Source organism: Etheostoma cragini, chromosome 6 (assembly GCF_013103735.1).
Source record: "Etheostoma cragini isolate CJK2018 chromosome 6, CSU_Ecrag_1.0, whole genome shotgun sequence".
Lineage (NCBI taxonomy): Eukaryota > Metazoa > Chordata > Actinopteri > Perciformes > Percidae > Etheostoma > Etheostoma cragini.
Window position 1 is genome coordinate 1,858,300 of NC_048412.1, and position 67,067 is coordinate 1,925,366.

The window sequence follows — 67,067 nt, forward strand, 5'->3', positions numbered from 1 at the left end:
AATTATAGTTTGTAATTTGCAGATGTTATTAGTGGTAATGTGACAACCTAACATGGTGAACATTGCAGATATTAAACTGCTAAAAATCAACATGTTTACACTGTCATTGTGAGCATGTTAGCATGCATGTGCTTGCAGATGTTCATTTCTGACTAAAATGGGATTTGGACCGCCAACACCAACTTGTGTATATTGAAACTGCTAGTAGCTCATATTTCATGCTCATTAAATACAACATTGATACTTTTGAATGAAATATCTCTTTGTCTTACTCTCAATACGTACAGTAAATACTTATTAACTATGGCCAAATTTAACCCAAGTTAGCACAACTGATTTTACTGTATAGACAGTACTTTCAGCAGTTTCTCCATTTATTTAGTATATGATTTATGGAGAAGTCCAAAAAACTGAAAAACTAATTAAATCCACTGTCACATAATTTCATCAAAATTCCAATTCATTATAAGTCTGCTGGAGTTTGGTTTTGACATGAAACAGGTGGATACAAACTAACTGGGCGTAGATTTCTGTACCAGTGCTGCTCCAGTGGTGGTATTTGCTGGCATATGTGTCAGCGCTAGGCTCACGGCATTTTTCAGAAAGACTTCCAGCTGGCCCTGTGTGTGGAATTACACCCCAGGATCCAAGCAGGGGCCGGCTCACAGAAAAGAAAACAGCTGTCAGACAATGAATTACTGTTCTGTGACCAGACAAGTGCCTTCCCGAGGAGTGAATGAGGATGCTGGGAGCGTGTCAAGTAATACATGTACACACATATTGTATGCATAATTGCGCATATCAAGACGCTCGTGAGATCACACGCAGAGAGAAGCAATAACTAGATCACAAGTTGAAACGCTTTTCCTACTTGTCCCTGTAAAACCTCCAGTATTTTACATTTCACAGTCAAATACTATACATAGTCAACATAAGATTAACCCGACAGAATTCTCCACAGTATTTTCTGTGCACATCCACATGTTCCGCGCTACAGTAAGAACCTAAAAAGAGGGGGCAAGGGAAACAAGTTCAGACTTTCCAAATATGTTATTCTTTTTCTGGCTCTTAAGAGTCTATAAAGCTCACTTTGGCAGCAGCGTGGCTTTGCAATGCAAACAGCGCACATCCTCAGACTGACCCCTGTGAACCGAGCCGGCGGCTCCACACAACGAGCCCAAGGCCTGCAGGTCTCAATGCTGCCTCAGTATCACACATGACTGTGAGGGACTGAGACTAAATGGTCTCACGCCACAGAGGAGGCTCTCAGAGGGGCTTGGTTGTAGGGCTCAATGTGTAATGCACGTGTGTGTACTGGACTTAAACAGATGGTTAAAATAAGGGCATGAATGTTAGCCAGACCTGGTTATCATGCAGTTTGAGGGTTACATATTTACTGTAAAACACATCACTGCTCTCCATTGGAACATTTTGGAATATTTGCAAACATGTTTGAATTGATATGTTTGCTGAGAGATAGGCAGCTCTCCTACTGCGTCTTATCTTATGTTAAATCTTTTTTCATAAAGACTTTAACCACTTTTTAACCACAAAAACACTCCAGCGCAACATTTCTAAGGCGGGGATCTTCAACAGAGATTGGGAGACCCTTAGGGGGGCCTCAAAGTACTGCACGGGGGGCCCCAATTTGCCTGAAAATATACAAAAACGTGAGTCCAACATGTTACTAGCAAAGATTTTGTTTAAATGTACACAAGATTCATGACTGAGGTACTCATACACATATACAGTTAAGCTCAAGGATTTACTTTGTTTCACATTAAACATGATGCATAAACATATGTGTATGTCAACAATTATTTTAATAGCTTAGTATTTCATGCACCATTAAATGGTGTGTGTAAAGGGTACACGTTATTGTAGGTCCAGTTAAATATGCAACTCAATTGAATAGAATAGGAAAGGGGGGGTCCCTGTTTCGTCTATCTTTCAGACCCTGTTCTCATACCATCCCATGAAGTTGCACACATCCCGTCAGTCGTGTTAGAATGCTTCAGGTTTTTCATAACCAAAACCCGATTTATTGTTCTGCAGCCCCCCCCCCCACACACACACACACACAAACAGCAAACGTGCCGGTCATGCCCAGATGCGCACCCGTCCATGCACACTGTGCTAATTTGGGTGTGTGTTGTTTACTGTGGCTGTGTGTGAGTCGTTTCAAAGCTCACAGTGGTTAACATAGACCGCCCCACAAATTCAGACATCATATGAGAGACCTGTGTAGTGGCAACTGCCTGCTCCGAACAACACACAACCACAACACACACTGAACACACTGGCAACATGTGCTCTGAACACCAGGGGCGTAGCACCACATTCTGGACCCTGTAGAAAGGCGTTTTCTATTGGCCCCTCCCCACATCCACAGCATCTTTTTGGGGCCCTTCTCACAAGAGTACTCGGTCCACTTCCCAGCCCTTTGCAACATTAAATAAGTACAGAGATACGTTAATAGATTGATCGGTTTGAGTCATTTTTACATGGGATTCCAGCTTTTTTAAAGGAACATGCCGACTTATTAGGACTTTAGCTTATTCACCGTGTTTCCCAGAGTTAGACAAGTCGATACTTACCCTTCTTATCTCCGTGCGTGCTGTAGCTCTGTCTGACTCCCCCAGCATTAGCGTAGCATGGCAAAGATCCTGCAGGTAACTGGTTCCAACTAGCTACTGCTCCCAGTAAGTGACAAAATAACATAAACATGTTCCTATTTACATGTTGTGATTTGTATAGTCACAGGATGTACAAATAACAAGGTCACATGACACAAAACCATCTTCTGTCCGCACACTAACTGGGAACTGTATTCTCAGAAAGGCAAAGCACTGCTACTTCTGCTACTTGGGCGGAGTGATTTGCTCGCAGCAAATACTACATACTAAAGGCATAATTCACAATCATGGGTGTTTGCTGCAATAATTAACAGGGGAGACCAGGTAATACCACGTTTTATAGAATTCCAACCAAAAACGATGACTGCTGAATCTTGGGACACTTGCTCTGGATATGGAGCCAAATACACCTGTAGCCACCTTCAAGAGCCGTCGTGTTTGCTCAGAACATTTCACTGAGGACTATTATTTTGAAGAAATGGAATTAGCCACACGGACCATGAAACTTGTGCTAAAGGATACGGCCAGCCCATCAATGGTACAGACCCGACAAACTGGATCCTCTGCAGACAAGTGTCTTCAGAGGACTGACTACTGTAACAGTGGTAACATTAATAACACCATTACATGAATAGGGTGGTCACTACTATTGCAGTTGTTCTTGGACTACATGTATCCCCTGTAATGACTGTGCTGTCACAAATATGCTTTTTCATCCCCGAAATAAAATGAGCGATGCTAGAGCCAACGGTCATTACTGTAACCTTTACACCTATATACAAAATATGGACATATGTACAAAAATAAATTTGTTCATTTGTTTAACTCTGGGGAGACTGTAACTTAAAGTCCCAATAAGTTGGCGTGTTCTTTCAAAAATTTTTACAATCTAGCAAATATTCTTAATTGTAAATGTCGGACGTGAAATTAGTAAAAATGTGTAATATAGAGTACCTTCGTACCTCTTCATCTTTACCTTCTTCTGTGGAGAATATAGCTAGATTAAATAAAAAAAATAGCAATGTGTCTCATCAAAAAAAATCCATATTCTTACACTCACACCTTTGTTTCATTTTGTATTTTATTTTGCTGGTCTATAATCATTGTTTTCACTCAAAGTGAAAAAGAACACTCACATTCCTTTCCGTGCACGAGCACGTAGGGACAACGCTGAATAAACCCTATGTTTATTTTTAAAGCACATTGCAAATAACATTGTAATAATTTTAAGATTTCGCCTTTATGGAATCCAATCGCGGCACAGCTGTTTTGGAACACAATGGACAGATGGTGGCGGAATAATTATTCCACTCATTTTTGAAACAATGCAATTATTATGATGCGGCCATGTAGGTAATGATTGTCTCTGTTATGTCCATCCCCAGTATCCCAGATATGTGACATTGTCAGATCCAATTTGCATACAAACAGGTTTTTGTGAGAAAACAATTGCAGCTGTGAGGTATGCGACATGTTTTGCTTATCAACTGTGTAGAAGATGGTTTTCTTACCACACATGGTTGATGGACTCTCTCTCTCTCTCTCTCTCTCTCTCTCTCTCTCTCTCTCTGCCCAAGTTACTGAGTGAAAGACACTCATCTGCCCTGCAAGCTTGAGACTTAGGTCTATGTAGGATAAACCTGCTAACCTGCTAACCTCAATGATGCTAATCTCTGAGAAGAGAGGATCACCTTCCCTCCCTTCAGTCCTTCACCTTCTCTCTCGCTCTCTCTCGCTCTCTCTCGCTCTCCCTCTCTCTACACAGTCAGCCCTTTTGTGATCCGCTACTTTTGGTGTCTACACGCACATTTATTTTTCCTTTTCCACCTCGTTCCTCCTAGCGGTGGAAGAAGTAATCAGATCCTTTGCTTACAAAAAAGAACTAACACCACACTGCAAAAATACTCTGTTCCAAGTAAAAGTCCTGCATTGAAAATGGACCTTTAACATGGGGTCCTGGACCCATAGGGGGTCCTCAGAGTCAATGCAGGGGGGCCTCCAAATAATCAAAAAAGTCTTAACATGAATCCAACATATTATTAAAAAATATAAATCCCCACTGCTGATAAGCTGGCCTATAGGTGAAGTGGTCATCCACAGATACTGTTCATTCAAAGTATTCACTGTGCCAAAGGTATGTATGATAGTAAAACGTGAATTATAAAATCATGTTAATAATTATTAGGCTATTTTAAAAGCCTAGCATTTTATGCAAAAAAAAGGTATGCACAAAGGCTTTAGGTCGCCCTGCACGTCATTGTAGGCCTAGTTTAAAATGAATATGTAAATGAATTGTTCTCATATGTCTTTTCTAGTCTTAACAACTACTCAAAGCACTTTTACATAGTACACACATTCACACACTGAGGCCGAGGTTGGCGTACAAGCTGCCACATGCTCATCAGATACACACTCACACACATCTACACTCCGATGGATCAGCATCGGAGGCACCTCGGGGTTCAGGGTCTTGTCCATGGAGACTTCAACACGGGACTGCAGGGCCAGGGATCGAACCACCAACCTTCTCTTTCATGGCTTAAAAAACCATTGAAGACCTCTGATCTAGAAAGTTCTGTGTTGTACTTAGTTACATTCCACCACTGACTTGTACTTTTACAGGTGTGGATATTTCTTCCCACATTAGCAACAACAGCCCCAGGGGCGATTCTAGGATCCAACCTTTAAGGGGGTCAGGGCTCAGGCCCTAATGAGAATGTGACACAGATACAGTGCAAAAGTGTTAACCCCGCCCCCCCTGCTGAATCAGTAATGTCATTAGCCGATAATATCTGAGCTACCTACTGAACGACAACGTCAGCTGTTTTTGACACCATGATGGAACTAATCCTGACAAACCACCGGTCTGACACTCTGTTCTAACATTCAGCAATGTTAGTTTATGTTTTAATTTGGGTTATAATCTGCTAGGAAATGACTAATGTCTTTACTGGGGACTACCTACGTTAAACTTCACAACCACACTCCTGCTCTCCCTCTGACAGATACTACATACTACTATTACTGCTAAACACAGGGAACATACTACTACTACAGCTGAACACAGGGAACATACTACTACTACAGCTGAACACAGGGAACATACTACTACTACCGCTAAACACTACTACTGATAAACACAGGGAACATACTACTACTACTGATAAACAAAGTGAACATACTACTACTACTGATAAACACAGTGAACATACTACTACTACTGATAAACACAGGGAACATACTACTACTACTGATAAACACAGTGAACATACTACTACTACTGATAAACACAGTGAACATACTACTACTACTACTGGTAAACACAAGGAACAAACTACTTCTACTGATAAACAAAGGGAACATACTACTACTACTGATAAACACAATGAACAAACTACTACTACTGATAAACACAGTGAACATACAAAGCTCAGCTTCCCCCCTTTACAGCCTTGACAGCGGAATCTGCGCCTTGGGGGGAGCCTTGATGGCTCTCGATGGATCATGGAGGATCACGAAGGATCCTAAAATCAGTCTTCAGGGTCTGCTGTTCACATAGGGTGGACAGAGCACTCAGGGGGTGTCCAATAATTCTGGAACAGACTTGTTGCAGGCAGTTCCTGTTTTGGAAACAAATGGACTAAAGCCAACAAGTGAAGGAAAAGGTTATCACACCTTTAATAAATGAGTAGTGGAATGCATTCAGGATGTCCTTTCTTACATCAAATGATCTTAGTTCCCTGAGCGGGTACTGCCGCTGATGGCATTTCTTCAGTATTTCCTCTGTGTTGGACGAAAAACGTCAGCTGGTTGTCAAAAATCGTCCTGATACAACTCTACTAGCTTTCCCTGAATTATGGTGGCGACTGACTCAGCCAACTGCCTCCGCTTGGGGGAGAAGGTCGCTATCATCTCCTTTGTTTTATCCACATTTAGCTTTAACCAGGACATGCCACACTACTTCACACACTCGTGCAGAGCTGAGCTGTGGTCGTGGAGGGAGCCTGACAGCAGAGACAGGACGACTGTGACATCAGCAAATGCCTGCGTGGCATCAGAGACAGACACGCAGGATATTAAACCTGTTTCAAGCCCTTTGAACCTGTAATTGTTTGTTCTCTGTCACTAACAGACATGCGCGCAAACTCTCATATGAACCACTAAAATTGATTTAAAAAGGGTTGTCTTGCATCGCCATTTGCCATACAAGATGTCCTGTTCTGTAGACATGGTCCTTATTTATTTATTTATTTGTGTTGGTTGAAAAAAAACCATACTTTACATGTAAAAATATGTTGGCTCTATGCATGCTAAAAGTACTGTTTTTTAAATGGAGTCTGGTTGGTTTGGCCCTAGCAACGTCATAGCTATTTCTGGGAAACAGAAAGGTCTTAAATAGATCTTAAAAAGGTCTATCTCTGGGTAATTCTTTTATCATTTTTAGTTTATTATCAGGATGTGAACCAAGTAGCAGGCACACTGTTAAACTTTCTGCAGAATTTTGTTTTGTTTATTTATTCATGTTGTACCAGTCCAAAAAGCACAGTATATTGCATTGTATTTGTATGAATCTATTTTACTGCATTTTCCCACAACTTTTGTAATTTTACCTACGTTTAAAAATATCTAAATTAATATCGATGTTGCAATATTTGTAATCAGTATTGCAAAATGATATTTTGTCAATACTGTGCATCCCTAAGATGGCACGCACTGATTCTGATAATGCTTCAGTTTTAACAGTAATGTGCTGCAGGTCCAGTTTCTCACTGACTCTCCATCATGGCTGTTAACATGCATGATGCATGTTTCCTTACTGCATGTGCACAATCACCACTCTGGAATAAGGGGATGCGCTCATGCTGTCTGTTCAGGGAAACCCCTGAACTCCCTAAATAGGTGAAAAAATATAATGATGACGTTTTTATATTATTGAAACTAAGCCACGTTGTAAATTGAAACGCGTCCGATTGGCCTCCTCTCCAGCGGACTGCACTCTGAACCAGTCTGTTTGATCCAGCCACCCCCCCTTCCCTCTTATTCCATAAATACTTTCATCTGGAAAAAATTCTTCACAGCAATAGAAAGGGGGAAAGGAGAAATGTCTCGAAACCTTGCAGTGGAAAAACCATTACAGAGCAGCTGAGCTCGCAGACAAGCAGGAGGGAAGAAGAGCTAACTGGAGGATGAATGACAAGTGTCTGAGCTTTAATAAAAGGTAAACAGGTTATTATAAAGACGTTCACCGGCACATACTGTGTGGAATCACTCCATGGTCGGCTTTAGCTATCACCCGCTGCCAGCTGGCTTACTGCGGCAAGAGTCTTTCGCAACTCACTCTTCAGGCTTTCAAATCAAAGCTCCCTGAAATTAAGAGGGCTGTTTGGTTTGATGCAGCATCTCAAATTAGGGACCTGAGTTGTAGGCCCTATGGCGCCGTTGTTACATCAATCGGACTTCTTTAAAGCAAACCACAAATGAGAAGAGTTCTTAAGAAGGGATTAAGTAAAGTCATGCTTGAAATTAAGGGTAAGAATAGAAGCACTGCCAGGTACGAGACATAGTGAGCAAAGGCGTTCGGGCTGGTTAAAGACACACATGACAACTTTGATGTGAACTAGTTTTTTTTAAGCCAGGACGTATCGATGACGTTAGCCTCTAATGATCCGAATTATGGCGTTTGCATCCGCCACTTAGGGGCAATGTAACAGAGCTGTAAACGCAACTGACATATGTTACATTTATTAAATTAAAATAGGGAATGTTAGCAAATTATTGTCTATTTGCACATCAAGATCCAAGATTTCTTTATTGTCACACCACAGTACACTGTGGTACAAAAGTACGTGCAAAGTTCACAACTTAAAGATTTGCACAATTGCACAGAACAATTGAACACCGTGGAAAAGTCGAGATATTAGTAATATGAATGAAAATAAAGAAGTGCTTAAATGCTTACGTTGGTGTGCAGAGCATGTAGAGTGCTAAATATAAACATATAGCGTCTAAAAAATGTATAAATGTCTAGATACTAGATGCATACAGTAGGGAAAAAGTATGTAAGTAAGTAAAATAGTGCGGTAGAGAATAAGGAGCAGTCATAACAAATATGAAGGTGCATTTCAAACAGATTATTTTGCACATGAATGTAATTCAGATATTTAAGAGTGATGCAAGCATGCATTTGTAGTTGTGTTCAATATTTGCTTTACTTTTAGTAGTTTTTTTGTTCCAACCAACCACTGAGGGACATAAGGGAAGAACTATCGTACTCAAGGACATCGTACACAGTGGGTTATCGGAGCAAATTTCACTAAAATCAGAGGTTTCTGCAGCTGATGAGAGCAGTAAGTTGAAAAAATCAATAAAGTTTCAGGTGCTCGGAGGGTCAGTCACCGCCAAATCCAAAAGACGTATTGTTCCTCTTGGCTGTGGTGCTATTTATCAGTCCAAACTGTTTTGGTGTGAGTTGCCCAGTGTTGATGTCTGCCTTCTCTCCAATGTAATGGAACTAGATTGCACTCGGCTTGTGCTTCTCAAAGTGCAAAAAAATACATTTTAAAAACTCAACACCAATGTGTCTCTGCAGATGTCATGACGGTTGGGAGCAATTCATGAAGGAACTAGTTTCTCTCGACCGAACTACGCCATCCAACCGAATCTCCGCGCAGATGGAACCATACTCGTGGACGAGAGGCTTATCCTCTTCAGCCAAGCTCTAACTGGAAAGACACATTGCTGTGGAGTTTTTCACATGTATTTGTTGGCGCTTTGAGCACCAAAAGCACAGTGCCAACTAGTTCCATTATACTGGAGAGAAAGCAGACATCTCAACGGACGATATCTCAAACACTGGGCAACTCACACCAAAACTATCTACATTAATAAATAGCAATACGGATAAGAGGAAATGTGTTTTTTTTTTAGGATAATTTATTTAGCATTTTTAGGCCTGTATTGACAGGACAGCTGAATAAATAAAAGGGGAGAGGGGGGGGGGGTGGCCTGCAGGTTGGAGTCTAACCCAGGTCCAATGCGTTGAAGAGAAAACCTCATTATATGGGCGCCTGGTCCACCAGCTAAGCTATCCGGGCGCCATATTCTGACTTTTTCAACCAAAACAATGACCTGAAAGCAGCTTAAAACACAGCACAGCTGAGTACAACTGTAGAGTCTTTGTGCTTTGCACCATTAAACAAAGCAATTTGATCCATTGTTAATATAACATTGTTGATTTTTGCAGCTTTAAAGCAACTTTTGTGTCAGATCATTGAAATTATAAAGCGATCAAAAAAGTTGAACAAATGTGACTGATGGAGTCGGGGGTGAATTCCCAAAAACTGAGTCCATGTGCAATCAAAGATGGCACACGACTCCAAAAATCTTGATAGTGTTCTAGTTTGCTGAGTGCTGCCACTGATGGCTGGAAGCTATAGTGTAATAAGAATAATGTTTCTATACAAAGGGAAAACTTCATAATAAAAAATACGTCACTCAGGAAGCCATCCAGTCATCCAATATGACACTCCTTCATCTCAGTCATCTTGTGAACTCCTTAAGGGATAGTTTCACATTTGTTAGTCTGTCTCAGTACTCAGATTCAGGGGGGCTGTTAACAGAGAGAATTTGATGAGCAGGCAAATACATTCGTTCTACAAAAGCATTGAAGTTTCTTTTCGGGGGGGATGCAAATCCGCAAATCCCTCACATTCAACAAGAGCTCTTTCTGGCAGCATTGGGCCAGTTCTGGACCGGTTTCTGGCTGGGTCTGTTGGGCCCGGCAGGCCATGTAAGGGACTGTCCTCTATGAGTGACTAGGCAGGGAATCCGTCTGAAAGCCGCTGAGTGGCTAACGTCAATAAAAAGAGACTCTCACTGGCATTTCAAAGGAATACAACTAAATGAGCATTTCCTCATGTTTGGCATTCAACTTGATCTAGACTCCAACTCATAAAAAAGACCAAGAGACATAACAAATGTGGTTTTCAGATATTTTATTGATGAAAACATCTTTAACCTTTTGACCCATTGGACACATGACAGGATATAGCAAAAAAGCTATTGAGAACATATCCTTTGAAGCCCAATCACAGATTCAAAAGCACTGCAGCACCCGCAGTGTCTGACACATTTATAAAAATAACAATCATTAAAAAATATACGTACAAGACAAGGATCTTTTTCTGTCTTTTTTTTTTTTTAAGTGTGATTTGTAAAAGACTGCATGAACAGAAACATATATTTGAGACGCATACAAGACAACGCAGTGACCCACGACCTCTAACTGACAGGCACGACCTCTAACTGACAAGCAGACTGGAGCTAGCTAGCAAGTCAGCTGTTAGGACTTCACTGAGTATAACATGGCAACGCATAGCCCGACGTGGGCAGTCACTGCGAAGGTAAAACATCGAGGGTGGATTTTCAGAATCAGAAGGAGAAAGAAAGGATTTTTCAGCCAGAGAACGTCAACGCAGCGTTGCGTTGATGCCGGTCTTCTGGGCCTAAAACACCTTTTAATTCTTGTAATGTAAGCACTTAAATGTTCCATCTGAAATCAGGAAAGGCTGCAGGATAGTTCGCAATGAGTAAGTGGGTTGGCAAAAGCTGAAGCATGTAATCATATATGTACACAGTTCTTTCAAATGGTGTGGAATGAACCATAAAACAAAAAACACCCACACGCGTCATTTAAAGCAACCGCACAAAGGAAACGTAGGTTGCTCAAAGTCTCCTGAAGCTGGTGTGGATGCACGCAATCTTTTTCTCCTTTTTTTGGAATCGACGATCCCGATTGAAAACGAGAGCGAATGCTGAAGACAATGATTGGTCTCCCTGAAAAAAAAGGGGGGCGCTGCAGACCTGTCCGCTACGTTGCAGTCTGACCCTAACAGGGACACTTTTAAAACCCCATCACCCCATCACCAGCTGCACCCATCTCTCCAGACCGACCGACTCCCTCTCCCTCCTGCCTTGTAACCGCTACCTTTTCCTTTCTCTCCCTTTTTCTTCTAGATCAACACAGCATCTTTTCCCACATCCACATCTGCCCCCCCCCCCCCCTATTCTACTTCAGGGCTAAAGTAGAGCGGAGCCAATGAAATGTTTGGCACGGCCTTTTCTGAACTCTGAACAGAGCGGCTGCAGACCCGACCCCAGCTAAGTTCAAGCTCTTCAGCAGCAGCTGAGGAATTCCCTGCCAGGGTGCTACAGCAAACACTGTCTCATCGTCTGAGCCGTCCCTGCAAATATCCTTCTGCTGTAGGAGGGAAGCATATGGAACAGACACCAGCTCTCTGAATGCAGGCTCCCCCCCAATCCCCTTTGCTGGCTCTTTTTTCTTAGATGACAAAAGAGAAACACCACTGTACAAAATATACAGAAAACTGTGAGATTGCTGCTGATGATGTAAAAAAGGCTTGTCGTCCTTTCTCATAACACGTGCCCTACTTATTCATTAGAGGCATGCCATACAGCATAGAGCTGGGTGAAAATAATATATTCTTCAATTAAAATGGATTTTATATTGGAAACAAAAAGGTTATTTGTATGCTTATCCCTTATATTATTCGGTATGAGTATATTGGATATCCAAGCCAAATTGCTAATGTAACGGAGAATCCCGTAACCTGATTGATATTGAATCGGGGCATTGTGAATTGGAATCGAATCGATTGGCCACTGGTGTTCACTCAGAGAAGATTGATTTTCCAAATGCTCACACGGCGATAATGTGAGTCTTTCAGCAATCCGTCGATCACACATTCGAATGCTACTTTACTGCAAAATCCACACTAACGTATAGTGCTCTTTTTTTGTCCAAAAACACAAAGGCCGACTGCATGATTTCACATTTACATTCACAAGCCTCTGGGGTGCTATTGTCTTGTGTGCCTGACTATAAACACAGTGGGGCTAATCCACAAACATCGTCCTTTTATAGGCACTTATAAACACACACATGTTCACATATACAAATAGACATTGCTTCATATTTTGTTTTATCTACCACCCCATCCAAATAGGGTTTTAATGTTAGAAACAATCAAAAACAAATCTTTGGTCTGTAAACAACCATAATTATATCCAAATGCAAGGCGGAGATGCCAGTTTGTTATCCGAACTAAATTAACAGCATCTTGCCTCAGTTAAGCTGACATACAGCAGAGTCTACGTGCGTGTGTGTGTGTGTGTGTGTGTGTGTGTAGTAGCCTAGCAGTAGCTGTCAGGGCTCTGATGCAGCCGTTTGCTGTGCCGTCAGGACGTGCTGGCTAATCAGTTCTCTGCAGATTCAATCAGTCTCGCACGGCTTCCATGACAGTTCTGCTGCTCGCATTCAAAGGCCATCACACATCTGCAGTTAGCCCTGATTGCCAAGCTACCCCAAAATGAGTCTCTTCCAAAGCTGGTTGGGCAGGATCAGTTGACATTTTAAAAATCAGAAAATGTGACATATTCACATTGAAGTAAGTACTCGAGGTGAAAGCCAACCGTTCATACTCAATTTATGCACAAAAACGCAAGCTTTGATGCAAAACATTAACAAGAAGACTCCTTTTTTTTTGCTGTCAAAACACTGGGCAGGTTTGAGTGTGCTGCTCATTCCTGTTTGAACAGCTCCGACTCTCTCCCTCCACCTTTCCTCAGGGCTGACTCAGTTACAGGGCAGCCAGGTGGAGTATGCATGCTGCTGGCAAGCAAACACCGGCTGCACCTGCGCTATGTAGTAGTTACTGAAGTTGCCATCTGCCACGTAAGGAGCAGGTTGGTAGTAACAGGTGACGTTGGCCACGTTGGGGATGACGTTCTGCTCGGCGAGAACGCGCACCGCCAGCATGGCTATGAGGCCTAAGGTCTGCCGCCTCTCGTGTCCCATCAGGCACACCGTGCTCTCGTTGACCACCCCGTGGAGGGTCATCAGGTAGTCGTACTTGCGGTCCTCCAGGCCTACAAAGTGGTTTTGAAGATAGGACTCCAGCTTCCGCTGCTGCTCGCCGATGTCCGAGAAGTCGATGAAGAAGCGTGAGCACATGTAGCGCTGCAGAGACTTCATCTCGGACTCGGAGGCGGCGCGGAAACCCCTCACCAGCAGGTGACAGTACTTGAGCAGGCCCCCGCCTCGGATCTCCTCCGGGTTCCGGGTGCAGATGAACTTGTGACGTAGGTGGTCCAGGGCCTCGCTAAAGTCCCCGTACACACTCTCGCCCACGATGGTGGGGTGGAAGGTCTCGGTCATTGGGTTCTCGGAGCACTCGTAGAACAGCAGCAGGGAGTCCAGTTTGATCTGAAAGGAGTCCACGCTGAACTCAAACTGCCGCCGGAGAGAGTCCACGAACTTCAGCTCCACATTCTTTCCCCGGTTGTTGGAGAGGGAGATGAGACTCCAGCGGTCTGAGTCATTACACACCTTCACCATCTTCTGCACATAGGCTTCCTGTGTGTGTGTGTGTGTGTGTGTGTGTGAGAGAGAGAAAGCAAAGAACATACAATTTAATTATAGCCTTAAAAGTACAATAATTACTTCAAGAGAGCATGCACATGAACATTTAGGCCTAATGTTGCATTCTGCAAGTAGGTGTAATATTTATGTACATGTATCTGCATGTATAAGTCCCTGCTGCATGAGCTGTGTTATAAATATTGTGTCATTAGTGTGCATTGACCCAGATGTACTTGGATATGAGATCTAGGTGGCTGAGCGCAGGAGCCCTTCCAAAGTGGTTTAACTCAATCCTCTTAACTCCAGAAAGCCCACATTTTACTATCACTAAACTAATCTAATTGCACATTAGGCTGCCCGCAACGATAATGGTCGTTAAGCAAATGCAATTAATGCTAATCACATTTCTAAAAGTAAACAATTGAAACACGGGGGAACAAGTTGTCAGAGTGAATGTACCTTTAACGTTAACGGACTTATTTTCTCTTTATTCACACAGTCGGGTAAAAAATCCAGGAGACAGTCCAAAACTATGTCCTTCACAGTCTGGAAATCACTTTCACCTTTCATATCTGCACAAAATATGAGGTCTAGGTCCTTATAGCCCAGTCCGCTATCCCCGTGCAGGATGTGGCTGGCTGCAGAGCCGTTTAACCGAACGTCCCGGACGTGGATCTGCTTCTCCTCCATCCGACTCCGCACCACTTTCACGATCTGCCGCGGCTGCATCTCCAGAGTGGGGAAGTTCCCCCGGCCGTGGATCGGGATGGTCTCCGTCAGGATGGCGTCCAGCCGCTGCACTTGCTCCCAGTGGAGGACGCTTACGTTGCTGCCTTCGGTGTCAGACATGCTGCTGGTGGCGGAGCTACTGGCGTCCTCTGACATGGTGAAGGGGGGGATGGGAGGGGGGGGGGGGAGGAGAGGGTGGAAAGTCCTCAGAGATTCCAATAAAATAAAATAAAAAAACTAATTGTTTCCTCAAAATAGAATCAAATCAGTGATGGCGTCTTTACGCAAAAAATCCTCTATGGTAAGGTGACTGCAACCTCATCCGCATCAGGATTCTGAGGATCTGAAGTCGTCCGAATTGACGTAAACACATAGAAGAAGAAAAATTTGAATAACCCCAAGGGAAATATTGAGAGTTGCAGCGGTGCGTAACAGTTGGCGCTGTGAAGTAAGCCTGCGGTTGGAGACCCAGTGGCGCAGCAGTCGAGCTGGTGGTCTTGTTGAGGGAGAAGTGCAGCCAGTCAACAGGCGTGTAGAGAACGAGACATAACTTTCTCTTCTTTTTCTCCCTGCTTTTAAAACATTTGCCCCGGTGCCGCTGTCAGTGCGTCCTTACGCTGCGCATCGCAGTCTCTGAAGCTCTCTGATGGTCCAGGAGGGGGGTTTGTTTTTCCGGCTGTGACTCCATCGCCCAAAGGCACGCCTATGATTTTATGAATTTGCATGAATAAACTGCTCCTCAAGTCGCACTTTGGCCCGATCCTCCCCTCCGATCAACCCCTCACAGGAATCTTGGGGATTTTTACGCACGGCTCCAACATATTTTACTTTCTCATTGCTTCCAAGGAATAATCCACTTGATGCAGGTTGAATGTGCTCAGGAAATCCTGCGTTGTTTCCCCCAACTCAACATATTTTGTCCTACACTAGTGGATAAGTTAACTGTTACCTGCCCACTTGACATGCTGCGGGCTTCTGCAACAGTTAGCTGGCTCTGTGGTCTGAAGATGTCAGCTGTGCTTCACCCCGCCCCCCCTCTGACAGTCTGCTGCTCACTAAAAGCCCGGCTCAACACTGTAAAGGCTCCAGCGGCACACTTCACCCATATTCTCATAAGGCTTTGAATATGTAGGCCTTAAAGTGCTCATTTTAAATAGACAAAACATTAATGAATTCAATATTTCTGCTGAAAAGGAGAAGTGATGCACCAGAATTCATTCAGAAATTAGGCCTACAATATATTTCGATTCAGGGGACTTCATGCTTTTGTGACAAAATCACAGAATCTGTCAGATTCAAAGGGGGCCGATCTGCATGGTGTTGCCACGTCGCCCTCTGTGGGCTGTTTTAGGTTTCGACATAAAGTAATAACAGTGTCTTAAAGGGAGTATTTACTATTTAAGAGTCACCTGAAAGTAACTTGTACTAACTCAAAAAGCCACCAAGGAAAAGAGACAGGATATATTATCTCTGTAATCACATAATCCTGTTACCCCCCAGACCACTACCCCTCTGACAGCGTCTGCAGCCTCTCCCTGGTAAGCACCTTAAAATACACCTCAAGTCATTAAGGGTCTTTGAAATCATGATGTTCTTTAAGAGACTATTCTATCCCCGCTTTTCAGTGCAGGCTCAGTATTTCTTAGGGAAACCTGTTAAGAAATGTATTCCTATTCAGTCCAGGCACCCTGATTCAGGCAGCACTTGCATGTGAGGGCCTTCAGGGGCCAGGTGAAAGTGGAGGTGAGGCCCAGCGGAAGGTTAAGGGACAGGGACACATCTATGTCAGGGTGTGGCTGACACAGATGCTCCATTAGGCAGCGTAAAGCCATGCGTCACCAGCCACCCAGATCTGTAAACCCTGATTATCCCATTTACTCTGGTTGCACTTGTGTTAACTCCACGGCCCACACAGAAGCTGCGTCTCTGCACAGTGTCCCTCTGTCGGCAGGAGGGGACACACAGGAAGCGAGTTTTATTCGTGTCTGCAATCACATGGTGCAGCTTTTACAGGGAATACAGCAGTCAAATGAGCTCCTAAATCCACAACATTTCAAATGAAGAGCTCAGAAAGAGAACGTTTTCATACATGCTGTCATGGTTTTGAAGAATAGAGCTTCAGTTATTATTAAATATTACTTTGGTTTGGTTTTCATACTTTGCTTTGGCGCGTGTCAGACAGGTTGATTGCAGGTTGGTGAAATTGAATCCCACATCTGGAAAACGTAGATGGAACTATTAGTCAGTGACAACGGACCCGTCAATGTGTTTCCCAGGTGTGGAGGGGCGGTGGCCTCGGTTTGGACCCGGGTCCCTCCACCCGGCACGGTCCAAAGCTAAGTCAAAGCGGCTGTCAGAGCCTAACAGCAGGTATACGCATCCAGAGCACCTGCTGATGGGTTGTTTTGTTTAAATACTACCTAGCACCTCATTACTCACTGTGAAATGGATGATTCATAGGTAGGTGTCTATAAGAAGACATGAACGTGATTATGTTGTCAAGAAATTATCCCTCGTCTCCCTTGACCCGTGACTTATTTGGGTTTTTAAAAACAATTCTGAAATAAAATTTTACTTCATAATCTATTACCAAATGTTGTCTTTATCTCAATTTCAAACAATTGAGATAACATACTGTATATGTTTAGGGAATGCAATCAGTCTCTTTTAGCATAGGCTACAATTAAAAATGAAAGTTTTTTTTTTTTGTGTCATGAGGTTATAATTCATGTTAAAAATCCACTATGTGATTGTTCTTATCTTGGAAAAAAACATATAAGTGAGAATATCCAGAATCATTTTCTGAATTGAGTCAGGAATACATGTTCATCACAGACAATAAGGTAAGGTCAGTGATTTTCAGGAAGAAAAAATGTCAATTTTTCTTCTTGTAAAAATTAGAAATTGGTCAATTTGACCGGAATACCATACAAGGGTTAGATGGGAGCAAGAATTCAAGAACAGTGAACACCTTGCTGAATTCACTCGGTCAATACGTTCAGCAACTTAAAATGTAAAAAAAATAATTCCCCTCTTCTTCTCTTCTATTCCTCTTTTACTAGCAAAGTGCCTCTTGGGTCTATGAACTATCTCCTGGACAGTTGAGCCCAATATTTAAAGAGTTTTGTTTTCCAGGCAGTTTATCTGACTACTTGAGTTGGATTCATGTACCATGACGTGTAACGTCTCCGTTTCCTTTGAGCTTTTTACTTTAGGTTCAGGAAGGCCAGGACTGTCTGCTGGGATGGACCATCCAAGTTCATCTTGGAGCTCAGATTACTTCCCATGATCTCACATCAACTGCACCGATATATCACGATCGCTACTTTCTCCCGATTCAACACTGCACTCACATTCAATGACATTTTAAGGGTTTTTGCATCTTTTGTAACTGTACAATTATTTTTCAAATGCCTGTAAGTGATTATAGGAATAAAAAAATAAATTTAAGAGAAAAATATATATGCACGGGAGTCAATGGAGCCATAAGCAGCATCAGCAGCTAACTGGCTGTTTCCAAGTTACCTCGGCAGAAGTCTGACCGGACCCTCCTACACAACAGCCTCTGATTATTGGCATTTCTTTAGACCAATCACAATCGTCTTGGGCGGAGCTATGCACCGGATGGAGCCACGGTGCCGCTGCAAAACACACGTGGAACATGTGTACGTTCAGAAGAAAGTTTTAGTCGTCAACAGGAAACTCCGATCGGATAGATAGTCTGGCTAGCTGTCTGGATTTACCCTGCAGAGATCGGAGGACCAGGTAACCATAGTCCTCAGAAATCCACCAGAGGTAAGAAGGCCAACACAGAGACAGAGGACTGGGACGGACATCCGGCCAAAAAGAAGGACATCTATTGGAATTTCCAGCAGCTACGGGGCATCCCGGAAGTGGAACGTCCTCCGTGGTTTGTTGTTAAAAGGAGCTACTTTGTTAGCTACTACTGTTAGTTAGCCTGCTTGGAGGATGAGGGCAAGTGGTATTGGCTAAGGGCAAAAAGAACAACAGGTTAACAAAATCAACCGGAAACACATGACCTCAGACACTATGCAGCCGTCGTGACCACGGCCTCACATGCTGCACGGGGCGACCAGTTTCTGAGCCAGTTTTTCTTGAGAAAACGTGAGTGATGGATGAAATAACTAGAGAACAAATATCCAGGTCCCCCCCGTCCCCCCCGGTTTCCTCGCCCACCTTTTCACAGAGATAACTGGATTTCCAGGAGGGTCACATTAGTTTTACCCGGCTGTCGGAGAGATATTCCCACCGCTGACAGCAGAGTTAGTTTTGGACGGGGATCAGAGGCAAGTGGACAGAAATGGGATTTGCAGAACCTTTTGAGTCTAACTGCTTCTGGCCCACAGTGACAGTGACCTGGAGAATCGTTCCGCCGTCAAGGAAAAGTAGCGTGGGGTTATACAGGTTCTGTGGAGAGAAGAAGCAGCAGCAGCAATCACTTCAGTACAGAGAATCCTTTTATTTCAGTTTTGTTTTTTTATATCCCAAGGGGCTGGCGTGTGTGGTGAGCTTGGTTTCAAATTATCCTGGCGAATTAATGCGGAAGGTTACAGACGGGGTCCGGTTTCACAGGGAGATAGAGAGGCCCATCTCACCTAATCTCCCTCATTACATGTCTCTGAGATCTCGCAGCCTGCAGGTCCAGGGACAGTAAGGGAGCCGAATGCTGCTGCTGGAGCCCTTGAGAGGCTAATAGATGCAACAGACACACTGTAGAAGTCAGCAGGCAAGTGTTATTTAAAAAACCTCCTGGTGTACTTACAAACTTCCCAATCCATCATTTTATGAGTACACAACGTATTTGTACTACTTAAGAAGTTTGGTATCATTTCTGGCATTATTAGTGGGGTGATTTAATTTAAGAAGATAAACCTGTGGTTCCATTAGCGCCTGCACTAAGCTAATCAGCTAATAATGCTAACTCGCCCATTGTTCGACCCAGGTGAAAAAAGCTTCTAGGGGGGTTGTTTGGCTCAAGGGACCCTAGGGTGAAATTACTCCAAAACATCACTTTAACTTAGCATAAAGATTAGAAAGTCAAGCAACAGCTTGCCAGCGGTAACTAAAACGGCAGTTTGTGTTTTATGTTTTTTTGGGGGCTTGGGACTATTTTTTATAAGTTGCCGACAGAATTGCTTCTAAAACAAAAAATCAATAGCAAAAATCAAAAACCTGTCGTTTTTACACTTTTGGGTTAATTATTGAGCTCTAGAGGTGAGAGAAAGTAGATTTAGTTACCATTGGATATAGCCAGGTTTCTCATTTGTATGCTAAGCTAGCTAGCTGGCTGCCAACATAGCGTAAAACTATCTTTATAGCTAGCTTTATATATACGGTTAAGACATCCAAGTGGTATAGAATTGTAAATCCCAAAATGTTGATCTATGGCTTTAAAATGGTTGACTTGATTTTATGAGAGGAAGATAGAAACAAGCAACGCCAGAATGGGGCCATGTTGCTGAATGTAGCTTATCTTAGAGTGTTTTGCTGAGACAGAAAAAAAAAAAAAAAAAACTAATTAGGCAACATATTCTCTATTTTGGCTGTCTGAACAATGCCATTTTAGTATAAAAATGTTCGTTATATATGTGGCTTGTGACAGCTATAGGGCAAAATAGTTCATGATCTGTGATTAGTGATGTAGTCTAATGTATTGTAGTGGGTATACTGTGTTGTATATGATTGGCCTGCATACTGTATATACATATGGGGGGCATATCATAGTTGGGGGACTGGGTGTCCTATATGTCTGATATTGAGTGTCAAAGACTTAATTTCCTGCATTCTGACACACTTTTATGCAACAAATTACGGTGGATAAACCTTAATTTAGCCTAAGCGAAAAACAAACAAACACAGATGACAATTCCAAATATATCTAAATTATAATGCAAAGTATGTGGTTGCATGTCATTGGGCATTTTTAAGTAGGTATGATAATCCTGGAGCTTTCTCAGTGGGTTTGCCTGCTTCTCATGTAGACAACACCACTGTGTGTGTTCAAGTTCACTTCTCTCATTGGACTCGATGGACTTAAGACCTTCCACTAGTCTCCCAGTCTATTTCCATGACATTCCATTTCCAGGATTGCTCAGTTGCCACCTCCCCAAGCAATCATGTGCACAAATATATTTTGCATGTAATATCAGTTCAAGTGGGGAAGGGTGTGTGTTTCCAAAAGTTTTAATGCAGCCAAGAAAAGTAGGCGTTGTGCTAATGAAGAAGCTGCTGAAAATGTGGAAATCACTCACATTCCCACACAATCACAACAACTGTCATCACGTCCTTTGGTTTGGCACAAGATTTGTGAAAAAGTCACCGAAGCCATTGATGTTTGCCAGGAGACACGTGGCTCCGAGGCTGTCAGGCTGACAGCAAGAGAAAACCAAAAGGACGCCAGCTGAACGCCAGCCAAGGCAGCAGGAAGGTCAGGACGTTTCTGCTCACGCTCCCCGAGTGAAAAACTTCCCGAGGCCCTAACGATCTTTAACAAAGCTGCAGGCAAAACGACAACTGGGAAGAGCACAGTTAATCCCCGGCTAACTGGCTCCATGTCCACTAAATAGGATTAAAAAGGGCTAGTCGAAAACTTTCCCCCTCTCCGAGTGAACTACAGGTCAGCATTCAAGCCAGGAAAGAGTATGATTAACTCCTAAGTCACTCCTAAGGTATTACGGCTGATCTACTTTCCCATTTTGCACTGCCACTTCCATATAATATGCATCTTTTTAACCTTCATGTTGTCTTTGGGTCAAATTGACCCATTTTCCCATATCAACGTTCTTTTTAATTCCCCAAAATAACATGATCGATTCCACCCAAAGCTCTTTGATAAATACAAATCTCTACTTTCATTCATTTTGGGGCTTTTTATTCAATTTTATAGCATTTGAAAAAAAAATTAAGTGGTTTTGAAATAGTATTGAGTAAAAGTCGACTTATTCCAGTCTATGATTATCATCAACATCCATTCCTTTAATTTTAGTCTAAATAATCCCTAATTTCTGCTTTTCTAACTCAAACATTAGGTATGATTTCCTATAAATAAGATTTACTGAGCATAAATTCCAAAAATAACTGTAAAACTGAAGTTAACCCTTGTGTTGTCTTCCCGTCAACCATGAAAAAAACCCACTATTATCGCTTTTCCGTCATTGTGCTTTAAAAAAAAATTTTTTCCCAAAGTTATTTGATATTTCTAATGTTGCCTTTTTTCAGCGCTTATTTTGAAGACCCATTTTTAGTGATAAAAAAAATGAAAACGAGGACAACATGAGGGTTAAAAAGTTAGTGTTACGTAGTGTTGAAAACGTCAATAAAAGTGAAAAACATTCAAAAAAAGCATACAATTGTTGAAAAAAAACAGACAAAAACATAAGAAAAAGTCTCTCTAACCCGGAGACCAAACAAAGGAGGGTTCTACTGGAAGGGGACTCGGGTTGCCATGGTTGATAATGACCACAAGTGGAGGGGGGGGGGGGGGGGGGTTGCCCGTTTGCCTGAAAAGACATCTGATAGCCAGAGAGAAGACATTAACACAGGACGTTGTGCTGCGATTGGTTCATGAATTTCGTGGCCAATTTTGGTTGGTCTACTGCAAAGTGAACGCCTCTAAACAGCTGGATAGTTTTAGGAAGGGATAGCGATGGTTGGAGTTATTTAGACGTCTTCCTGAAAGAATTTTCTCAATTAGTAGTATGGTTCTGTTTATGTGTAGAATAATAACTAGCTAATTTATAAAAGGCTCCATTACCTTGCATTATGGCTCCGTAGCAGACGTTTTTGTAAAAATAGGCTAATGGTTGTGTGATAACGGGGGTAAGCATCTCTTCTCGCAAAGCTCCCTATCGTAATGCTAATTTAAGTCCAAACAGACTGAGCTTACCCTGTACTATACGGTGATTCCTCTACAGTGCGACAGTAAATTGCGTGTTTTTTTTTTATAAAAACGTCTGCTACGGAGCCATAACGTGAGGTATAAGGTAATGGAGCCTTTTATACATTGTCGTGTTTCTTTAGAAATAGACAACAGACAAAGAGAGTCTTTAATGTAAAGTTATTCACTGTCAAAGTGGTGCCAAAATGAATGGGAGTCAATGGGATGCTAACGGTGGGTGATGGCTTTGTAGCATCAAAATGGCGCCGTATATTCTGTAACCTTTCAGCTTACTATTTCTTCTTCTTTCGTCGCTGGTTTTCACACACTCTTTATCCATATGTTGCTCCTGTGTTTGCTGACTCATTAGATAAAAATAATAATATTGTAATTTGAATATTTCTATTATAGGTTGACCAAGGCCTACTCTACAATCTTACTATGTACCTACTGGATACTGCTAGGTTACCCCTGGTTACATTAGTAATCCCTGCTGTAAAGCACATCATTTTGCAGAGAATACCATCTTGCAGTGAAGCATATTTGGGGAAGGTGCACTCTTTCTTCGGAGAGATGGTGGAGTAAAGGCCCTGGCCATCATTTGAGGCAGATGGGAAAGTCATAGGGCCGTCGTCCAGACGCTGAGGATAACGTCAGGATTCCTTTGTTTTTGGAGAGAAACTACGTTCTAGACACTCCACGGAATACCTCCTACATTCCCAAGTTGCTCGGGCTGGATAGCGCCAGGTTAAATGAGCAAGATCCAAACCCACATTTATCAATGTCATCCGTTACGGTCAAGTGATTGTTAATGACTCTCAAATAGTTCTCCAGGATGCCTGGGGACAACAGAAACTATTTTATAGCAACTGAAATTGTTCAGTTTCAGCTTTTTTAAAATTCTTTTCTGAGCAGATTTGTGTGTCTGTGGAAAGTAATGCAATAGATAAGCGAATTGAGTTAAAGGCTACTACTGTATATGAACGTAAAATAACACCCAGCATCTGCTCACGTGTCAGAAGAAGTCATTATTTTATGCATTTTAATTGCATTAAAATCATCCTCAATGTAATTAGTATGAAATGTGTTGTCAATTCAATTGAATGTCAACCAATATCAAATATGTTTAAAAGAATATTTTTATCGGACCAACTTTTTTTATAATTTAGATTACCAGGGTAGAATTCTGAGCGTGTGACAAACAGATGAACATCATGAATCATGAAAAAAAACATAAGAGAAAGTTTGTGCTTATTCTTCTTAAATCCTGGTCACTTTATGAAATTGGTCTCAACTTTCAAATGCCCTATAACAAATAACTAAAGAACATTATTAGTATTCTTGGGCATTTTTTGTTATTTTGCAATAGGGGCATAGTAAAGAAGAGCAGATGTAAAAAAAAGAAGAAGAAATAATGATAATTAACAGGTCAGTATAGGTAAAAGAAAAGAATGTATTCTTACTAATCTATAATTTAAACCATGTTATAATATGACCCATTTTAAAGTAATTCATGGGCAAAGAAATGTTGCTGCATAATAGGAATGACCATTATGTCTATATGATATAGTAGTAGGAATGCAAAACTGACCAAAGCAACCTGAATGTTACATTTCAGTTGTGTGAAGAAAATTACTTTCATGTCATTAAGAGTAAAAATAGTATCCAATGTGAAGTCATTTAAGGAAGGGGCAATAAAGAGACAACTGCACACAGATGATCAGAAACCTCCATACTGTTAGAATCATAGGAATGACCAGATTTCTCATGTCCTGTTCCATGTAAACAGCCTCAGTAAGCCCCAAACTAGGACACCGCTGCAAGTAAACACACTCATAGAGAGTGCACATGTTCGATTACATTGTTATTTCATGCTATAATTTCAAAACATGTTTGACACGCCACTACATGCAAAATCATTCCTTTTTTTGGAGGATGAGCCGTCCTTTTGAAAACATGTCACATTGGTTTCCAGGCTCATTGTGGCGTGATGTAAAGCAGCAGACTTTTTCTCTAAGGCTTTGATTCATGGATCACCTCCGTACCAAGTAATTGCTCTTAATTTGTAATTAATATTTCCCCCACGAGCTGTCTCTCCATGACTTTCCGACGTGATGCTCTACCTGCAATTACAGCCAATAAAATCCCTAAAGCGCCACACTCGCTGTTCAGATCAGGGTCATCACAGTTAATCACAGGCTGAGCCTCGATAATGGTCCTTTACTCATGCAGGGCAGCTAAAGTGTCAGGAGACGGGCAGATTACATCTTTAATAGATGCAGTGAGAGCCACATTTTTCAGTAAAGGACCGCTTTTCAACTATATTAAAAGACAGGAAAAGCCACGGGAAAAATAATTGAGAAAATGTTATCGTTGTCTTTTCATGCGGTCTGCTGACAAATAAACTGAAATGGAGACAGGATCATTGGCGAGGTGAGATATTTTATTACATGCCATTTTCTAGTCGCATCCTGATGTCTCTCAGACACACACACACACACACAAATGTGACCTAAAGACTTTATTACATGGCTACGATAAGAAGGTACCTACCAAGCTTACATTAGCATCAGCAGAAAAGGTGGAGGGTAAAACTAAATAATGAAGAGGAAATTCATATATTTTAGCTGCTGTATCTGTAGTTATTATTTGATAAAGGCACACCACCTTCCCTAAAATACATAAAATAACTGATAACTAGTGACACGCAATCACTATTTACTATACCTGCATCAAATAATGTATTTTAAACATGAGAAACGTATTTCAGTCATATTTAAAATACACATATTTACTGAGTCCGGCACGATTACCATGCTACTGCAAACCAGCTGAACCAGTCAATCAAAGCAATCAAAGTACCAAGAACAAGAACGGACTATCGAAATAAACTAAACATGGTGCCTTGGTAAACAGCTCAAGTACAAATGATGTTCTGCCAAAGTTGATAATTGGCACTCTTAGTTTCTTCATCACATGAAGAGATCCCACTGATTTTTCTCACTCACACATACACACACACAACTACGCACACACACACAAATCAGTGGAACTCAAGGTGAGGCAATTTGGACCCATGTTGTGGCTTGAACATCTCCAATTCTTTGGCAACTTTAACTTCACATTTTCATTTGGGAAGTTTTTTTTTTACTTTTTGTATCATTGGTTTGCCAAGTAAAATATAATCCCACTAAGAAAACAAAAATCCATTAAGTATGAGTGATCCCAGACCTGAAACGTCTCTACAGGAGCACATAAAGTTATGAAGAACACTCCCTCCCTCTCACTCATACAAACAAAATGTTGAGCAGCAATGAAATAAAACTTAAAGTAACGCTGCGGAGACACGCATCCATTTGCTTCAAACCCATCCCACACCGGGCTGGAGTCTGACGTGCATCTCAACACGGACTGATATACCGGAGGATATTTCTGGGAAGCTGCAGCAGGTACGCAGCCAACAATACAGAGGGACAGCTGCAGGGGGTGTTCTCACTTGCGGCTGCGCTGCTAAACATCAGTGCTTGTTCCAGGTTGGGGCTGCCATTGGACCTCTGGAAGACCTCTCCACCACAATCAGCTCATCGGGGTTGTCGCGTGCTTTATAATGGAACAGAAGGTCTTGGATTGCCCGCTCTTCAATCTACAAGGACAGAAAAAGACAAGAAAAGGAGATAGAGCCGGGGATATTGTGGTCAGAAAAACCCACACTTTATTTGAGGGTAAAAGAAAACGCTGACACTGACAGCTTAATGATGATGGGATTACGTAATGGCAAGCAAAAAGCCAGAGGGGGAATAAGTGTTTGTGAAGGTGTTGACAGAAAGTGTAGGGCTGTCTAAAGACAAAACTGGAAGACACCTCACTTCTAACCAGCACTGTAAAGAATGTGGCGTTTAATAGATACATGCCTGCCAGATGGGGATAGAAAGGAGATGCAATCTGTGGCAATGCAACCATGAAACATTTCTCAAGTCTTATTTTTGCTTTGTCTGGCTTTTTGTCTCGGATTGCGGATTTTATGAAGATAAAAACAAAACAGTGAGAAGCACAGAGCAAGTTCATTATAATTCTTCTTCTTTTCTGTTTCCACTTTGAAAGAGAGGGAAAACCCATAGCACAGGGAGAGCTGGGTATCTTTACGGAGGAGAGTGAAAGGTTTCCTCTTCATTATTTCAAAGAGAACTCGCTCAAATAGATGCATGCCTGCCAGATGGGGATGGAAAGGAGAGGCAATCTGCAGCAATGCAACTATGAAACACCACCGTGATGTTTTCCACTTGGATGGTGCACACACAAGCTATAACTTCAGTCACACCAGGAGTGTGTACAGCATTTGTGGGTGAGTGAGCAAACACTTAGGCACACAAACAAGACTTGTTACCTGGATGAGCGCCAGCGGCTTCTCGCGGCTGCGTATTAGTGCAGCTTCCTGCTCCTTCTCCTCCTCCACGATGGAGGCAAAGGTGACATGAGAGGAGAGGGGAGGGCTGCCTGCGGCTCCTAGCACCCAGGGCCTGAGGGGAGAGACGGAGACACACACATAGAGAGAGACAGAGAGAGGATGGGAATTAGTGCCAGTTGCTGTGATAGTGAAAGCGACAAGAGTCTAAGTGCATGAACAAAAAGTTGAGTTGACTACTACTGACAAGCTCCTGTGAGTGAACGGCCACCTGTCTTACTCTGCTATGACTGCGTGACGGGACTGAAGTTCAAATCCATCTCGATCAGACAGTCGTGCTACTTCAGAATCACAGTCCTGAGACAGCGCTCTTGATCTTTGTATGAGCACAGACGCAATCAGGATTTTTCTCCTTGTCCTCAGCGATGCATTCAACAAAGTGGATCATATCATTTGGTTGAGCAGACTGGGAAATGGCAGGACCAGTCTAAACTGGTTTCAAATCATTGCTTGAGACCAGAAACATTTAGCCTCTATTGGACACTTCAGGTCTAAAGAACACAAGACCTCACATTGGGGTTCCACAGGGTCTGAATCTTGGTCCTATTCGATTTAATTTCTCTACAAGCTTACAGTCATACATAGGGCATATTATTTACAAAAAAAACATTTCCTATTATAATTATGCTGACAATTCTAGGATTTACACCTATCGTTTGCTTCCAATGACTTCCATCATGTTGAGAAATGGATTATGTCCATTGACAAATACACTTTGAGACTGGTCGGAGTGAACCAAAACTATAAATATACAGTAATCTTCACAAAATGAACAGTATGGTAAATGACTGTACAAGCCCAGAATCTGTTAACCTTGCTTCGAACACTTCTTTAATCCTGTCATTAGACCTGTATGGCTTGTCACGGTCCTCAGCACCCAAATCCCCTCTGCTCGGAGTGTTGGCGTAGAGCCATACATTTCTCGTAGGTTAGCTGGCATTGTTGGCTGTGGATTTGCCATCGTAACATCCAGCGTTGTAGCGTTGACATCATTGCTAGCGGTGGAAATGGTGGAGCAGAAACTAGCAATTGGTGGGTTGCTGGCGTGCCTTTATATAATCTGTGTCTTTTTGTTCTGTAAATGCGATTCCACCGCTCTGATCCCCATTGTCCCTTCATAAACATTTCCAAGCACCAACCTTAACCAAGAATACTAGTTTTCAAGCCATTTGTAGCTGCACTTGCATTTCCCCATGTTTCTAGGTGGCTATCAACCATTGCTGTATTCATTGTATGAGGCAAAATTAGGAATCCCGCATCTTACATTTTCTGCTGCCTTCTAATGTTGTGTTTACTGTTTTTTGTGTCTTTATTTAATTTTTACATCAGCATCGTTGCTAAATTTGCATTCAAGTTCAGTTTTCTACAAGATTCCTGGACATCAATTCAACATGGCATGTAAAAAAAAATATGACAATGGGTTTGAGTTAATCGTTTGACAGCACTAGTTTTTGGGAAAGTTTGTGTGTTCAAGCGCGCATGTTAATCTGGCCAAGAAAGACCTCTGGAAATTAATAGAAAACATAAGGGGGGGAAAAAAAGAAGACAAGATCATAAAAGGCATCTCTATTAATTCTGACGTGGGATATGGAAATATACGAGGTTGCTGCCGCCGCTTCCTGAGCCTTGAACTTGTCCCTCTCTCTGCTCATTCAAATACCAAAAGGAACCTGAAACCTGCTCCCTGTTCTGTATGATTGATTGTGACATGATGGCTACCCTTATCAATGCTGATTAACATCACCAGCTTCACTAAAATGACTCCCATACACAGCTGTTTAATATCTCAAAGTCTGATCTAAAGATTACACGAGCTTCATGCTGCAAAGAAACAGCAAAGGAAATATGATATCAGATAAAAGAGACACTTGCAAAAAGCTAGAAAGACGAAGACAGAGATGGTCTAACACTTCCACAGTTGAATGTATTACTATCTCTCACACGCAGTCCTACATCAGAGATACATGCAATAAAATATAATGTGCGTGTAATTGTTTTTAATTCAACTAGAAATGCATATTTACAGAATGTACACTTACTGAAGTGTAAGTGTGTGTGTGTGTTGTTTGTCCAGCTGTCATGGGATGTTGTAAAAGGTCAGAGTGACTCAGTGTCAACCCAGACAAACCGGCTGTACCGGGTCTGGTTCACCTTACTCAGGTCAGAGTGTCACTCTAACTAGAGGAGATCCTGTCAGTCAGCACTTACATTCAACAAGTTGTCCAGTAAGACTCACAAGTACAGTATTTAACTAGAACGGCAAGCAGTTATGACCGGGGTCCAAGCCTCATCGCGCCAGTCATCCCGACGCAAGTTGACTTTGGCAAACCGGCGGAGCATGCGAAAGCGGAACCCAAAGCGTAACGTGGGGAGGCAAACATCAGAAATATTGAGTTGTGAGCTATGAGGTCTAAAGTACATTGCCATTGCAAATATCCCATTAAAAGGTGCTCGAAGCAATGCCTTGCATTTTTTTAGGCTACAACATTTTTTGTCACATAGAGCAAACATCTCACTGTCTGCCAGCTACCTGAATACACTGTAAAAAAAACCAAAAAAAAACGCAATCCTTGTAGACAGCCACCAACCCGCACCACAAAACCACTATTAAGAATAAAAAGATTTGGGGGGGGGGGGGGGGGTTAGTGAATGGAAGTGAGGGGAAGGAGACAAGGTGAAAAGGAGGTAAGGGCGAGCTGGGAGTTGTAGGGCCAAACGCGTTGTGTGGTGGAGGTGGGTCATTTGTTGCGCCTTAGGTCCTTGCGGAGTTTTGGACCAGTCCTGAAATTGGCACACCACTACCATGTACGGTTTAGGCTGTAGCGTGAATTTTACGCAGAGAAGAATAATTATGTAGGAGGAGGAAAAACAACAGGGTTCCACGGCCCTGCTGTATGAACCGCGTAGCATTGGTACTGCCGTTCCCAGCCCCTCAGGCTTGGACCCCCTAATTATATATATATTAACTAATTAATCAATGATAATATTATATTGCTCTGCCGTCTATGGAGAATCAGTCAGGAGATGAACAATCAGCGCTACTTTCCTGTTCACTTCTTAATCTCAAAGCCATTGTGTTTGTGTCAGATCAATTTTCAACTTCCAAGTGACCCAAAGATATGAAAAAAAGCAGCTTTTTTTATTTGCTTCTTTCAGATGACAGATGAGAATATAATTAGAACGGATATAACTCAAGTATTTTAAATGAAGGCTTAGATTAGGTATTGCAATAAGGTTAGTTAGTATTGAGGTAGAGGGAATGACTCTTAATGTGGTATTCTGTATCTTATATATATTGTATGTGTGGGCTGCTGATTAACAAAAAACAAAAAAAACGGCTGTTTTATGAAGACACACCAACAGTGACACCAAGTGGAAAACAGCAGTACAGAACAGAAAAAGTCAACCTAGTTTTGGCATGGACCGCTTCTTCTTTTGTGTGTTTGTACTCTAGTGCGTGTTTTTGTGTAGAAGCTCACCCAGCGGGTCGCTCTGGCTCGCTGCTTTCGGCACATTTGAACGTGACCCTCCTGGTTGCAGGAGTAGCGGTAGCAGGCAACACCTGGGCTGCTAGGTCCCTTTGGGCTCCGGTTTGTCCCACTTTAATCAAGCAGTTCTCCTCCTCTTCCAGCAGCGCTCGAAAGGAGCATGAGGAGGGTGGGGACTGGACCCCTGTTGCCCTGCAGATTGAAACAAATGAGCATGTATAACATATAAATGCATGGTAAAAGTAAAAAGATGGTTGCACTTTTGTTGCTGTTGTCAGTAATTCCTTCTGTTTTCCTTTTGAATTTGTCAAGCACCATATACCTTAAAAAATAATGTACTCTTAATGCAAGAAGAGCATCTTCATCTGAATATACTCTCCAGATTTCAAATCTACAATGTTAAGCAGGTGAGTGGCCAGGAAGGATTCACTGTCAACAAAAACCATTATTTCGTAGCCAGAACCTACTTTTGTTTTCCGGCAGAGGGGATCATGTTTTCTAACTCACTAGAGTGGATGTGCAGATTTTTCTACCCACAATGACAGCGTCAGGACAAGCAATGACTGCTTGCATGCTTTGGTATATGCAAAACTTATACTTTTTGATGTATGGACTGAAGAATCCTGGTGGAGATCTGATCACTTCTGGAGGTGCTGCTGCAGATCAGATGAAATTGATCGCAGTGTGCGCTCGGTGTTTACATTGTACATGTGTTTTCCATTTGTGTGAAATGTCAAATAATGTGGACAGATTAAGGCTTCAAATAACTTCTAAATAAAAAAAAAACACACTGGCTTCTTTTTGGCACATTCTCTGTTTAGCATCTATCTGCTTTCAACTTTTAGAACAGCCCTGTGTTCTCTCATGGTGATTCTTAAGTTTGTTTGGTGATCATGTTAGCAAACAGTTGCCTATTTACAAAGACCAACATTAGCATTCATTTGGAGTTGTGTTTATGTCCGCCTGATGAACATAAGTTCAATATTGGCTTTCCCTTTAGCGGTTTGGTTTCCACAAATTCGTGAGGGAAATATCTGTTTCTTTAGCTGCTAAATGCTAATCCACTAGGTCCACCTGCTAGTTGGTTACTTTGTCTGTCATTTGAGGGTGGGCAAATAGTGTACAGTGGGTTTATCAGAAAACAGCTGTCCGCTGTGCCAAAAACAACACTGGTGAGAGCTGTGAGAGGGGAAAAAACAGTTAAGTTATGGGCTGTAAAGCGGGAACAGTTAGCTGAAAGATGCTAAAACCCTCTGTAGAGCTGAGGGGAACTGCAGTCAGGAGATAATTCACTGTGGGTTTGCCAGTCCAAGCGACCAACTCCACAAACACAAAGTCATTTCATCCGTTACTACTGATTGTAGCCGCAAACACACGCTGTCACACCGGTGACAGGCTATAAACCCATCAACAGGAAGCAGGAAGTTATTTGTTGACAGTTGTCAGTAGTGGACAGGAAAAGTCTTCATATGTGTGCTCACTCACCAGGCCTTCCCACTGCTTTTGGATTGGATGACTGTGGGGGTTGTTTTGAATGCAGTGGACTCCACAAAGGCCTCTTTGTTGGCCATGGCCAACATCTTCCTCTGCTTCTGGGACAGTTTAATGGGAACAGGGGAGTGCTTACTGCTGGTGCTGACACTGCGGGCAGGAGGAAAAATATGTACCGTTAGCTGAAGTGAATAACAGTCAAGAAATAATCTTCGCTCGTGCGGCAGTACCACTTTCCTTCAGACGGGGAAAAAATGAAGCATCACATTTTATAGAAAAACAGTTCAACTGTACTTTTGTATTGCAATTAGTCATTAACTGATCGCCATCACAGCCTCCATCAACTAGTCACTGTTAATTATTGTTTGTTAATAATGTCCTCATTAAGAATATATACAGCAGACGTCTCATACCTCCCAGGGCTTTTAGGAGTTGCTCCGAGGGTCTGTAGAGAGTTGGCCTCCATATCCATGATGGTTCTCAGATCCAAGACTGGGGTTGGACGAGCAGCACTGCAGACAGTAATAACAGTCACACATACTACCTGGGGGTCGCAGTCGCTGAGTTGGATCAAGTTGGGCGTGTGGACTGGTAGCTGGAGAGGTGCCAGTTTGCCTCCTGGGCAATGCCCTCACCTGCTCTGGGCGCCATCCTCTGAGGCAGCCCCCTAACTCTGACATCTCTCCATTCATAAATACATTTGTATTGTTTCAGCTGAGGCGTGGGTGTATTTTGGGTATATTTGTGTGTGTGAATATATATATATATATATATAAAAAACAAGAGTAAAAAGATTAAATTCCCCCTTGTGGGATTCATAAAGTACGCATTACAACACATAGCTCAAATATCAATACTTAGTGCATTTAAAAACTTTAATCCCTACTTATAGAGCCTTGCATGGTCAAGCTCCCGCTTACATCCAGGATCTATTAGAAGCACACACTTCTGGTCGCTCTCTAAGGTCTCCAGACCAAGACCTTTTAACTGTGCCCAGAACAGGTTTTAAAACCAGAGGTGATCGAGCTTTTTCTGTGGTGGTTCCAAGGCTCTGGAACTCTCTCGCTTTAGCCTTGAGAGCCTTGGATTCTTTGGAAACTTTTAAAAAACACCTCAAGACACATCTTTTTAGGCAAGCTTTTAACTAGCAATATGGCAATATTTTCAAAAGAAACAATATCCTCTTCCTGAATGTTCTAGCTACAGTATTTTTAAGAGGATATAAAAACCACCAAAATTGTAAGAATAAAAGAAAAAGTTTAAAAATATAGCATTAAATGGCAACATTTAGGTTAAATTGTACATGGTCCCTAACAAATAAAATGAATAAATAAAAATAAATAAATAAATAAATCTTACCAGGGTAGGACCTTGGGGATGATTTGTGGGGCTGAGTTGGGGTCAGTTGGGAGATCTTTCAAGGAGGTCGGGGTACCAGGTGGGGTCTTAAGCCTCTGACTGAAAGCCTTCTCATCCTGCAGATGATGAACAACAATATAATTGTTTCTACTTCTCCATGTAATGAAGCCACATTAGTTTTATTAACCAAACATGGTCATACAATGGCTAATGGATAACTACAAAAGTGTAAACACAAGTTTAAGTGTTAGTATTCTTTCATACTGCACCCACAGTAAGCGGCAACATGACAAGCATCACCTGTTATATTAAGTGTGCAACAAAATAACTTGTTATTTGTTGTATATGTTGTTGTGTTGTATATTGTGGTGGTGGTCATTAACCTCGGCTCTGTCGTGAAAGACAGGTGACTGCATGTCTCGGGGACTGCCCACTCCCATGTAGCTGCCCTCTGAGTCGGATGTGAGCAGTTCTTGTAGGGACTCTGTTGAATTAGCCCTGCCTGACTTTACCAGGCACGGGGAGACCACTGTGAGGAGAGAGAGTGTTTTTACCAAACAACAACCAGCTGATGCTTTAAAAGAAGTTGGTGTGGTGAAAAAACCTTGTGGTTTGTTATGACTTAGAAGTGGTAAAAGTTTAATGAAAAAGATACATCTATTTCAAACAATATATCCATCATGTGTGTTTAAGTGTACCTGCTGCAGGGGGGCTGTGAATGATATCAGAGAGAGTGTAGCCTCCTGAGCTGTCGGAGCGTCGCCTTGGTTTCTTTTTAGCCTTCATCTTGGCCTTCTTTAACAGGATTTCCCTGGGTGGGGGAAGATAATGTGGTAAAATAATAATCCGATATCAATTTGGGGCTCCACATTTACTATAAGATCTTTAAGGGGGATTGCAAGGACTTGCAGATAGCCTAGTTTGCCCGTGCTTCCCTTTACTTTTACTTTGTTTGTGTACCTGCAGGAGTGATCCAGTTCCGTTTCTGGCTTGGGGCAAAACAATGAGTCCAAATCCACATCCTCATACACACTGAGGTCTGGGGCGCCAGGATATGGAGTGATAACCCTCTTCTGCATGGCCGGGATCTGAATAAAAACAAACAACAAAAAACGAATTATTATTATAACCTGAACCTGTACACATTTACATTAAGGTATGAGAACCAAGACTGACTATGCAATCAGTTCAATCACCTGTACGAACGGAAGAAAAAACAAAAATAAAACCCGTCACCTCCCAAAACCGTCCCTACAACCTATTAAATTGATTATGGGCGGATGACTCACCATCCTCCTGTAGGCTGCAGAAAGCTCCACAAGCACTCCATCACTAAGAATATCCAGCGCCCTGAGGACACAAAACAAAGGGACAGAGTTACGTATGGATGAGAAAATAGTTTAGCGCACTCATGCTACATACAGTATATCCAAATGTCCAACTTTACTGAATACATACTACTAAGATAATACAGCATGGACCAATGTACACTTTTGAGGTTATAAAGAACAGTTTTAAATCAGATTCATTGTAGCACTGTTGAAATTGTTATAAAAAAATAAATGCCGAAAAACTCTTAACTAATTAATAATTGAGCTTTCTAAGCCCATTTAGGGTTATTTTTTGTGATTCTCACTTTGACTCCAGCAGGGCGGCCATGTTGAGCCCAATGAACTGGAGACAGGAGACTTTAAGCTGCTCTGCGTTGTAGATGGTGGCAAACTCCAGCAGCTCCGCACCATTCTTCAGAGTCACTGGAAAGAGCAAAGCAGCTTCATTCACAATTCACAAGAGATCATTTCAAAGACGCAATTGCATCTAGTCATATTTTCCATTACTTTCAATGTGAAATTGAAAAAACATAGGCACTATGACTCTAGAGTGGGAATTTGCTCCAAAACTAATCGGTGTCACTTCCTCACTTCTCCCTCGCTCTATCACCCACTCACACACACATGCCGGCTCGACGCACACACCAGCTCAAAAGTATAGACATCAGGCCGCTTACATTATTTGCACTACAAAGAGTTTATATATTTATGGATGTGTGTTATTTGTTTTCGCTATAGTGCTTAACAAGCATTATTTAATTTTGCCCAGTTGGGTTAGGGTAACCCTCAGAATGCATGAATGTAGTTTTTGTATCTAACCTTGAAATCCATAAAGTTGTAGATTTCATATGACATACAGTACTTGCCGCATTATTTCAAGATAAAAAAGCAGGAAATGGACAAGGGCAGAGTAAATTAAGGGTGGAGGAAAAGACAAATTTAGCATAGCGTACAGTTCTCGGTGATGACAACCTCGCACATCTCCTTCAGTCTGGTGATGAGCAGCTGGTCAGCCACAACCAATACGTTGCAAACAAACTCTACATTCAAAGACTCTGTTGAGCAAAGAAAGACAACAATCAGTGCCTTTTTAATGTTAATAATAATCACCAAAGCAACAAATACACGTTTTTAATTTGATCTGTCTGTCAACATCCAATTTGAGAAGCTACCTCTGATGGTGGGACACTCGTCTGTGTAGATGTACTCCAGGATGGCCTGTAGAACCTCTGAGCTGGTAGGCATCTCCAGTGCAGTGCAGGATGTGGCCTGAGGGGGCCCAAGACGACACCAGTATCAGTTCCAGTATGGTTATGTTCATGAAAAGTGCATTGCAAGGACTACATACCACAGATATACTGGTTCATAAATAAGGCATTGTAAAATAAAAACATGGCATACCTCGATCCAGGGGTTTCCAAGCATACTATTGAAGTATTCTGCAGACAAGATGAAGACAAAAGTAAAAAACATTTCAACTCACTTTCTGTAACTCCGAAACATCTTTCAGCAGACCCTTTATAAGTTATTTCAATAGACAGGAGGCCATTATTCAAAAAGGACCAACCTTTTTTTTTTTTTACTACGGATTTTAACCCATATGTTGTCCTCCCGAGGAAAAAACTGACAAATTTGACATTTTTGACCGTTTTTCGGACATTTAAGATTTCACTAACACCATCTTAATAGTGATACACTACTTTTTTGGAATTCATGGTCAATAACCCTCATTTATATAGAATTATACCTAATATTTGAGTTAAAAAAGCAGAATTATGAATTATTTTGACTAATAGCTAAGATCAGAGAAACGTACAGATGAATTCGTCAGGAATGAAAGTTATCAATTGTATTTGCAAAGAGCGTTGTATCGAATCCAATCCATTTTTTGTGGTAATTTAGTTAAAAAGAAACTCATATTTCTGATAGACATTTTTTAAAGTGGTCAAATTTGACCCAAGGACAACAGGAGAGTTAAGACTCTAAACAATGAGGCACATTTGCTTTATGACATACAGTTTTGTGATGTATGATGAATTACATTCTCTTTTTAGTATGAATGTATGAACACGTGTATTCGGTTCTTTGAGGGGCGGACCTTACCTAGTCTTGCACAGAGAACACATTTGTGACATGGAAACTTTTTCCCATCTTCAGATTTCAAAGTAACATCACAAAGATAGGAGCTGTACAGAAACATAAAGACAGATATTTCAAAAAATGTAATCTCTTATATAATATTGTATATATACTATATATATATATATATATATATATATATAAAAAAATGTATTTAACTACCATTTTTTCTGGTTGAACTTGGGTTTGTTGCCAGTTTTCTTGTTTATAACACTGATCTTTCCATTTTCATATTTGACTCCGTCCAGTCTGTCAAGATTTTAAAAAAGCATGATTAACAAGAAATGACACCACATCTGATTTTGCCTCAGGGTTTTAGAGCACACTCGGTCTCTCACCGTGCAGACAGGCTTCCCAGACCCAGCTTTTTTGCAACACCTTGTAAGGTTTTCACAGGGTTGGCCCCTCCATCGTTGGCCCCAGCCTTGTCACCTTTGCCTCCTTTTCCCTTCTTGCCAGGCTTGGCACACTTGCTCTTGGCCTTGTCACCATCTCCTTTGGTTGCAGGGGGAAGGGAGCGGTACACCTCGAGAGCTGAACGGCCTCTCAGGCCCAAGTCCTGCAGGCTGCTGATAAGCCTCTCCTGCTCAGAGTCCTGGCAATGGCAACAGAGACAGTGGAACATGGAATTCATGCAATAACCACAGCTGAGTCAAAGGCTCAGCTCCTTCCGGCTAAAGCTACGGTTTTATATAGACTCAAGCAATAGCAGGGTTTTCCCTGGGTTTTTAGAGTGCATAGGTGCAAATGACATCATATGCTGATTTGCATTTCAATTATGTCATTGTGCAATTAGGTGCATAAAGCTTAGTGGTCAGTTGCAGCAAGGGAGAAAACACCAAAGCAAAGCTTGGAGGTCACTAAAAGAAGAAGAACTGGTCCACCTGAAAGGTCAGCCCACCTTAAGTTAGTCTGTGCTAAAGTTGTCGCTTGCTCTGTGGCTAACCTCATTCACTTTAACCAGCAGGTAGCAAGCAAGACACAGACACTTGGTTTAGATCTTGAGGAGTTGTAATATGTTTCACCAACAGATAAACTGTACATAGACTGCACTGTTACGTTCACTAGCTTTAACCTTAATGCTAACTTCCAAATCAAGACGAACACACACTCGCTGAGACCAAAATCATGACAACCCTAATATTAAAGGCAATGCAGCTTTATTTGTATAGCAAATTTCAGCAACAATGCAATTCAAAGTGCTTTTAAATTGCACCCGTGAGTCTAGTATATCCAGATTCTGTTTGCCAGAGCTGAAGTGAATAACACATTTCTCATCCTTACCTGGTTTTGTCCAGTCAAGGCCCCTGAGACTCTCGGCCGGGCCCCGTGCACCAGCAGCTCACAGGAGTCAGTGTAGATGAAGTGCAGAGCGTATTCCAGCATGTCGGGTGGGACCTTCTCCAAAATGATTAAATCGCATCCCACAGCATCTTCGCTCTTCCTCACTTCTCCATCAAGCTCCTCATCAACCTCACTATTCTCGGACATAAACTGCTTCCGGAAGAACTCAGACCTCATGGACAAGATGTACTTGTGGGCCGGGAAGGTGCGATTACCAGCCTGAAGGGTCACATCATGGATGCTGTCCGTTTCGTTCGCCTCATTCAGAAGGCTCCGGAAGTGTTGGGAAAAGGAGGATGGAACAATGCTGGGAATCTCATATAAGCTGGATTAAAGACACAGGGTGGACACTACTCAACAAATATCACTCAAATAATCAAAAATCACCATTTGGAACATAAACACAAAGAGGATAACCTATGACAACAGAGTGATAGTTGGACAAGAGGCAATACAGCTTTAAAAAGGCTGGCAGGTGCCTATTTGAACAGAAACCATAAATGTAAATAGAGCATACAACTTTCCAATAACAAGATTACAATGTCTCTCAGACCTTATGCAAAAAAACTGTCAAGCAAACAATAGTGTAATAAAAGAAGGAGCAAGGAACTTTGAACAATGGCTCCTACCAGCAAGAAGAGATTTAAAATTAAAAACAATTAGACCCAACCAGATAAGCTTTATGGTCCACTATTTTGTGTAATGCCCAACCAGCGAACATAAATTTCAATGAGTCGCTGGAGAGATGGTCATTTTAATGTCAATCTTGCTTCTTAACTCTTACTAATGCTGATAAACTGTAAGATAATAATATGTATGCTTAATGGTCTATGTAGTAGAGCTATATATCAATGTTGTATCGATATCGCGATATGAGACTAGATATCGTTTTAGATTTTGGATATATCATAATATTGTAATATGGTGTTGACTTTTCCTGGTTTTACAGGCTGCATTACAGTAAAGTGATGTCATTTTCTAAACTTACCAAACTGTTCTAGCTGTTCTATTATTTAACTTTACCCACTCTGGTGATTATTCATCAAAAATCTAATTGTTTAAATAACATTTTGTTAAAGCACCAATAGTCAACCATAAAATGTTGTCGCAATATTGACATCAAGTTATTTGGTCAAGAATATTGTGATATTTGATTTTCTCTATATCGCCCAGACCTGTAGTTTCTCTAAATCCTCTTTACCCATTTACTATTTAAACTTTAATGTTTTACCAACACAGAGTATACTTAGCCCCAAGGATACCAAACCCGGTCATACTTAGTCAAAGCACTAGTTATATCCATCTTAATAAAGTTTTTTTTTTTTTACCTTATTGTGTATAATAAATCCATGTTTACAAGGTGTTAAGACCTTGCCCACAATAATCCCATGATTTACGCAGAAAGATTATTATTATTAATAAATATTTAATGAACATAGATTTAACCTCCTCTATCCACTGGTTCTGATAACCTCAAAGGTGAAGTTTAGGTTTGCATCACCTTATGATAATTTCATTGATTTACTACCTCCAGTTCAATTGTCACGCATGATTTTAACACCCTGTTTACACAAGATGCATTAAAGCTTCTTGTTGGAGTTATCTCACATCTGCCTGACAGAACAGATATGCTTACATATTTATCACTACAGCCGTCTACACTGGCAGCAAACAGCTTGAACTTCACTCACACTTTACACGCTCAACTGGTCCCAAACTGGGTTTTGTAGGCTTTAAGTTGATTTTCTACAGACTTTAGAAGATAAGTCCACTAGAGAGCAAAGCATTTTCAAGGCTCCAAGGGACATATTCTACCTCGTTTTGGGGTCCGACTGAAGCACTCCAAAATTTCGGCCTTTAGAGTCCATGGTGATGCTGACAGCTCTGTGGACATACGGGAGTTTCTCCAGGCGGATTCGCTCATACACCGTCCCCGCATCCGAATGGCCACAAACCTCCACACTGCACTCTTTGGTAAGAATAAACAGATTTCAAATCACTTCTTAAAATCACATTTTTAGAAAGACTTGCTTTAATGATTTTCTTCAAAGCTGTGTATCTTCTCTATCTGTATCCTTCTACACTTTTGTTTTAACTCTGATAAACTTCCAAATGTGTATCTTTAGGTCACTCATTCTATTTATCAGAAGAAATTGATGAATTTCTAAGTGCTATACAAATTGAAGGTTTAGTCCAATGAAAACTATTTAAATAAAACAGACAATTGCAAAACATTGGCAAACTTTATGATTCTATATACCATGTTCCTAAATTTCTTACCTTTCTTCTCCCCATACTTTTTATATTCTCCGGCCCACACGCCACTGAAGCCCTCCCCCTCCTGAGTCACAAACATCATGCCGTTCTTGCTGAGAGCTATGTCCGACATGAAAACCTGACGCCCATACGCCCACCTGCACTGTCTCACTGAGCTTCCAGAGGACCGCCAGCAGAACACCTGACAGAGAGAGAAATTGAAGGGGGAAGATTTAAGGTAAGTTACACAGACAAGTCTTAGTCCCCATTTTTATCTATAGGAACCCAAACACGCTAGCTTGCTTTGGTATTGTATAACTGTCTATGATACATTAAAGGTTAGATAACAAGAGGGGCAAAAAAAATAACAATAACATTCAGCTTTAATTTCTAAATGTTAGCGCAGTGACAGATGGGAAATTCAACTACTTTAAATAATTGATTTAGGCCAAATAAGTAATGAGTAAGAAGCATTTCCTCTTTCTTACTTTCTGAATGCACTTACCCTTCCAGCTTCATCTAATGCCAGGATGGACACCTTTTCCCCTCCCCCCTCGTTCAGGAGCTGTGGAACCACACGGTGGTCCAGATTACCACCGCTGACCAGAACCTTCCTAATGTTCAGCTGCCTGAAAGAGACCAATCAAAAGGAATGATTAAAAAAAAAAAAACATGAAAACTAACAGAACAGTCTCACATTCAAAGCAAATGTGTAATACACTTAATCATTTAATTTGTTTATCTTTGGCTCAAGATCTACGTTTCTTGGTGGAAGATGCTCTTGAAAACCTGCATTCAAGTAAGTCCAGTGTTTTATTGCTCTTTAACTGACAGGCACGCACTTAGTCCACTTTCCAACACAGACACTCTCAGCACTACAATTTCCAAATGAAACAAACAATAACCTAACAGTTTCCAGTTTAGTGGGTGATTTTTGATCAGCTGCCATTTAAATTAGGTCTGACTAGAATACTGGAGGTGATGCAGAACAAACAGCGCCTCTGGTGGTTTGAGATGGTTGCACATATAAATCAGATCTATAAGCATTGACAAATATAGAGAGTACAACTTTCATTCTTTACAGTGTTAGCATCTTTGCATTTGTCAGACAGGCTATTTTCAAATTTTGGTATAATAAGTTTGTTCCTTGTATTGCTTTGACTACATTTGGAAAAAAACTGATATAGAAAAAAATACTAAATTGAGTTAATGCTGATTTTGTGTGCTGTTTTGGTTACAAGTCTTTTAATCTAATGGAATGAAGCTTCCATTTCCTTTAAAGACTTGTAACAGAATTTTCTTGTTTTTGCAGTTTAGTAGGGCTAACCATTATGTCCTACTTACCTTGAAGCCATTTTCTTACACTGGTAGTCAGCCAACAGGTAGACGTCCCCCTTCTCAGTCACAACCACTGTTGCTCCATCACTAGCTGCTGCCATAGCTATGGTGACATCCTTGTGGTATAGGGCTGATACCTGCCGGGGCGCTGTCACACACTTCTCTCCATTAGGATCAAGCAAGTAACCTGGAGATCAAGACATAAAGTACAAAATATACATCAAATTAACATCTCAAGTTGCCCATATACAGTGTGTGTTCAATATGGGTTTTTACTCAAAACAAAAATAAAAAGTCACATGATAGCCTTGTGTGTCATCCACCTCTGACATGTTGGAGGGTCTTTCCTCCTCAACAAACCTCCAACAGCAGTAGACAAACATTTGCACTGTTCTATTCCAACAAGATCATGCTTGCACACTAAAAAAAATATTACACTTCATCATTCTGACACCTAAGTTTGCCACAGGGAATGGATGAGATCTTTATCTGCTCAACATTAAGGATCTTAAGCAGTGCCATTTGCACTCATAACACTGGCTTTGCTTAGTATTCAATGTTGAAGCTTACCCAGCTGGCCTCCATTGAGTCCCATTGTGTAGACAGCCTCCCTGGTCCACAGCACTGTGTGGAACCTTCCTGCTGCAACTCCAATCACTGTCCTGCCTTTCAGCATCTTGGAGAACACCTACACAGAAAGCATACCAAAGGGACATTGAAACTATAGAATACAGAATTTAAGTGTTTAAAGACATCAAATATCATTATTAATGTATTGGTTGTGTAAATTACTCAATCCCGCTCAAAAGAAAACTAACATACTATGAAACAGAGCAGATTAAAGAAGTCAAAACACATTGTCATTTCATTACCCAAAATGACCAATTCTCATTTGACCGACAAACAATGCTTGTTGCATGCACCTCAAAATGTAATTTGCCCTCTTCCATTCTCAACCCTGCAACTCCTTACCTGTTTAGGGACATGGGCTGAGGCAGGAGGAGGAGCCAGACCTAGCTGGTGGAAGGTGTTGAGGCCAAAAGTGTACACATAACCTTCTTCTGTCAGCACAACTGTGTGGTCTTTAGCTGCCGCCACTTGGGAGCAGTGGTGGGACATCAGACCCTCCACCATCCGGGGAACCTTCACAGAGGAGTGAGATAGAGAACATAATGAGAGAGATTAATGGGGGAAAAAAACACAGTGTACAAAACATTCAGCCCAGAAGAAGATCCTAAGCTCAACGTTCAGCATTCATGGGTATCTATTTGAGTTTAACAAGTATAAGCTATTGAAGATTGAGAGAGAACTTGTGACAGTATCCCATGCCTGGATCTTTAGCACCAGGGCAAATCCCCGTGTAGTTATTTAAAACTATTTGCCAGTGATTCTGTCACTCAAATGGCACTGTGACAGGAGAAGTCCCGCTGTTTTCTGCTGTGAGAGCTAATGTGAAAGGACAAGTCTGGTGATTACATTACATAGCATGTCATTCAGCTGACGTTTTTATCCAAAGCGACTTCCAGTTAAGTAAGGGTTTTTTATGTTTATCCGAGGTGTAGTCGGAAGAGATGTGTTTTAAGCCGGCAGCGGGAGATGCGTAGACCTTCGGCTATCCTGATGTCAATAGGGAGCTCATTCCACTATTTAGGAGCCAGGACAAAAAAACAAACAGGATTTTGTTGAGTGATTAGTTGTCCCTCGCTGTGAGGGGGCAGAGAGCAGGTCGGCTGATGCATAGAGTGAGCGGGTTGGGGTATAGAGTTCGACCATGTTCTGGATGTATGCTGGGGCTGATCCGTTCGTGGCCCTGTATGCAAGTACTACTGTCTTGAAGCGGATGCGGGCAGCAACTGGTAACCATTGAAGAGAGCGGAGGAGCGGTGTAGCGTGAGTGAAGTTGGGGTAGTTGAAGACAAGTAGAGCTGCAGGGGCTGGTTGGCACATGCAGGCAGGCCAATCAGGAGGGAGTTGCAGTAGTCTAGACGTGAGATGACTAGAGCCTAAACCAAAACCTGAGCCACCTCCGGCGCCATCTGATGTCGTGCAGCATCTATCTAGACGCGCTGCTTTAAAACAGTCTAGTGCAAGTGTCAAACTTGAGGCCTGCGGGCCAAATCCGGGGCGCAATATTGTTAAAGGCTGATTATATGTCCAACCAAAGCAGAGACATCCCTGGCCTACAAATGCTAACCCACAGACTAAAGAAAAAAATCAGTTTGTCACAGATCCTTGCAAAAATACCACAATAGTCATTTTTAGTTCCAATGAAAATGAGAATAATGATACACAAATGATCCTTCCCTTCCATGTCGTGAAACATATCGCAATCGTAATATGTGTCAAAATAACTGCAATTAGACATTTCCTTCATATCGTGCAGCCTTAAATCTAATGCAATCCAGTACAACAGCTGTGCCACATACTCCACCTTTACGAAGCATATAATAGAGACAGAGAGCATTGCGTCATACTCTGAAAGCCACGCCCACCAGGGGGGTGGCACACAACTCTCCATTAACTCGCGTGAAGGTTCCTCCTCGTCAATTTCGTATGCTACCAAACAGAAAATTGCCTAAAAGCTTATGTGTTGTGATATTCACTACCAACAGGCTAAATAACCCATGGCTACGCTTTTAAAAGCTGCTGACCCTAAAATTAAGCTTTTAGAAAGACAAAAGTGGAATCAGCAGAGAGAATGGGAAGACTGTGGGATCCTGACACTAATCTAACCATTTGTCCGACATTAGGTTTCCAGCAAGCATTTCGTTGCCAAATGGATTGTTGGTAGTGATTATCACCACAACACAGCCTTAAGGCATTCATTTGTTGTTTGCTAGCAGACAAAATTGCCTAGGAGGAACTTTTACACAATACAAGTCAATGGAGTTCTGAGAGTTTTTCACTTAGGTGGGGGCGGGACTTAAATGTACTCTGGCACATCTTCATAATAATGCCATATAACAAGTCTCACCAGATATGTCTGTTCATCTCCATGGCCAAGTCGTCCGCCCAGGCCATGCCCACAGGTGAAGACCTGGCCTTTCTGAGACAGGAACACAGAGTGGAACTTACACAAGACCACCTAAAAGGGACAAGAAGAGATTAAACATGGACATAATTGCAATGTTTCTGTTTTTGATTTTTATTAGTATTTTAAAATACTGAACATTCTATTCTAAGGGAAAAAAACAGTCTGGAGTTTGTGCTAATTAAGGCTCTTGTCATTATAATTTGGACCTCAGTGGCTTCTTTTTCCATGTACCTCGGCCAAGCCCTCCTGTAGTAATAGTAAAACACTATGCCAATAAAGGCCAGGGCACAAGTGGAAAAGCAAACATCATTACTAATACATTGCTACCCTCAAGCTTTCAATAGAGCCCAGGGATGTTTCCCAAAGTATCACATTGATGTGGACATTTACACGTGCATACACATCAGTGTAGTTCATTTAATTAAAAACATGTCATTGTGGAATTAATATTTAACCTACGGCACCTGCTAGATTAGGCTAGGAAGACAATGACTAAATGCAGTGCCACTGGGTCATTGCGTGGTCATGAAATCAGATCCGATCTGTCCCCCACTAGGCTACATGAAATGTCTCTGTATGACAAGTACGGCAAACACAGGGTTTCTTCTGTGTCCACCAATAACACAGGTAATCATTTCTTCACAAATACACACCGCACATACAAATACTAGGTCTTAAGAACTGATTACAATGACACCATGTCTAACACAGTCATTACTTATTCTACTATAACTTAGCATCTGGCGTGTACTAACATCACTGGGGGCAGTTGCACTGGTGCCAGTTGCGTATTAAGCACATTAAGAGTATCCACATGGCAAATGCATGAAATTGTAGCCAGCCTGGCACCACGCATAGGCCGGCCGACACACAAACCATGCCCTCAGTTTGACTCAGTCCCACAACATTACTGATACACCTGATAACATAACCATGGCTGTATAACCACTAGCTTTATTTATTTATTTATGAAACACAAAGCTATCAAGCAAAACCAATATTTCTACTTCTGTGGTCTGCAAAAGTATGAGCCAGTTTGAGCCATGCTTAGAGGGAAAAGCTTTTAACAAATGTTGCTTTACCCTGAAGAGAAGGTTGTGTTATACAGGCCTCTGGGGAGGGAGTGTTTTGCTGGTTTACCCAGGTGATGTGCCTTATCTGGAGTACCCATGTGCATTGGCTTTTCTTAATGCAAAACATGTTGGCATAGAGTCGAAGCATACAGTACAGCCGGGCTGGGCGAAAATCTAAAAATCTAATATCTTATGTTTTTGACCAAATGCATCAATGTTGATACTGCAGCAATATTGTAGGGTTGACTATTAGTGCTTTAACAAAATATTAACATAATGAGAGTTTTGATAAATAATTACCAATAATGTGGATACAATGACTACGACGGGAAAGGAAATTAAACCCTAAGTCTGTTAAGTTCAGAAAATGAGATTACTTTACTGTAATGAAGCCTTTAAAACTGTGAAAAGACAACACTTGGGACATATCATCAGCTTCATATATCAATGTTGATATAATATCGATATATTGTCCAGCCCTACAGTACAGTCAGGGGCATTACTGGTGTGATGCATGCAAGACGGGTTTTCAAGGAAGGGAAGCCCTATGCTGTAGGAAAACACATTCTTACTCGTAGGAGAACAGCAGTGTGTCATAAGCCTACCTGCTTGATGTAAACCCCCGTCCTGGCAAACACATCCACAAGCTCAGGGTGCTGTCGGCTCTCCTGATTACCATGCCCAAGACTGAAATTAGTATTGTTTCCCCATGTGTATACTTCAGTTGGGTCTGTAATGAGGAAGGAAAAAAACATTACAAGGGCAGTCACAGCAATGCTTTCACCTGAAGCTTGATTTAACCACTGGTCTTTTCTGCCGTTAAAAAAAAGAGAAGGCTTTACAAACCCTGTGTGTGTGTGTGTGTGTGTGTTACATAGCCCCTTTCTCAACAACAAGGTGATTCACATAAGACATAAAAGCAATAAAAGAAACAAGGCAACATAAAAAGACATAGGCATTAAAAGTGTAAAATAGAATATAAGATGAAAATAAGCTAAAATAGACTAAAAACAGATCAAACTAAATTATATCCTGTTCTTCTTCAGAAGGTGTAATCCTTTTCTATATAATGTGAAAATCACAAATCATTATGGCTAGAAAGACATGGGATGTAGCACAGGGAAAGTTAAATCCCATGCATGTACAAGTGTGAAATGCACTATTAAACAGAATGAGTCATCAACATGCTAATAAGCCCGGTGACTCCCGACAAAAACAAAAGAGTCAATAGTTTTGCCACCAATGTTATACTGATGTAATGTGGCGTATGATGACCCTGATGAAGGCCACAAGCCCAAACATGTTGGTCTCACAATTAAGTTGTTCCTTATATTACAAGTGTTGCTGGAGATTCACACGTTTTCCATTCTTCATGCAACTTAGGTGAAGTTGTGACCAATATCCCAATGGGTTCCTTTTAAAAAAAAAAAACTATAACACAGGTGTATATAGACAGGTTAAAGGGGGACAACATGCAGCAAAGGGCAGCGGGTACAAATTGAACCCCAGCCACTGATGTAAGGACTCATTCTTCAGTATATGGGGCTCCTCGCCATTATTTTCTTACCTGTGTTTTTGAACACAACATGTGATGGTCTGTCCTTCATTGTAAGGTCCAGGACAGAGAGACCCTCCTTATCATGAGTGGAAAGAAGTCCTCCATGCTGAAACAAAGTCAAGAAACAAAAGATATTCAAAGTCAAGTCAACATCTTTGAAATAAGCAAAAACTAATCTTAATTTTTCCTGTTATAGCACGTTACTTTCCAAGTTGTTGCATTATTTGACCACTTCATTGGGAACACCCTGAACAACTCAACAGCACATTCCTAGGTGATCTGTGTTATATACCTTGACCAGCGAAATAAGACAGTGGATCTGTCCGTAGAAAGCGCTGCGATGCAGGGCGGTCCAGCTGGACTCCTTATCCTTCACCATCAGGTCAGCACTCTTACTCTCCAGGAGCCACTCCAGCAGAGTCTTCTTCCCCAGTGAGGATGCCAGGTGCAGGGCTGTGCGACCAAAGGCATCTCGCAAGGTGGCCGCATTGTGGCAGTGGGAGGTCAAGAATGCCCGCAGCTGCCCCTCCGAGCCGCCCGTTAGTGCCGCTACCACCTCGTCTGCATGCTGCTGTGAGCGGCATTTGGGGGTGCAATCCAGCAGTGGCAAACTCATCCTGAACTCCTCCAAACCCTCAGAATACCCCCCCCCTCCCTTTTCTATAACAAAGTCCCTCTGACGTCACACAACCCACAATTGTAAACAACAACACTAAAAAAGGAATATAATGTGAAGCAGCAATTCTATAACACTGTCACTACAGTTGTGTACAACAACGGAGATGCTCTCCAAGAAGAAAAAGAACATGAAGAAATAATGTGTCAACAAAAGATTGAAGATGGTTTGGAGTGCTAGAATTGTGCTTGTGTTGAGGTTCCACTGCACCCTAGCGACCCCAGAGCCTTTTGGCGACTGGTTTCAGTCCACCATTTCAACCAGGAGTTGAACACAAACTAAGGTGCTTGCAGCATACGATGGCATCGCAAATCCAATAAATACAAAACCTCTTGTGCGTTTTATACAAAATTGTACATTTCAATGTTTGCAAAAATAGTTTGTTTCCTCTAAATACTCTTGATAATTTACAAAAGGCAAATTTTCAACAACCCTCCTTCTTATCCAGCAGTCCAACCATCACACTTGAGGGGAAAGGACGCCTTTCCCCCCAAAATTCTCACTCTCCTTTTCAAAACGCCATAATTGTAGAAGGCACCTGAGGAACACAGATTGAAAAATAATCAATCAATCAATCAATCAATCAATCGATCAATCTATGCAGGAGTTAGAGGAGATATAAAACTGTAAGTGTAAAAGTCAGAGCAAGATTGACCTAAATACCAACTACAAAGCACAAATCCACTGAGCTGGTTAGCCTGACATGTATTTGATAACGCTGTGCAAATAAGATTACGGCAAATTTAAACTTTGCATATGGGTAAGCTTGTGAAGAACGTGCACTTGCGTTAATTGGGGGGTGTTTTTAATGTTGACTCAACAGCAAGCAGGATTGTGTAACAGGCTAAGTTAGTTAGCCGTATACAATTAACCTGTTAATTTTGGGACACCCCATTTAACCCCCTCGGACATTCTGCGTCATAGCAGTGCGGTGTTAAAGCCATTGTAAAGCTATTTATTTTAATACAATAAGAAACTGACTACTTCCTAGCCGTAGCAGGCTGTGCTAACAGCTAACTAACGTTACTTCATCCAGGTATTAGCTCATAGTGCCGAAGCTGGATAACGTTAACCGTCGAGCCACTTCATACTTTTCTATTTTTTACATTCTGACAGCTAACCAGACACCTGTCGTGGGGGGGAAAAGCAACTTTAAAGATATAGCTAGCTACGTTTGTCAAGTGTCATTAGCTAGGTAGCGTTAGCTGATTTTACCTTGGCAGCTATCTTTAGCGAGCTCACCGAAAGCTAGCGTTAGCCAATTGTTTTGTTAAGAAATTGACTTCGTATAATTTCTTACCTTTCGCTAGATAAAGAAACAGTAGGACATGGAGAAAGTTGTATCAACGAGGTATATCCAATGTGTCATTGCTACTAATGCTAAGGTTGTCAACTGGTGCAAATATTGACAGGACTGGACGCCTGAAACCCTGCAGTTAGGGGGAAAAAAAACCTTTGCTAACGTCGAGACCTGTCATTGGTCAGGGCGTGTACATCTCATTATTCTATTGGTTGATTTTGGGGCATGCTGTTACTGTATCAATGATGTCATAGGAATTATTTAATACTATTTTCTAGGGTTTACATCATGTACATGATTATAAAATTGAAATATATTAACAAAGAACATGATAAATTAACTTAGAAGTTAAAATTCTGATGCGAAATGGTAAACAATCTTAAATGGTACAACAAGACAACTTGTTCTAGGATGACAAAATGGGTTGTTTCTTTAATAGAAAATAAAAATAATTTAATGTTCCACAAAAATCTACCTTTTTGAGCTTGCCACACCAACAGCAGTGTGGGCATGAGTGTCACTTTCAGCCTTGATCCGGGTCATACAGAATTACTCAGATGATTGTCACATTGACCTACGCTAAGAACAGGAAGGGGTCAAAGGAGGATAGAACTGAGGTTACACTGGGATCTATACCGGGGTTTCCAGATATGGCATTATCATGAATGCATGAGACCAACCACAGTTTGGCTTCTTAGCACTATAATCCTCCAAAATCCAGCAGACAACCACAGGGTCACCACCTAAATCATTTGTGCTTGGAAACCACGCAATACTTTTTCCATCATCATTTGGTTGCGGAAGTTAGTAAAGCTACAGCTGCCAAAAAGCAATTTTGATAATGATAATGATAATGTATCCTTTATTAGTCCCAGGAGGGGAAATAACAATTTACACGCTGTTGTTATTCCACACATTCCACACAGGCCTACATACATGCACTAAATGGAGAGATGTGGTGAATAATGAAATGCATAATGCATTAAGAAAAAAACTAGAATTTGCATTTCTTTCACATGATCCAGGAGTTCCTAAACCTTTTTTAGTGTGTCAGTAACACTGGCACATCCCTAGACCTTAAATCTGTCTTTTTTAAGCCAGTCATCTTCATCCAACTTATTACAAGTCATCTTTCCATTCTGCTCTGCTGCTGCTTTTATTTTGAGTTTTATGTGGTTCTGTGTTATGTCTGCATACAAGTTAACATATCTTGACAATGGGTTTTATTTGTCCTGCCTTTATTGGGTATGGTATCCTGGTGATCCTAAAGAGGATTTGCGGCTCTTCTAAATGGATATTAATAAATGATGGGTTCACCATATGCCATTATCAGTGGATCTAATTATGAATGGGTTTCCTTTAGGCTACTTGTTAGATACGATCCGACCTTGTGATAGGCCGAAAAGGTCAAACTGGTTTTCCCTCAGGAATTACAAACTTGTTCATTCCCCTTGATGTGGAGTCCTTTGCATCAACATCACAATTGTATTCCCAACTTGTATACATTATTTGTGCTTATATTCTATCTGATTTCAAGTGTAATGTATCCTGTTATTTTTTTGTGCTCATTAAAAATCTATCCATCTTAATTATAAAAAAAGAAAGAAAATTCCATCTGAATATATGTTTGGTAATGGTTTAGTAGCCTATGGAATGCAACAAGCATCACTTTTGTGTGTAAATGTCTAAACAGAAGATTGTAAATCCATTGGTAGAGACTCATCCTAGGGTAACTTTTTTAATTTTTGCAAATTTTACAAACACGTTATACAATGTTTAAACAAATCAGCATCATACATAAAAATGACCTTCATTTGCATCCAGGGAACATTACAAACTTACTTAGACTTCTCTTCATTAATGCTTTTGGGATGACTCCTGCAAGGAAATTGAAATTTCCAGCAAGATAAAGAAAAAATACAGTATAGATAGAAAAGAAGATAGTATAAAGATAGCAAAAACAAGAATGATAATAAAACTGAAACCTTTGGATATAAAAAGACATTTGGCATAAAAAAACTTACTTGGAAAAAAATAAAAATAGAGTAGTAAATGAATAAAATTATGTATTTTTTGATACTGTATATATATATACATGTATATTTTATAAATTCAATTAAATGTGTAATTACATTTTTACCATTTAAAGAAGTCATTTAAAACATAAACAGCAACAAAAAAAGAAAAAGAAAAAAAGGGAGGTAGAAAACAAAAAAAAAGATACATTAAGTATGATACAAAGACAAGATGAAATTCTTCAAAACATCCTGGGGACGTCACTGGCGCTCCCACCCCTGGATCCCAAGTCACCGGGCTCACTTTGTGGTATAGGTCATTTTAAGGAAATAGTTGCAATTTCCACAACTAAATGTTTAATTATTAAGTTAAAGTTAATAAAAAAAAATCCGGTGTGGCATCATTATACGTGAAAAATTGAAATTGTAATCTGAACGAAACTTGGAAGCGTTTCTGTTCACCCCCCTTTTGCTGGAAAATGGTATGTTCCCTGCTTCCAATGGTCTGCACTGTGCTGCTGTGTTTGGTCTTTCCCTCTAGACTCTCCCAGCCTCCAGGAAAGCGGCAAGCTGGGAAGTAGGCTACGTCTCCCGTGTATTAGTACATGGCACCACTGGGAGACAAGGAGGACAGTCTGCTTCAAAACCAACATCCCGACTGTGATATTTACCGATTTGACATTCCTGCGCCAGACTTCCAGACTAAAGGCGGGAAACACGGTCGAAAAACTTTCCCTTGTTCCAGGAGGAGAAGAAGAAGAAGAAGACGGCGAGTGGGTCGGGTTGTGGTAAAGTCATCTTTACGCACGTTCTGCGCCGGAGACATTGCACAATCCAACATGCGCCTGTTGGACACGTCGCGCGGAGGGGACCGTGGAGAAATGCGAGAGAGGACACACATGGACGGGATGCTGCGCTTTCTTCTCCTGCTCGCGGCTCTGCTGTCCTGCCACGGCTGCCCGGACGAATGCTTTTGTTTCTCACAAACTGTGAAATGCCAAAACCGGGGCTTGGACGCGATTCCGCATCCTCTACCGGCCAATACCAAAATACTAATGGTCACAGGAAATAACATCTCCCGGATCAGTGTGGACTCTTTTCCAACTCGCCTGCAACTGTTGACAGATCTTAATCTCAGTGGGAACGACATAGAAACCGTGGATGCTATGGTATTTGACAAGTTGCCAAATCTCACGAGGCTGAACCTGAGCAACAACAGAATCCAGAATTTCAGTGAAAGAGCTTTCCCTGGTGATAATAAAGTGCAACACTTGGATCTCAGTAGGTCTTTCCACAATCGCTCCTACATGGATGTGGTCCTAAGCGTTCTTCAGAGTGGAAACCTCCTCCAGCTGACGGTCTTGGACCTGTCCAACAATGACATGGTGATTCTTCCGGACAACGTATTCACCAGCCTCTCCAACCTGGTCACCCTCAGCCTGCAGAACAGCTCCATCATCTCCATCCAGAACAGGACGCTGAGGGTGCCACCGCTGCTACACCTTGACCTGAGGGACAACAGCCTGAGGGACCTGTCCACGTCCACCCTGGCAGAGATCAGCCTCAAGCCTGCGCTCCGGATCCAGCTGGCGGGGAACCCTTGGCGCTGCGACTGCTTCGTGGACGACATGCTCCTCTGGCTTAGAAACTCCACCCAGGTCGTCGACGTGCAGAACCTGACCTGCGAAGACCCCGTGGCCCTGAGACGCCAGCCGCTCCTGCAAGTAGAGCTGTCCCAGCTGAAGTGTTCAGGCGACATGAAAGGCGTCCTGGAGACTTCGTATGTTTTCCTCGGCCTGGTGCTGGCCCTGATTGGTGTCATATTCCTGCTGGTGCTCTACCTGAACAGAAAAGGCATCAAGCGGTGGATTTACAACATCCGGGACGCTTGTAGGGACCACATGGAGGGGTACCATTACAGGTATGAGTTAAACTCTGACCCACGTCTGGCCAACCTGAGCATCAATTCGGATGTGTGAGCGAGGACGGGACACTGTCTGGCACCCCGCAGTGAGATATTAAAGGACTTGTACTGTTAGGATTTGCATGAAAGTCTTCCTCCCCTCTCTCCCCCCCCCCCCCCCCACATGATGCTATTCAGATTTCCCATCTGTCATGGCTCCTAATTAACCCCTCTCACAACCTCCATTTAACCACTGCCGCATGTCCAATACAAGTACCCGGCAGCTGTGATGTCAACTGCGTTTCCACCGTGTAACATTGCATGGGCAATGAATCATGGTGAATATTTATTTTTGTGGAGAAAATGAGTGATATGTTCTATTTTTACTTTTCCTAAACAATAAGCGTACGGAGTACATTGACTTTTAACTGAAAGAGAACAAAAATAGACTTTGCTGGACATTGCCTCCTTGTCATTATGCCTCTGCTGAAGAGAAATGCTCATTTTAATGACTTTGTTCTTTTTTGAAATGTGAATTTTGTGATATACAATATGCCTCTTGAGTAGTTATAGTGCACAATGCATAGTTTTTGAGATTTAGTAGGTGGGTGTAATTGCTCTCTCTTTTTTTCCTGTGAAGCTGTTTGGCTGAATAAAATGCTGGTATCTGTCTCGACTGAGGATCTTTTAAATCCCACGACGGCCGAGTGTGATACGGACGCTTCTACACAGGAGAGCCACTCGTTCCTGAGGCAGTGCCACACAGAGCTCCACACAGCTACAACGAAACGAATGACAAAATCATGATCCATTTTTCAACTAGTATATGGGAAAAGTCTGTTTAGGTACTGTATTATCTCAACAGTTTAAGCATGTTTGTTTTCCCGTTAACAAGTGCTGCCCTATGAAATAAAGACACATTGAGAAGATGTTGACTGGAGGACACACTGTCTGACTTTAAATGGGCTTCCGTCTGTACTGTAGGTCTATAAGGGATGACAGCAGAATGTTTCCATTTCCCGTCCAATTTGCTTCCCGCTGTCAGTCTAAAAATCCTCACCCTGCAGCAAATCCCCCCCCCCCCCCCCCCCCAGAAAATGACTGAGCTGCAGCCAGTGGGCAGGTTTCACATCCAACTGCTCCTACAAGTAGACTCCAGTATATACTGAAAGTGTCAATGTACCCAGTTGCAAAAAAACTGATATATGCAGTTTCGTGGCACAGAGGTGTTATGGAAATGAGCTCAATCGGCCTTTCATGTAACTCTGTTTTAAGGGAGCTAGGATCCTAAGGAAATGTGTTTTCTATTAGCGTTCATACCCAACTGTCAATTGCTTTTTTCCACCCCGTCCAGTATAGTATGGATGAATAACTAATGTGTTGCATTTCTTTGACTGGAATACAATGCATGTTGTTCAGCAGTCTAAATTAATGAAGATGTTTGCTGTGTGTGTGCACACACAGGAATAACCTTCTTTGACCCTTTTGAAGAGCACCTGGAAAGATAATGAGTTGCCTCTCCCTCCATCTCTCTCTCTTTTGCACACCAATCGCACAACTTCTCTACCAACCGGCCTCTGCATAGCTTGCCGCTACATGTCATTTGTGGTACAATAACAGCCTGGCTCACACGGATTCCTTTCCCAGTTTGTATCTGTAGCAGCAACATGGCCGCTGCAATTAACTGGGATTGTCTCTGGCTGTGTCTGATCATGCTCGTGGGACACGAGGAAGGGAAACACTGTGTAACACTCTCTGTCTGGTCTGGTGCTCTGGCTGCTGTTCATGCTCTATATACTGGATCTCCTGGCGAACCCTGCAGCTGCTCAACTGTCTCTGGGCTGGAGAAGCGTGGTCACACCTTCACACACTTCCCGCCTGGAAATTCTCTATTTTTAAAAACGGCATTGCAAATCTTGGAAAAAAAGTGGTGTGTGTAGTTCAGGCAAGTCTTCCTCAATAGGATTTCTATTCTCATTGGCTTTAAGGTGTGTTCCTCAGACTTCTGATGACCGCAACGTTTCAGGCTCGCTCTCGTCCTTCTACGATTATGATTTAGCAGATTGATCGCAGCCGGTTAGACAATCCCAAGCCACAAGGCTGTTACCTAAAAGCTCTTGTTTCCTCACTATGGATTTGTAGTTGTTACAGGTTCATTTTGGAAATGGAAGGTCTCCCTTCACACACACAATTCCCCGGAGTAAGGCTTCCTTACCTCTTTGTCCCAGGGGTGACATACAGGTGCAGGCTGCTTACAACCTAATGTTTCCACAGAGACTGTCAGTGAGCAGTCCTCCTCACACACTCCGCAGATTCAAATTATCGAGTGATTTTTGCCCGTCCGTGCCTCGAGCTACGCTCGGCAGAGCGGGTGTAATTACAGTGAAACAAATAAAGAAGCAGGCGAGGGAGTGACTTGTTGAAAGGAAAGAAGAATAAAACAGATGAGTGTGGAGAGTGCTTTTAGTTCTATAAGCCCCACGACACCTTCCCTGGCTCGCTCACTGGGCCCTTATGTGCTTGTTACCACTTGTCTCTAAACAACTTGGACATCTAAATAGCCGATCATTGACCAAAGGTATCAACTAATAGGGCCTGCGTCTTATGACAGGAGCAGGACCACCATTCCTTCTTGCCACTGCTTTGTAGCAGACACTTCAGCCCACCATCAACTGACCTATTGAGGCCTGACTATTATACGATTAAAGACAGGAACGTTATCCCACGTCATGGGACAGTTCGTCATCTGTGCTTCCACCCAATATAGTCCCAAATCAATATCTGCCCAGAAAAACCCAATATCAAATCAATATCTGCCCAGGACATCGTCTGGTCTTAATTTGCATTGCTATTTGTGCTCGTTGTGAATACGCAGGCCACAAGAAGTAATTAGGTTGTTGTTGTTTTTTGTTGGCTCAATTTTACTCTCAACATGCTAACCGATAAGATAGGATTCCATTCACTACGCTAAGCTAACTAGCAGCGGCGCTGCCATTGTGGCACAAGACTAAAACAACCGAGACAAAAAGATGGACATCTACAGCTAGGGGAGAGCATGATAATCCCTATTTAAACAAACAGTGGCGTGCTCCTTTAAAGAAGATAGTTATGATACAGTATGCTGATACTCATTCTTTTGACTGATTAATAACACACAGATGCCAGCTGGAGGCCCTAATAATCAAATATAGGGCGTGCACGATTGAGATATGACAAAACTCATTATTGATTTTTAGTCTCATGATTGATTAGAAATTGATTTGTTTCAAAAAACAATTCATAGTATGAAGTGCATGTATTTGCTTTTCCCATGTGATACTATACTTGCAGTTACAAAACCGTTACATTTTTTTATAAATTACTTATATTTTACATAAAAAATGTGAATACATTTTTGGAATTGTATGAGTCGATTTTGAATCGGTAGAACTTGAATTGATTCATGAATGGGAATTGATTTTTTTGCACACCCCTATCAAATATATACATGCATGTATATTTGCTTTATAATTTTTACTCCGGGTTTAAAGTGTTTAGGTTCAGAGTATCCCATAATACTCTCATGCCCATATTTACAGTGAAGGAAGCTCCATCTTTGTGTGACTCCAACGTAAGAGATCCATAGGCTTCAGGAGTCCTGAGTTTTGAGACAGATCTGGAGTGTATCTCCAGTCTTTTAGTACGAAATGTGCTGCAGAGCACAAAGACACTGTTGATGGCAACACCGTAATGCTAATTTTTGTTCCACCCAGATACAAATCAATCAATTTTATGTTATTTGTCTCATTGTCAATCTTGGAGAGCAAGGCTGCAGCCACTTAATTTTTTTTTACAGCCTTTTTTTGTAATGTGTGGCTTTAAATGTACTTGGGTGATTTTAGTTCCCTGTCTTTAGACTTCCAGACAATGGCGTACCACCCTGGGGAGAAGTGCTGTCTTCAAAAGAAACTCAAAGAACAAAAGTCTCATCCTTTGCTGCTTTGTGGAGGGCTACAAAATAGATGAGTATAGTTAAAACACTAGCACAAATATAGTACATACATTAAATGAAGCAAACCAACCAAAGCACCTTATTTAACCCTCCTGTTGTACTTTGGTCAAATTTGACCCATGGTCAAAACAATTCTATTGTACAATCAGGATTTTCTTTAAACCAAAATGTCAAAAAAAATTAAATGAAAGGTTCATTGGTCAGGGGGAACGGACCAACACATTTGCGGAAAGTGACCAAAAAAACGTGAAAGAAAATGACAAAAACGTCAAGAAATGGAACTCTTTCAAAAGAAATTCATCACATTTAAAAGCACTGAATAATTGTACACCTGCAGTTAAAAAACACACTGCCCTTCAAAACCTGAATATCAGTCGAACCCCGTCCCAGACAGTAGCACCCCCCCACTGTTCCCTGCTCCCAACCACGTTTGTTGAGCCACGTTTAATATGCCAGTGCACTTTCCTAGCGTTGAGAGACAGACTGGCAGGTTATCAGATTGCCAGAGTGCCGTAATTACATTCAATGCACCGGTCTGCTGCTCCACAGACACCTGGCAAGCTGCCCCCGCCACTGACCTTTCCCTTAGAAAACAAATTAACCAGAAAAAAAAAAAAAAAATCAGGCTATGTAAACGCCAGTCATACAGGGCGTACTTTGTAGAATGAGATTGTGACAAAGATTTTTTGTAATGATACATGCTTTATGCTCATGCTTGTATCATAAGGATACCAGCATAAGCATGTATCCTTATGATACATGCTCATGCTCGTTGTAGGCTCCCCCCCGACTCCCACCTCTGTAGCATCCCTCCACATGAGATGCCTCTGCTCCTTTGCTGTGGATTCATGACGGTGCACATGAGCCTTCCTCATGTTGAGCCACGTTGGACTCAATGAACAAGCGGCCTCCCAAACCAAGACGGATCTGACCTGACAGCGCCGCGGCCTCTCCGTGCAGCTTCTCCCCACATGTGCTAGAGGGACAGATGAAGGGGGACAACACAGGGTTAGGAGAGATCTGGAGGCAAATGCAGCATTGTAAAATATCTTGGCGTCTTTTGCTTACTAAACATAAAGAAAGGCAATTTCATTTATTATATACATATTTTCCCCAACTGGCCTGGAACCCTATCCACCCCCCATATGCCTGAGTGCAATGGTCTGTGTTATGAGTAGCAATGTACACATGTTTGGGTTTTCTTCGTCTTGTCTGTCCTAATGTTGTTTCAAATGTCATGTGATGTGATTCCTGCTGCAACACAATTTCCCCATGGGGACAATAAACATAAAGAATGACCTTTATGTGTAGAATTTCCAGCATTGATGGTCAGGTAACTGGTTGGTTTTTACAGAATGTTGAGTAACTGCATGTTGAGGATGTGAAATATTAATAACATGCTGACCTTTCCTGGGTAACCTTTACTATCGGGAGACTTTAGAGGATGGATTTAATAAAAATAATTTTCTTTTTTTATATCACAAGATCTGCACAAGATCTCCCATCTGAAGAAAAATAAATGTCCTGATGACCAAAATGTCTCGATTATTGACAGAAGAATCTTCTTGTTGAGAGATGATGATCTTTATGATGTTTTGTGTTGTGGGTCGGCGACAAGCATCTTTTAAGTGAGAGAATGAACAGGTCATAAGCTAATTTACAAAATGAAAATCTAATATGAAATATCACATCTCGGCCTTAACTCACACCACACACAAAAACGCACACACAGTTAACGATATTTCAGTTAAAAAGGTCTCATTGTCTTTCATGTCTTAAGAGTCAATGACTCTCAACATAGTACATTTTGAAGTGTTACTCCTGAGCACTGCAGGCAGCTATGGATCTTTCAGGCACACATGGCTGATTTTCTCAGCACTCAATAGCACAGCTGATCAATGGGCCAGTCTCCAAAAAAGGAGCAAATGCATTTTCTGCAAACTCAACCTTGAAACCCAGCCCGCTTCTTGTTACATCTTGCTTTTAAACCCCACTAAAGACTGATTAATGTGTGGAAGTGTACATCTCATGCTGTGCCCAACCGTGAAGTGCTCTCTTGTGTTTGCTCTAACAACAGAAAATGAGTATTTTGTTAAGTCTTTTGTTTCAGAAATGAGCTGATATCCTGGCAGAGGTGGTGAGAAGAGTGCTTGGCTTTTACAGCCAGTTACAAACAGCAACACCCATAAATGCTCCCAGATTCCTCTTGCCTTGTTTCCTGGTGCAGTTGTTTATGTCAAAAATATTCAGTAACAATAAAATAGAAGCGCAGAAGAACTTACAGTATGGGTGTCTCGTGTTTATCATCCTTTTCCTATAGACCAGGGGCCCCATTTATAAAACTGCGTAGATTCCATTCCACCAAAAAAATCTGAATTTTTGCATGCAAAAACAACAATCTGATTTAAAACACCATGCGGCGCACACCTGTACAGACTCTCCTCGTTGTACGGACGAGTCTCACGCTCCTCCCAAGGCCGTCCCATTTTTGCCCTTATAAGGTGAATCAATCAATGAAAATTCAAGCCTTGTAAAGGAGCCCCCGATAACCAATCATGAAACGGAAAAATGGGGGAAAAGAACGATTGCGTGATTGTGAGAACCAGGTGCTCTTGCTAAATCTTTGAGCAATGCCATACCTGCCATGCTGTCGATTGGTTGCAATACACAGACCATCAGGAACTGTATGACTATTTATTTATTGTCCCAAGGTTAATTCCAATAAACTGGTAGTGGATTGGAGTCATGTTGGCTTGATCAGGGTCATTGTGGCGCAGGTGTTTTGGATACAGGCTGTGCACTCTGCATCCAGAGTACTTTATGTGATATGATATGAGATGTCATATTTTGGTCAGAGGTCACTAAAATGGCGTCTACACAGTCCTGGGAACATTACGCACCATCACACAACTGCCAATTGGAAAGATGATAGTTAAATCCCTGGCCCTGCAGTCCCATGTTGAAGTGTCCTTGACACTGACACAAGGGCAAGATGCTGTGCCATCGGAGTGTAAGTGTGTGTGTGTGTGTGAGTGTGTATCTGATGAGTGGTGGCACCTTGTACGGCAGGCTCGGCCACAGTGCATCAATGTGTGTAGATGGTGAATGGTTCCCAAAGAGTGCTTTGAGTAGTCGTTAGCCTCAATAACTTATGTAATAAAATAAAATCTGTAACAAAATTATTGCTCTCTTTTCAATAAATAAATAAATGTGAAATAATGTTCTAAATATTATCTATTCTTTGTCAGCTTTAAAATCCAGCATCAACTAAATATTTCTTAAAACCTTTTCAATGTAATAAAAAGGTTTCTGGTTTATTGGCTTTTCTTTGAATCAAGCACGTCTTGGGCGGCACTAAGCGCCGGATGGAGCCACGGTGCCTCTGCAAAACCGCCTCGGGAAGGAACGTCTTTTGGTGGAACATTTGTTTGTTCAGAAGTAGTTTTAGTCATCAACAGAAAACTCAGATTGGACATGTAGTCTAGCTAGCTGTCTGGATTTACCCTGCAGAGATCTGAGGACCAGGTAACCATAGTCCTCAGATTGGACAGATAGTCTAGCTAGCTGTCTGGATTTACCCTGCAGAGATCTGAGGACCAGGTAACCAGAGTCCTCAGATTGGACAGATAGTCTAGCTAGCTGTCTGGATTTACCCCGCAGAGATCTGAGGAGCAGCATAGTCCTCCCGAGTTTTACACGCAGACAAAAGACAAAAAGAAAGCGGAAGGTAACAGACATCTGGCCAAAAAAAGTAACAGCACAATCCCCGAAGTGGAATGTAGTGGACGTAGACTAGTGCCTGTACATTTTTTCTCAGATTTCTAAACATTTACAAGGTGGCCATCAACAAAAGCTAATAAGTATAAATGTATATTACATGTATATTACGGTTATAAACCATGAATGCTTGAGACAGATTTGGGCAAGAAAGGTTCTTATATAATCTGAGGTGTGTAGAACTGTACCCCAGAGAGGGAGAGATGACACTGGTTCAGAGAGCACAACTGGAGGAAAATACTGAAGCCTCAGGCCTGTACAGAAAATCATCTTGGTTGCTTTGTGTTCTCCTGTGTGCACTTTCTTTCCAATTTTGTAGTGTGAAGTGTAAAGAATCATTGAAGACTGTCACACTGAGTTCTGAGCACTTAACACCTCAGGAGGGGAAAATATAAATAGAGCTTGTTTGCATACCGTGTGCTTTTTCTTTTTCAAAGTACTTCAGAGGACATGATCAATATCTAATCAACCAGCATGTCAAACAAAGTTGCAAAGCAAAAAAAAAAAAATCCCAAAGATGTACAGCAGTGTGAGGGATTTGCTGTAGGAAGCACTTTAACACTCATGACGATGCATTCAATGCAGCCTGTTGGTGGTTGTTTTGCGAGGCCACACAGTCAGCAGGGAGCAACATGAAACGCTCGGTAATATGATGTAGATCAGCGGAGGGTGTCACAGTGAGTAATGGCCTCAGCAACACAGCAGCAAGGCACCGGGAGCCGAGACAGCCAGGAGCTCCATCATGCCATCCTGCAATGCATTTACAAGGTCATGTGGTGCAAAAATCCTTTTGTAAAACATTTCGTCCATCCCCCCACAAATTAGAAGGCTCAGCAGGCCTTAAAGAAATTGTGTAACATGGTCAACACATGTTACACAAGGTGTGTTCTTGCCATTAATTTGTTGGTGCAAGAGATGTTGAAATGGACACTGATTCAAATCATCTGGCACTTAACAGAGGAAATGTGAATTTGTTATGTTGCCTGAAATGATTTTTCACAGCTCTTTACGCAAGGCAGTCAGATAGGACAACCTGCACCTCTCTGGTGTTGTAGAATTATGTTGAAATTCCTCTTCTCTTCATTATTATGTTAGGGTCAGGGATAATTCCATCCAAGGAGAAGCTTCAGAAAGAACATTATTGAAACAACATACCCCTACCCAGTTATGGGGCCTCCAACTGACAAACTATTAGTCTGTCTCACCAGATATAGAGTTGAGGTATAAAGTTCATTGTCATATGCACTTACAGAGTACAGAGTACCACAGCAATGAAATACAATATGCCTTTTCCACTCTCTCAGCACCAGTCAATTGTAACAGTTATAAATAACATAAATAGCATTTAAAACTTTAAAAAACATCCAAAGTAACTAAGCACAGTAAACTAAGTGACTAAGTGAATAAATACAGGCCACAACCCTCCTTCCTGCTGTGCCATCATTCAGTAACCTTACCTGGGGGTAAAAACTGTCCCTAAAATGTGATGTGTGCGTTGGGATGCTCTGCAAATATCTCCCTGATGGAAGGTGGGAGAGATTGTGTGCAGGATGACAAGAATCCTACATAATACCTAGTGCCTTCTTAGTTCTGCGTTTCCAGTAAACATGTTGCAGCGGTTCAAGTGGAACGCCGATGATTTTTGATGCAGTTTTGACCACCTTTGTCAGAAGATTAAGGTCACGAGAAGCCCATGAGCCCTACCAAACCACACTGCAATGTCGCCTGTCAATACATTCTCAATTGTACAACGGTAAAAGTTCTGTAAAATATTAAGGGACATACCACATTTCTTAAGACTATCTTTGCTATCTCTTTTGTTATTTATTTTCCAGGGGCACCTTTGCTGCTTCTGGGGCCAAGACAATTGTGATTGGTTTAAAAAGAACTTCCAAACAACCCCCTAGAGAGCTCAACAGTCACGCCCATAGCGGGTTCCAGGAGTGAAAATAAAATTAAAATTCTCCATTGACAATTGGAGTATAAGCCATATAATCATAACGCTCAATGGCAGACTTAAAAACCTGCTACAAATTAACTAAGTAATTGTACATGCTCATAGACGAAACAGTTTATGGGACAACAATCTTGTTTTGAGATAATGTCTTTTTGACACAGGCTGTGGAGAATCTTTCTTTCAGGTGGGCAATGAGATCCTAAAAAGATGATGTATAGTGCATGGTCTCGCATTGCCAGACCGTCCTCCACAGCGCTGCGAAGGGGGGGTCTGGCTAGTCCACACAGGATTCCGAGATGGAAGAAAAGCAGGCTCTGGTTTATTGGCATTCAGACACGTAGTTAGCAGGGTACGCAGTTGCTCACGGGCCCGGACCAACCAGGCGTGACTGGAACATATTGATTGACAGCCAGAGCCCGACGATCTCAGCAGCCCCACGTGCACTCCGTGAGCCACTGATCAAGCAGGAGTGAGAACGGGTCAAATTCATTTCCTTGTTTCTGACATGAAGACGAGACACTTGTGACTCAGACATCTTACATTTACCAACAAAACATTCAGCAAAAGACAACAAAAACATTTCATAACCTGCCAACATGAACACGTGGCAATGATTTTTCACTATATAGTTGCTGAAAGCTGCTGCTGTTTCAATACTGTCATGTATTTAAAGGAAATAAATGACAAATGTGCACCAAGACCATGTGTGCTTTTCATTTCTTTGTCTGGATGTCAGAGAAAAAGTATAAAGATTTACATTCATTTTCACACAGCATTTTAATTGTGTATCTAACAATATTATATATTGATGTATGCAGTTACACTTCGAATTGTCATTGTGTCACTTTCAGGGCTCTATACCTTGTGTGTGTGTGTGTGAATTTCCCAAGATGTCAAATAGATCCCTTTCTCCCGGGAGCTGGAGTGAATTTGAAAATACATACATTCACATTTCTCCAGTTACAATCTCGGCCCCCGGTTGTCATGTCGTTCCCCCCCCTTGCTCTCCATCTTCTATTCTCTGTATGAAATGAAACGAGCCTGGATGCCAGTAAAGCTGCCTGGCAGCGGCTCTGGAGAATAATGAAATGGGCTTCAGATACTGTACTGGCTCAGACAGCCTCCCGACAGATGAAATGCAATATTCTGAAAGTGCTGCGTAACATGAGCTTCACATATAGATATCAGATTGTACTTGACGATACCTCTATTACCGTCCACAAGCCGACGCTTTGGGCAATTAGGATTTCTCCAGTTACCCCTCTGTGCAAGAGCCAATCCGAGATGAGAGGGATTAAAACCCAATTAGCTTTTTTAAAGTGATGTTCGCTCTGCACACCGGCTCAAGTATTCCACATTTTTCTTTGTGGGATCAAACCACCAGGTTAAGACCTTATTTTTTTGGTTTGGCACTACTTGGCGTTTTGAGTTAAAAACCCACTTTCTCCCAATGAAACCAGATTCTTGCAGTTCATTGGAGTATACACAAAAAGTACAGCTCAAGAGGGATTAACCTCTCATGGTCTTTCACAAATCCCTTGAGCAAAGGGAGGATAAACATCAGCAGAAGACTTGATCTGACAACTGGTCCTGTGGTTTCGGGGGTCCATGTGTGGGCAGCCAAAATACCAAAGGTTTGTGGTGAAGTCACTACATTTTGGAGACAAAATGTGTCACATCGCTTGATACTTTCTCCCTCCTCCAAACTTTTTCTCAACTTCTTTTTCTCTTCTATCGTCCCTCAGAGACACCATTTGCCAAAAAATCATTTATTTCAAAAATGAATCCTATAAAATGATGCCTGTGGGGCATGTTTACTCCACATACATTGCTTTGATTTGATGGAGAATATGTAGATTAAAGAAATGAGGTGAGCTCTGTGTTGATGTTCATTTCTACTTCATCCCAGCAAGGTTTTTTTTCTTTCAGCACGACCCAGCGGTGTGACCCGCTAGATCCGCAGTCATCTGATAAAGATCTTGAGGCTGTCCTAAAAATCCATTTCCATTTTTTTTGGCCTTTGTATTTGCATGCAATGAAGCTAGTCAATTTACATCCCAATCCATCTGTATCTGTGTTGGTATTATGTCTTATTTAAGTTGATATTATGTGCATATATGTATATTTTCTCTTATGTACAGCATGTGTCTATGTTCTGTTTGTCTACTGAACGTTAACTAAGCCTGTTTGTTGAATGTATAGAGAGTTAACAAGTCAAATTCCTTGTGTATGTAAGTATACTTGACCAATAAAACGGATTCTGATTCTGTCATCTAATCAATCAATTTCAATGTTTCAATGTCACATAATGAGGGGATTCAGACGTCTAGAGTTCATGGTGTATTCAGACAGTCTCAGTTCTCTGATTACTGAAAGTTCTGCTTATTTTGTATTTGAGTAAAGTACAATTTAAGTGTAGAAATCACTGATTTATCCCACAGACTTTGAATTTGCCTTTCTACACATCATAGACACACTGTTAGTAGCGCTGGTGGAAAGTAAATGAGTACATTACTTAGAACAGTTTTGAGGTACTTCAAAACTACATTCAAAATAATACAATACAAAATAATAATAATACAAAACCTGACTGGATATATAAAATGTGATGTGTGTTGTGTGTACAGCATGTCATTTAATAACATGACAGTGTTTTCAATCTTGGGCAACAATTGGTTGTTATGAAATATGTGTTATAAAGAAACTTTTTGAAAATCAAGAACAGCAGAATGCAAGCTAATTTAACTTTAAGGACATCAGGTAAACGCCAAGTTTAATTAGTAGGTGAGAGGCTACAAAGACGTGTGTGTGTGTGTGTGTGTGTGAGGGGATAAAAAGTCAAGCAGACAGCTGCTGTGGAAAAATGAAACGCTTCCTCCTCGCTGTGCCCATTACCAGAGTTTTCTAACGTCCTCCGTTCATCAGCAGTGTACCTGAACAAGGCTGGCAGGGTTGCAGGCCAGCCAAGGCCACTGGCAACAATACTGCGGCACACTGATGTTACAAAGAGGCGTGTACAATGTTAATGACAACAGATCGTCTGTGCATGCACACACACTGTAATCACATCATCGTCCCTACTGGCCCGTTAGTCGCCATCTCTCAGTCGGAGCTTTGTTTTCCCCAACAATGTTGATGAGGTGTACATACGGCGTCATATATGCAACACGACACACAATCACATTAGTGACATAAGGCAGTGATGATGGAGCTGTTTAAGTAATAGAGGAGCTATTGGATAACAAGAAGAGACCAAAGAAGATCATAGGAAAGAGGCTGCTGTAATAACATCCTCTGCCGAGATGCTGACAGCGCTGAGAGGCATCATTTAGTGGCATGAAACAACAACAGAGCGCTATGGCTACACATTACACCAGAGTTACGCTTGCTCTTCTGAAATGTCTAAAACGACTCAAACACAGTTGAGTGCATTATACAGAGAGTGAAACATTTGAACAGTCTTCCCACATCACTCATTGAGGTTTCTAATGAACAGTTGAAACAGAGAGTAAAGTTGTTTTTCCTAAGTTGTCTGAATTTCCCATATGGGCTGGTGCTCTAAATGCAGAAAAGTCCAATTGTTTTACACATAATATATCTAGGTTTTTAAATTGTTAAATACAATTGTTTCTATGGAGATTTCAACTTATAAGGCCCCTTCAGGGTTTTTCGGCAATTGTCCATCACATCTTTTTGTGAAACACATAACACTGTTTTAATGTTTTTGTTGGGAAAATAAAATAAATAAAGAAATAAAAACTGTTTGGTGACTCAAACTCCAATAAAGCCGATTACATGTTGAAGAAAGAAATCTCGTAAAACTTACTTGAATTTATTTTAAAGATTGTTTTTTTAATTTATTTTTTTAAGCCT

General features: G+C 41.6%; 3 protein-coding genes across 3 annotated transcripts; 1 reads left to right on the forward strand and 2 right to left on the reverse strand.

Annotated features, from left to right (window-relative positions):
• Window positions 1-12,199: 12,199 nt before the first annotated feature.
• tent5aa (terminal nucleotidyltransferase 5Aa) lies at window positions 12,200-14,961 on the reverse strand. The gene is made up of 2 exons (XM_034874860.1): window positions 14,536-14,961; window positions 12,200-14,070 (listed from the first exon to the last, which is right to left on the reverse strand). Exons 1-2 carry the CDS (start codon window positions 14,959-14,961, stop codon window positions 13,291-13,293), a joined length of 1,206 nt encoding a protein of 401 aa, XP_034730751.1. The 3' UTR covers window positions 12,200-13,290.
• A 10,163-nt stretch (window positions 14,962-25,124) lies between these two features.
• Window positions 25,125-49,740, reverse strand: ibtk (inhibitor of Bruton agammaglobulinemia tyrosine kinase). The gene is made up of 29 exons (XM_034873933.1): window positions 49,552-49,740; window positions 47,868-48,789; window positions 47,585-47,681; window positions 46,623-46,747; window positions 44,885-44,995; window positions 42,883-43,053; window positions 42,481-42,598; window positions 41,917-42,097; window positions 41,078-41,201; window positions 40,597-40,774; window positions 40,132-40,285; window positions 38,257-38,641; window positions 37,311-37,567; window positions 37,135-37,221; window positions 36,937-37,019; window positions 36,235-36,272; window positions 36,006-36,102; window positions 35,787-35,888; window positions 35,139-35,256; window positions 34,792-34,852; window positions 34,463-34,590; window positions 34,201-34,313; window positions 33,886-34,031; window positions 33,503-33,618; window positions 32,557-32,655; window positions 32,138-32,293; window positions 30,644-30,844; window positions 27,087-27,219; window positions 25,125-26,345 (listed from the first exon to the last, which is right to left on the reverse strand). The coding sequence occupies exons 2-29, from the start codon at window positions 48,189-48,191 to the stop codon at window positions 26,220-26,222; spliced, it is 4,029 nt and encodes a 1,342-aa protein (XP_034729824.1). The 5' UTR covers window positions 48,192-48,789; window positions 49,552-49,740; the 3' UTR covers window positions 25,125-26,219.
• A 2,426-nt stretch (window positions 49,741-52,166) lies between these two features.
• On the forward strand, window positions 52,167-54,398 carry tpbgb (trophoblast glycoprotein b). Its single transcript, XM_034874964.1, has one exon. The coding sequence runs from the start codon at window positions 52,172-52,174 to the stop codon at window positions 53,543-53,545; it is 1,374 nt and encodes a 457-aa protein (XP_034730855.1). The 5' UTR covers window positions 52,167-52,171; the 3' UTR covers window positions 53,546-54,398.
• The last annotated feature ends 12,669 nt before the right edge of the window (window positions 54,399-67,067 follow it).

Bases quoted from the DNA above. Each gene is read 5' to 3' on its own strand.
- tpbgb (XM_034874964.1), top strand. From the start codon at position 52,172: ATGGCACCACTGGGAGACAAGGAGGACAGTCTGCTTCAAAACCAACAT.
- ibtk (XM_034873933.1), bottom strand. From the start codon at position 48,191: ATGAGTTTGCCACTGCTGGATTGCACCCCCAAATGCCGCTCACAGCAG. The intron at 37,222-37,310 runs GTGAGAGACCGA...AAATCTTGACAG, and splicing joins CTGGGAAGCCTGTCTGCACG to ACTGGACGGAGTCAAATATG. The intron at 34,032-34,200 runs GTACACTTAAAC...CTCTCCTCACAG, and splicing joins TCACAGCCCCCCTGCAGCAG to TGGTCTCCCCGTGCCTGGTA.
- tent5aa (XM_034874860.1), bottom strand. From the start codon at position 14,961: ATGTCAGAGGACGCCAGTAGCTCCGCCACCAGCAGCATGTCTGACACC. The intron at 14,071-14,535 runs GTACATTCACTC...ACACACACACAG, and splicing joins TAAGTCCGTTAACGTTAAAG to GAAGCCTATGTGCAGAAGAT.